Source organism: Ursus americanus, chromosome 11, assembly GCF_024610735.1.
Source record: "Ursus americanus isolate L20-20 chromosome 11, mUrsAme1.1.p, whole genome shotgun sequence".
Taxonomy (NCBI): domain Eukaryota; kingdom Metazoa; phylum Chordata; class Mammalia; order Carnivora; family Ursidae; genus Ursus; species Ursus americanus.
This window is the reverse complement of record NC_142137.1, coordinates 50359670-50422741: the sequence shown is the minus strand read 5'-3', so window position 1 is coordinate 50422741 and position 63072 is coordinate 50359670. Positions and strand designations below refer to the sequence as shown.

Genomic DNA, 63072 nt, shown 5'->3' with positions numbered 1-63072 from the left:
ATTTTTTTAAAAAGTAGGTGACAGGAGCGGTTTGCTTTAGTGGGGCTCGGGTGTCCATCCACTGTCACGCAGGGGTTGCAGGTGGCGGAAGGCATGAGGAGCTGTGTCGTTGGTGACGGGGCCCACCTAGAAACCAGTTCTTGCAAAGAACGTTGCCCCAACATCCAGAAAGCACAAGTGTCCTGGGCAGGCTGATTGGTACCCTCGATAAAGCCCAACTCAAATCCAACGTGGAAATGAACTTTGAGGGAGAGTGTCAGGACCTGGAAATTCTTGACTTTCTTTATAAAGTGATGGATAGATTGAAAATTTGCAGAAAGAAGCTGCTCGATTTCTGCTTCAGGCCATGTCAAACCTAGAGACATGCATGAAGTATATTTTCCAATATACAAGTTTCTCTCTTTCTTTTTAATTTAAGTAACTACAAACTGTTTCATGGAGAAGTGTTGGCGAAAGTCCAGAAACCATGAAGAACAGAAATGAGGGTTGAAGAGCAATGCTTCCGACGAACACCTGGTTCAGCAGGAGCCCCACGCGCAGCACAGCACGGGGAACGCATTCAGCTCCCCCGGGAGGGTGTCACGTTTAACTGATGGCTCTTGTTACTGACCCCGTGGGTGGCAGGAAGGAAGAGGAGTGACCGTGGTATTCACCGAAGGACCAGCATGTCCTACTGCCCACCCAGAAGTTGAATTCTTAGACGGCTCGACCACGGAGTTGTGTGGTGCAGGAGGGGATTTCCACTTTCAAAAATAGTATGACTTCAGTTAAGGTTGAGATCGCATTTTTGGGAAGTTTGTTATATTTAGAAGCTTTCTTTCACCCTCATGGCTTTTCAAGTCCATTGGCAACATGGCGCAGTACTCTCAATTTTTCTGGCCTCCTTGACCTTGGGGTTCCATTTGGAATCAAGACATTTTCTTAAAAATGTATGAAAGCATCACTGTATTGACAAAAATATATTTTAATCAAAATGCTGAAAGTGGTGAAATGATAAGGGACTTTTTTTTTCCTTCTTCTTTTAGGCTTCTCTGTACTTTTCAAATCTATATTGTGGTTTTCACCAAGGAGATGTCCCAGATCTGGGCAGCGGTTTCTCAGGGGGCTCTCACTTGTGGAGCTGTGCTTTCGTTGCACTTTTCTGGGAGCTCTGAAGGCTCGGTCTGGAACCCGCAAGCCACAGGAATCTCTATGGAACCTAGAAGATCACTTACACATAATGCAAAAGTAGAGTCAAGAAAAAATAAATTCTAGAATGAACATTTTTGCTTAAGAACTAAAAATAAACATTTTTAAAAAGCAAAGCAAAAAATATCCCTTTAAAATGCAATAGCCCCATGAGGAGAGGTTGGACTACAAAGATTTACTCAGAAAATAGACTATTTCCTGCCCCCTATCCCCACCCCAAGGATGGCCTTTGGGAACCACGGGTAGCAAGGCAGCAAAGGCTGCCAACCTTAAATGAATTGGGGCCATTTGGGGGCTACTCTTAGACCCTGCTGCGTTTCATCCTGAGGAAATTTTCCTTACATCTATTCTATTCCCTTCCAAGGTGCATTCCAAGAGGCTGACAACTGATCTATCAATGAGCTTCTGGGAGTAAGAGAAAGGGAATTTAGGTACATTTTAATGAAGCCTTGTAAGCGCATCCCACCCTCCTCCCCCACCCCTGCTTGTTGACCGTAATGGCTTCACAGCAGCTCACACCGTGCAGGGGAGCTGGTGGGTCAGAAGAAAGAGATGTTTTGGATGTTGGAGGACCTCTCCATGCAGAGCTGGTCCTGGTCTAGGGAGAGTGACCAGCATCCTGAACTGTACTCAGAAGCAAACAAGAACTATAAAGTTCAGAGCTGATTTTCTGTCTGAAGCGGGAATCCCATCCCACCCCCATTTCCCCCCCAGTCCTACCACTGTATTCTGAGCCAGGCACAGATGTACATACGTATGTATGTATGGATTTGGAGTGCTGCCTAAGAAGTCAGCGAAACCCCCCGCACATAAGAGGCGATCAGTGACTATTTCTGGAGTGTAGGGAGCAAATGGGCTCGAAGGGGAGAAAACAGGAGCAGTCTTGGGAAAGAAGCACATGCCCTGGAAACTGATGGAGAAACCTCAGTGGGCAGATGGTTGAGGGAGTACTCAGGACAGGACGGCAGGAGAAGGAGCCAGGGTTCAGTGGAAAGAATAAAGGCAGAGCCGATTCTGCTGCTATTACCGACATGTAAACTTGGCAAATCATACCTCCTTTCCAGGACTCAGTTTCCTATTTTGCAAATGGAGGAAATGACAGGCATTGAATTACATGCTTTCTCTGCAAGGTCCCTTCCAGCTTTACATTTTAGCAAGAGGAATTTCGGGACAGCTTCTAATTCACCACACCACACCTTCAGAGAAAAGTTGGAGGTCCTGCCAAGGGGATAGTGACCACCCTTGATGAATGGTCAGTACAAAGAACGGACAACACCGAGGACTCTGTCTGTGAGCAGCAGCATAGAGGGTCGGGCTCAGGTGGGCTCGGGTCCCATTTCTTCTCTGCCGTGTACTAGCTGTGTCATCCGTGGCGGTGATAGCACCTGTCTGAGGCTTTCTCAACTTAACACATACACATAAAATCTGTATAAATGATACCAAGACTTGCTTCATTGGTACCTGTGGAAATTGTGAGGATCACCTGACTAATGAAAACGAACATTGTGGGGCACCTGGGTGGTACAGCGGTTAAGCGTCTGCCTTCGGCTCAGGGCGTGATCCCGGCGTTCTGGGATCGAGCCCCACGTCAGGCTCCTCCACTGGGAGCCTGCTTCTTCCTCTCCCACTCCCCCTGCTTGTGTTCGCTCTCTCGCTGGCTGTCTCTCTGTCAAATAAATAAATAAATAAAATCTTTAGAAAAAAAAAAAAGAAAGAAAACGAAGATCGTGACTCAGCGCCTGGCACGTGGCTGAGAACTGTTGGCAGCTATTATGAAGCACATGAGGATGGGATCACAGGTGACGGAAGGACAGGAGTGCTTGGGAGACTTTGGGGGACGCGGTGGCTTAGGAAAATCCCCCCCGGAGGTAGGCTCCTGAAAATGAATTAGTCAGTATAAATCACTATCAGATATGGATCCTTAAGGCCAGGGGCCTGTATTCAGTAATACTGATCCTAGCTTAATTTAAAATTTTCATGTTTTGCTCATCTTGGATTTTTTTTGCATTCGTTTCTATTTTCAAAAATACTACAGGGGCACCTGGGGGGCTCAGTTGGTTAAGCATCTGCCCTCGGCTCAGGTCATGATCTCAGGGTCCTGGGATCGGAGCTCAGTGTAGGGCTCTGTGCTCAGTGGGGAATCTGCTTCTCCCTCTCCCTTTGACTCTCCCCCCACTCGATCACTCTCTCTCTCTCTCTCAGATAAATAAATAATATCTTTAAAATTTTTTTAAAAATATTATGGTAAAAGAACTACCTTAATGACAGAGTTTTGAGCTGCCCTCTTTAAATTCTGCAGTCGAAGTGAGTGCTTGTCTCACCTTCATCCCAGTTCTACTCAAAGCAAGGCTGAAGATTTGTTTAGTCCTGAAGTGTAGTAATTTGGTATAGAAGATTGAAGGGGGGCAGGGTATGCCACTCCAAAATATGCCACTTTGACATAAAAATTATTTTGAGCTGAAGACATTTGAATTCCTGAAATCCTTTATTTGCCCCAAAGCAGAGCCTCCCGAAATAACTCAAATGTCGTAAATCCTCTCCCTGGAAGCAACTCTGCTCTTCTTTTCTGGGAGGCGGGAAATCGGCACCACACCCAAGGCAGACGTCTTCCAAATTACCATATCTCCCATCTATTCTCCTAAGGGCCCATGTGTCTTTCCAAAACGTCACTGGCTTTTTCCATAAGTGCCCTTTCTCCCCCTCCTTTCCTCTACTAAGTTAGATACCTAGGCCCCAAGTTCTAACCACTCCTTTGAGTCACTCATCACTAAGGGCTCCCATGTGTGAGTGTGATACATGTGTTAATAAGCTTCTGTTTGTTGTTCTCTTGTTAACCTGTCTTTTGTCAGTTCAGTTTACAGTGCCCCCAGAGAACCTAAGATGGGTAGAAGGAAAAAAATTTTTTCCCTTCCTGAGAATACTCAAATCCATCTAAATGACCACAACAACAAGAAGAGAAGGAAAGGTACCTGTTTTGCTTTGCTTTGTTTTGTTTTTACTGACTCTGCAAGGGAGTGAGAAAATAAGAACTGGTGTGTGTCCCCTATTTGGCACCCACCTGCCATAAAGACAGAGTCTAGGCCCCTTAGAGCAGAGGAACTCAAAATAACAAGAACAACATTAACATAAGCCTTTCCTTAGAATGCCAGGCTTGAGAAGACTCCAGAGGAGTTTTCTAACTTGGAGAAGAAAAGTGGACTGCTTTACAGGCCTTGAGCAGGAAGGGGAAGGCAGAATTCAGCTGGCTTCACGGCTAGTTGGTCGAGGATGGTTCTCTGAAGAAAGAGGAATTGTTCCTGTGGATTGGCAGCTACTGAGAAGGACTGTCAGCATGTGCAAAAGTGGGTGTGGGGGAAGAGCTGCAAAGGACAGGGACAGGTGAAGGCCCTTGTGGGTGAGCCCAGGCCTGCAGGCTCCCTCACAGGTCTGTGCTGGGCATGGTAGGAGGTCTAGCGGGCCTGGGCAGATATTCAATATTTTCACTGGAGCTCTGATTATTACTTTATAGTTGGTGGGCTCAGGTGGGGGAGGGAATGGATAGCTTGAAGTATCTTGGAAAGTTCGAGTTTCCCTTGGCTGGAACAGGCTCTTTCTTATCTGTTCTTGGGGGAGACAAGGGCACCGTACACAGCTAAAATGACAGACAATATGGGCAACAAGCCATTCACCAGCACCTCCTCTCCAGCCCTGTACAAGGCTGCTCACAAGAGTGCTGCCCCAAGGAGCTTACGGGGCAAATTCCGGCGTCCAAGTGACCAACTCGGCGTGAGCGATGTGCTGTTTGCTATCTCTATCATTTCACATGGCACAGAGATTCCTTATAAAGAGGTTCAAGACATATTACCTAGCTTTTGTTTTTACTCCTACACTGTGGGTAAGGCGACAATTTTTAACCCTTCCTTTTATGGATGAAAAACTACACCATAAAATGGTTAAGTGGCTTGCCCAATATTAGTCAGCTGGTTAATGAGAAGACAGGAGACTGAGTTTCCAAATTCTCATTCTTCAGTTATTTCTAGGAGACCACACAGTGGAAGAATTTGCAACTAGGGACACCTTTCTCTGATTCCATAAAAGCTCTCCTTCTTTCAAACTTCATTATGGTCTTTTTGGTGAGAAGGTTGGCTGACTTCCCCAAAGCTGGCCAGGAAAAGACCAGTAACCTGAGCTCACCAGCCTTCCCCAGGTGACAGAGCTCACCAACGCTTTCTTTTACTCCTTCCCTCTTATTTTTGTTCCAGGAAAGTATAAACATCTGTTACCCCACCACTGGCCACCATAAACATCTGTTACCCCACCACTGGCCACCATACATTTCGACCTCTGTGGTCGAATCCTGGTTCTTTCTCTACCAGAGGGAAAATGCAGTCCAAGAAAACCCCCAATGTGTCCCAGATAGCTTGTAAATTTATTCATGAAAAGATAAAATATTGTCCTGATGCCAGGGACATCATCATCATTATTCTCAACACCATCAAAAGGTGCTGAAATTTCAAGAAAGATACCAACTCTCTGATTTCAGGGAACTTCACATAAAGGGAGGAGAAAGACTTACAAATAAACAATCTCTACAGTGTGTGATTGCTGAGGAATGAAACAGGTTCAAGGCGTTATGGATGCAGAGAGAAAAAGGTGTCTCAGTCTCCTGGTGATGTGATGAGAAGAAATTCCCCAAATACTGACCTGCTCATAGGACTGAGGCCGCCTCTGTGTGTGTGTGTGTGTGTGTGTGTGTGTGTGTGTGTGTGTGTGTGTGTGTAGGGGGTTAGAGTGGGCTGGGGGACATTTGCAAGGAGGTTCATTATATGTAAATGAATCCTACTTAATATTTTAAAATTATGTTTGGGGCTAAAGGATCACCCCCAGATCTGTGTCCAGGAAGGACCAGAGAATTAAGTAATTGAGTAAGAAATTCAGTGACAATTTTTACTTTGTTTATGTTCCTAGGCAATGCCAGATCGGCTTTATAATCATGACATTTCCCAAATACAATTTATTGAGTGCCTACTATGTCAGATATTCTGGGCAGTAGGGCAATTTCAGTGAACAAAACAGAAAAATAAGGGTTATTTTAGTGGTGTATATTGAATATGCTTCTCAAATGATACCGGTTTTCCTTCGGTAGTGGTTCCCAAACTCTGCCCCTTAGAATCACTGGGGGACCTTTTAAAAAAATTCCAAGGCTTGGCCCAACTTAGACCAAATTTGGGTGATTCTCATGTGAAGGAGGGTTGAAAACCACTGCCCTAGAAATTCTCATGTACTTCCCTAGGGAGGCAGGTCATTCTTTCCCCACCTCTCACCAACCTTCTGAAGGTCATTTATGTAATTAACAGATGAAGAAATCGAGATTCAAAGACTCAGAGTGATATTGTCAAGGTAAAGGCCACATCTAGAGTCACAGGGCCAGAACTTGAACCCCAGGCTTTTGATTCCGTATAGTGTGCTCTCCACGATGTTGGCAGAATTGAGGAAACAGTGAATCTTGTCACTGCTTACAGCCAGGATCCTAGGGGCTCCCCAGGGCAGTGAGGAGACTGTCTGCAAGCCTCCTGGTCACTTCTCCTCACTCACTTAAGACTTTAGCACCTAAGCCAATCTTTATTTTAAGAAATGAATATCCAGAGGCCTGTTCAACACAGGGCCTGGTGAACAGGCTCTTTCCTATGACCTTCTCTGTGTTCGTACCTTTCCCTTGCACTCCACTCCAGCCATCCACATCCATTGCCTCCCCCTGCACATCTCCTCTATTTCTAGTTCAAACTAGAACATCTCCAGGGAGAAAACCTTATCCTTTCAGATGCAGGCCCTAGTTCGTCCACTCCAACAGCTCTCCAATCTCATCAGCACGGGCAGGTCATCAATGCACACCTCACTCTCCTCTTTCAGCACCTCCTTTTGTCATGCCCAATTTAGAGCCTGTCCTTTTCATCACTGTGAGGCAAATACTTTTAAGTACCTTGTCTACCTCTCCAAAAACTTTCTTTTGAGCACACAGCCTTCACACCCAACGTCTGGTACCCTCTTCCCACACCATTTTGTCTGAGTCCTTTAGGTCTCAGTTTAACTACTTTGAGAGATCTTCCCTGACCCCTCAGTCTAATGGAGGGACCCCCTTGTTACACCATCCCTTCCCAATCCTTGTAAGTTGTATTTCTCCATGTATCTGTGCAAAGGTTTGTTCCATGTCTGTCTCCCCACCAGGCAAGGGCACGGGCTCTCTATTTTGATTACCGTCACATCACTTTCTGTTGACACACCTTTTGGCACATAACATGTACATGAATGAATGAATGAATGAATGGATTAATATCCCCAAATTCACATAGGGTTATATAGTGGCAGATTCACAGCTTACCCATCTGATTATGGTTTGACCTCTGAGATGATTTTCCACCACAGTCAATTTTCAAAATTGAACTCTCAAGGTGCCCATTTGCAAGACCCTGTTGCTCAGGACTCCAGGAGAGGCAGAGTTTGCTCAGTGGTGAATCCTAAAGCTCCATCGTTGAAGATCCTATCTCATGGGGTTGTCCATGCCTCATGGGGCTGTGAACCCCAGAGGTCATGGTGCATCACGGGCAGAGCTAAGAGCAGCACAGATTAAGCCACCATCCTGGCTGGTTCTAATGTCAGCTCCAAGAGATGGCACCTCCAGGTCTTTCCTAGACCAGGCCAAAGGGAACTTGCTTAATATGCCATTTCCTTAATTCCATTTCAAACAGATCTTCTTGAACATAAATTTAAAACTTTCTTCACATAAAACATTTGTTTACATGGAAGGACTTTTAAAATTCTGAACATGCTCAACTGTTCCCCACAAAGGTCACTTTCTGGCAGGGCTTCTCCAGGTTTTATACCTATGACCTTTTACGGGACTATTTTTCCCATGGGAGATTATTTCAGATCCCTCGGAAATCTCAAATGTGTGTTGCTTCTTTTAATATTTATTTAGCTCCTGACTGAGAAGACTGAAATAGGAGCCAGGAGAATGGAATAAGGCATCTATTGCCTTAACCAGTTAATTTATTAAGCACAGAGAGGAAGCTATGATCATAGTATTATAAGGAGTAGGATACAAGACTTGGAAAGTTTGAGGCAACGGCCATCCAAGGTGAGCTAGGGAAGAAAAGCAGCCTTTGTTCTCTGTTTGGTATCTTCCCCAGGACTGGGCATGACATATGCTTCTGTTACTCATCAGGTGTCCAAATGGAACACATGGCTGGGTGACATGCTGTAACTACTGTTTTTACCTAGCCTACGTAACCTTGGCTTCCAACCTCAAACTGATGTTAACGTTTGAACTTAACCCCCAGAGAGCTGACGGAGAAGAGCTAGAGCAGAAGTTGGTGTCTCTGTTGTATTAAAAAATGACACAGGTGACTCGGCCAGAGTTGGCTACTTGCCGCCTTCACTAAAACCTCTGAGTAGAAGTCCTTTGGTGATTTAGATGGCTGATGTCATGTATTTATTTAGTGAGAATCATCTAGGCCCTGCACTTTAAAGGGCCCAGTGTTTCACAAACACACACAAAATTAATTTATTGAAGAACGCATGGGTGGCTCTGTGGCTTGGGATCTGTCATCCGGTGTTGGCCTAGTACTCAACCCATAACCCTAAACATTCTTAACAACGAACACCATTCAAACCCCACGGAAGCTCTACGATGGTAGCAGTGGGCCTGCTGGGCAGCCAGTAACCTGGGGTCTTCTCTGAGGATGGATCCAGCTGAGTCCCCATCTAGTATGTATTTCTTTTAACACTCTGCCCACTCTCTCCCTTCTCTGAACTAGCTGGAGTATCTTTTGGCCGTGCTGAGAAGTTTTAGTGTAAAGGAATGATTCATTCGAAGTTCATTCTTAGAAGCCCTGTTTTCCCTTGATAATGGATCTGGAGAAACCAAGTGGGGGAAGCACTCACCCTGTCTGGGCTGTTAGTCTTTATTGAACCGTGAATTCCCCTGGACTCAAGCCTAGTGCCGAAATCCCTCTTTCTTTACATAAATAAACAAATAAATAAAATCTTTTGGCTGGTACCTAATAAAAACTCATACAGGCAAATCAAGTTTAGCACATATCTTGGAAACTCCCAGCTTTCAAACTTCAATAAGATAGTCATAGAGTATTCGACCCAATTAAGGTATACACATAAAATCCCCCTTTAGCCTAACAAATAACAAACAATGGGATCTTTTGCTTTTCTCCGGACCCTTTGATTGAGGTTTAGTGGCTAAGAGTGGGATTAGTGGAGAAAAATATTACTAATCTGAAAACTTTTTTTGAAGGGAAAATGCCACGATGTATCAAAATATCCTAAAGCAAAACAAAACAAAAAACTAGGCTGAAAATGATCTCTGGCAAAGGGATTTGCTACTTTTGGCTCCCGTGCTTATTTCAAACAGCAAGAGGGGAAAAAGGTGGGTGTCATATCCCTGCTCTGTCCATATGGTTTTAGTTTTATTTGGATCGGTTTGGACAGAAACATCCAAAAGCAGAGACTGATCGACTTCCCAGCTTTCAAATAATGCCAGACTAGAATCTGTCCCCACTCTATTTTGGTCCCCAAGCCAAAATCATGAACTAAAAAATCCCCAAAAGATATAATTTATTTCTAATGGCGTACATTTTATATTTAGAGTTTGGAAACTCTTGTCTAATGCAACAGAGGTACAGATGAAGATCTTTGGAGCCCTTTTATTTTTCTTCAAAAGCATTTAATGCAGTGGTTCTCAACTGCGGGTGATTTTGTTCCCCTCAGGGGGCATTTGGTAAAGTCTGGAAAGATTTTTGATTGTCATAAAATGGGGACTGGGAGGTGGGGGTCGGGGTGGGAAGCAGTTTCTCTCCGGTGGGGAGAGGGCAGGCGCTACTAAAATCCTACAGTGCTCGGAACAGCACGCTCACCAGGGAGACAGCAAATAACAGTAGCTATTACTTATTGAGTGTTGCCTGTGTTCCAGGCCCCACGCACATTAATTTTTCAAATTAATAGACTTTATTTTTTATTTTTATTTTTATTTTTTTTTAACTTTTTAAAAATTATATTATGTTAGTCACCATACAGTACATCCCCGGTTTCCGATGTAAGGCTCGATGATTCATTAGTTGCGTATAACACCCAGTGCACCATGCAATACGTGCCCTCCTTACTACCCATCACCAGTCTATCCCATTCCCCCAGCCCCCTCCCCTCTGAAGCCCTCAGTTTGTTTCTCAGAGTCCATAGACTTTATTTTTTAAAGTGGTTTTATGTTTACAAAAAACTTGAGCAGAATTTCTGGAGAGTTCCCATATGCTTCCTCACCTGTCCCTTCGTTTCCCATATTGTTAGCATCTTGCATTAGTGTGACGTATTTGTAACAATTGGTGAGCCAATACATTATTATACACTGAAGTCTAGAGTCTGTTAGGGTTCACTCTTAGCCTTGTACATTCTGTGGGATTGACAAACATATAATGACATGTAGCCACCATTATAGTATCACACAGAGTAGTTCCACTGCCCTAAAACTCCTCTGTGACCCACCTAGTCATCCTTACCTTCTGCCCCCCAAACCTCTGGCAATTACTGAGCTTTTTACTCTCTCCATGGTTTTGTCTTTTCTAGAATGTCATAGAGTTGGAATCATATGATATGTAGGCTTTTCGGATTGGCTTCTTTCACTTAGCAATGTGCATTGTGTCCTCCATGTCTTTTCATGGCTTGGTAACATGTATTTTTCGTGCTAAGTAATATTCCATCGTCCAGAGAGACCACAGTTTGTTGATCTGTTCCCCTAGTAAAGGACACCTTGGTTGCTTCCACGTTTTCACAATTATAAACAAGGCTGCTAAAACACTCATTGCACAGGTTTTTGTGTGGATATAACTTTTCAACTCATTTGGATAAATACCAAGGAGCATGATTGCTAGATTGTGCGGTAAGAGAATGTTCAGTTTTTCAAGGAACCGCCAAACTCACTTCCAGAGTGGCTGTATCATTTTGCATTCCTACCAGCAATGAATGAGAGTGCTTATTGCTCCATATCCTCACCAGCATTTGGTATTGTTAGTTTTGGGGGGGCATTAGCCATTCTAATAGAATATAGTAGTATCTTGTTGTTTAATTTGCAATTCACTGATGACATATAATGCTGAGCATTTTTTCTTATGCTTACCTGCTATCTGTATTTCTTTGGTGAAGTGTCCAGATGTTTTGGATTGGATCGTTTGTTTTCTTATTGTTGAATTTTAAGAGTACTTTGTATATCTTGGATATCAGTTTTTTAACAGATATGTATTTTGCAAATATTTTGTCCCAGTCTCTGGATTGTCTTTTTTCATTCTCTTCACAGAGTCTTTGACAGAGCAAAAGCTTTAAATTTTAATGAAATCCAACTGGTCAATGTTTTCTTTCATGAATAATGCTATTGGTATTGTGTCTTAAAAGTCATCGCCAAACCCAAGGTCACCTAGATTTTCTCCAATGTTAACAAATATGTTTTCAATTCCTCTGTGGTCATCTTTCATACCCAACAGAGTACACACTTGAGAAATGCATTTCACAATCATCTGACTTGATATATATACACACCATTTGTATTCTAACAGGCAGTACTCAACGTTTACAACATGTAGATCATTGTATGATTCCACTAAGAACAGAAATGACTTTACACTGAACTGAGTGTTCTTGTAGGTCAGGATTGGTTTGTAACAGGGTCAGGTTAAATCCACTGCAGGTTCATGACTTGCATATACCAATGGAATGGTGAGCACATTTGTGGGAAAACAAGACTGTCAAGTAGGACACAACACAGCCCTATTCTCAAAAAGCCTGATTTCTTTTTTTTTTTTAAGATTTTATTTATTTATTTGACAGAGAGAGAGATAGCCAGCAAGAGAGGGAACACAAGCAGGGGGAGTGGGAGAGGAAGAAGCAGGCTCATAGCAGAAGAGCCTGATGTGGGGCTCGATCCCATAACGCCGGGATCACACCTTGAGCTGAAGGCAGATACTTAACCGCTGTGCCACCCAGGCGCCCCTCAAAAAGCCTGATTTCTAACTGGAGAGATCCCTCATTCACACCACATAACAAGTTGAAGGGGGATACTGGGAATATAAATGCTCAAATACTTTGATGGGTGATTATAAAGTCAGGTGGGATTAATCATATGTCTTTTAGCAAGAGGTATATTTTTTAATTGCACTGATAAATGAAAAGACTGCTTTTGGATATAGTTCAATTTGATTTCAAAGAGTTCGATTCAGAGAGAGTTAAAATGACGAGGCTATATTAGGCTGACAAAAAAGGAAGCAATTGTGCTTGCTGGACAAATTCGTTAGGATGCCCTCAGGGCCTGCCTGAGAGAAACTTTAAATAGGAAATGAATTAAAATGAAAAGAATGGCCACCAAAGAAGAAGAGCTTAAGGGGCAAGAGAGAGACAACTTGGCTCCAGGATTCTGTTGTTTCCCTAACATATTCCCTGCCTGCTGTGGAGCCAAAGGACCTGTTTTGTAGCATAAAGGTGTTTCCCCAGCACAAATGAGCAGCAAAGATGCCAAAAAAAAAAAAAAAGCACATCTTTAGCCATCAATCCTTGCTTTCATTCATTCATTTCTTAAATCTGCTGATTTTTCTGCTTAACTTGTTGGGAGGGAAGTTTTTTGATGAAGAACAGCCTGGCGAGAGACGGTGGCAGACAGAAGGTAGAGGGACTGCCAATACAGGCCAGCATCGGTCTGGGCATATCAGCTGCAACCAGCTGAAAGTCGTATGGCCAGCCCGGACATTGAAGATACATTAGTTCATTTCAATCCAATCAGCCTTTTTCAGTGTCTATGCTGAGCTCCCACCCTAATCTAGGGGTTATACTGGGCTCAAGGGATGATGGGAGTACAGCATGCTTGCACTGTGGGGTTGGTGGTGAAATCTGTAGTGTACAGGACCGAACAATGGGAGCATGGGAAACTATGAGAACACAGTGAAGGGCACTGCAATATTGTGATTTATACAAAATATATATTTATTCATTTTGATTCATCCATGATTCCTGGCTCCTAGCTCCCAAACCCTTGGAATCCCAAACCCTAGAGAGCTGGAAGGTGTCTTTTGTTATGTTAATGAGGTGAGTTTTGGACAGCATCTAAGGATGGGGTCTGGTTGCCAGTGGAACCAACCATATGATTAGACAGTTGAAACTCTCAGTCCTGCCCTCAGACCTCCAGGGTGAGAGGAGGGCCTGAAGGTTGAGTTCAATCACCAATAGCCAATGATTTAATCAATCATGCGTCTGTAACGAAGCCTCCATAAAAACCCAAAAGAACAGGGTTCAGAGAGCTTCCGGATTGATGAGCATATGCAGATTGGGACAATGTGGCAAGCTTAGAGTGGGCATGGAAACTCTGTGCCTTTTCCCCATTCCCTGCCCAATGCATCTCTTTCATCTGACTGTTTCTGACTTATAATAAACTGGTAATCTAGTAAGTAAAATGTTTCTTTGAGTTCCGGGAATTGAACTGAGAAGGGGGTCATGAGAATGTCTGATCTATAGTCATGGGGTCAGAACTACAGGCAACAACCTGAACTTGTGTTTGAAGTTCAAGGAGGGGATTGTTGGAACCCCCAATCTACAGGCCCTTCAGTCAGAAGCACAGGTGACAACTTGGGTTTGGGACTGGCGTCTAAAGTGGAGGGGAGAACAGTCTTACAGGATTGAACCCTTAAATTGTGGAATCTGATGTTATCTCTGGGTAGATAGTGTCAGAATTGAGTTGAACTCTTGGATACCTCACCTGCATCCAAGAATTGTTTGGTGTTGTGTGGAAGCTCCCCCAGTCCATTGGAATTGGATCCAGGAACCTAATTTAGGCACATAACCCAGCTTCCAAACCTTCCAAACTTTCCAACCCTTGAGGGAAGACTTCTTAGTGGACAGTAACATTGAATGTCCATAAGGGCACTCTAAGATTAAAAACAGCTGAGCTCGTTGTTTACTTATAGGAAAATAAAATGGAAACAGAAAATTCCCTCTTACTGAAAAGAGTAAGACTAATGAGGTGGAGGGAGATTTTGAAGAAGTTAGAGAATTTGTGGTGTTAACCAAAATTCAGTTGAGTAAATCTGAAGATCTAATTGGCTTTTTAAATTTAAATTCAATTAGCCAACATATAGTACATCATTAGTTTTTGATTCACTGTTCAGTGATTCATTAGTTGCATATAATACTCAGCACTCATCATGTTACATGCCCTCCTTAATGCCCACCACCCAGTTACCCCAGCCCCTCCCACCTCCCTTTCCGTACCCCTTAGTTTGTTTCCTGGAGTCAAGAGTCTCTCATGGTTTGTCTCCCTCTCTGATTTTTTCCCATTCAGTTTTCTTTCCCTTCCCCTACGATCCACGGTGCTATTCCTTAATATTCCACATATGAGTGAAACCATATGACGGTTGTCTCCCTCTGGTTGATTTCTTTCACTTAGAATAATACCCTCCAGTTCCATCCATGTTAATGTAAATGGTAGGTATTCATCCTTTCTGATGGCTGAGTAATATTCCATTGTATATATGAACCACACCTTCTTTATCCATTCATCTGTTGAAGGACATCTCGGCTTCTTCCACAATTGTAGACAATGCTGCTATGAACATTGGGATGCATGTGCCCCTTCTTTTCACTACATCTGTATCTTTGGGGTGAATACCCAGTAGTGCAATTGCTGGGTCATAGGGTAGCTCTATTTTTAACTTCTTAAGGAATCTCCATACTGTTTTCCAGAGCGGCTGTACCAGCCTGCATTCCCACCAACAGTGTAAGAATGTTCCCCTTTCTCCACATTTGTCATTCCCTGTCTTGTTAATTTTAGCCATTCTAACTGGCGTAAGGTGGTTTCTCATTATCGTTTTGATTTGTATTTCCCCGATGGCAAGTGATGTGGAGCATTTTTTTTATGTGTCTGTTGGCCATTTGTATATCTTCTTTGGAGAAGTGTCTGTTCCTGTCTTCTGCTATTTCTAATTGGCTTTATTCAATGGTTCATGAGTCAGCATTCCATCCAGCAAACAGAACCTAGCTCTGAGAAGAAGGACAAAATGAAAGACTTCTACAGTCAGAAAGGGGTTGGGACAAAAATTATTAGCAAGAGAAAAGAGAACTGTTTCAGGCAAGGTCACTTTCCTTTGGGGAAAGGGCAGGGGTCTATCACGTAGATGACTTCCTACCACCCCACGCCGTGCTGATCAGGAAATTCCAGATTGATTGGTGAAAGGTCACATTTCTGCTGTGAATCATGGAAGCAAGTTATTCTATTTTGAACCCATGGTTTGTTTGTTTTAACAATTCTCCCCTTTTGATGAGACTGTCAGCCTGACTGAGAGGTGTGATCAAAATTTAAGTCATTTGCTCTACTCTAAGCTACCACTCTGTAGTTGTCCTGGCTTTTACTGATCCTCTGTGATATTTACAGGTCATATGTCTTCTGAATCTCTATGACATTCATAGAACTTGATTTCCAGTTCATAGTTTTTCGGTCAGTCATTTTCTTCATTCCTTTTCTGGTGTTCCAGTCTTAGGAGATCACTTACTTGGTGGCTAGTGGCTGCAAACATTCATTTAAAGCCTTTGAGAGAATATAATGCCCCAGGAAGATTCCCGTGATTACTATAAGCAGGATAATACACGACGTTTGGAGTGGACTTCAGAGCCATGGTCCCCAAGGCCCAAACCAACCAAAATCAAGTCAGTCACAGAAAGGGCTCCACGGAAGGAGTTGCCTTTTAAACCAAAGGGCTTGCTCAGTGATTTTGTGTAACTGACTTTCAACTTCCCCTGAAGTGGTAAGCCAGGCTCGGCAGGTGGTGTTGGTTACAGCGCAGACCACTCCTTGCTCAGTTACCAGATAAGCAAGAGCTATTTGATTATGATCAACAACCTTGTCCAGAGAGTCTGAGGATTTTTGCTGGGCAGCTAACACTTTTGCAGCAGATTCTGCAATATTTTTGTGAATTAAGGAGAGACTTCTGGTCATAGCCAGCCACATCTGCACTTGCTCCTGTCCAGGGAAGCAGGGACCTGCCAAAGGAAGTGGACCATGAACCATGAAAACCTCCCAGTAGATCCTTTCTAAGTTGATGATGTAAATTCAGGGCAGTCGACCAATGAGGTGTCTTAGTTCGTGATAAGTAGGGGCACAGTTAGGTAAGCTAAGGGGCATTGCCCAGCTACGAGCCAAGTATTGAGGAGAATGATGACCACCACAGACAAAAATAAAGCCTGTTGAGACACCAGCTATTCTTGTTAAGGTGGTACAGTTGATAAATTCATTCACAAGGATCGTCGCTTTTGCCTATTCAAGCCAAGGGTCTGTTAGGTTTTCTCCTGGCCTGAAATTAAAATAAAATAAATCAAATAAATTTTTTTTTCTGAATTTATTCTAAATTTCTAGGTTCTAAATTTCAAAAGTTACCCCCTTAGCAATGACCAGGGAGATACTGATGCTGACATAATTTTTCCAGGCCAATGCCAGAGTAAAGGAAAGAAAAGGAAGAAGAAAGGTTTTCACGATTGAAGTGTGAAGTTCTGAACCGATGTCTTGGGAGTTGTCTACTCCGTGCCAGCAACTTTTCTCACAAGGTCTCCAGCATTTGTGCAGGACCAGGTGTCAGGTGGAGGCTTCTTTAGCATGAGATGTGCACTCAAGGTTCAAGTCCCTGAAGTAGTGAGAAGGACCTGGGATCAACCCTTCAGAGAAGATTCAGGAGCCATCTTTAATTCTTAATGATTCCAAATCAAAAGGGTGGGGTTGGAAACATTAGTTTACTGAGTTACTGCCAGATATTTGAAGAAACTAGAAGGATTCAGGATCTAGTCCAGTTTACAGGTTTATAACAGAACCTCGAAGACAACTAACAGGATTAGAATCTAATATAGACGAAGGTGTAAACATAATTTTTCTCTCCATAATTATCCCCCATTCCCCTGCAAAGGTAATTATAGAACTAATTTGCTTGCATTGGACTTGGCCTGATCATTCACATAAGTGCAGTAAAATACTGATTGACCATATTAGCTCTTTTTTTTTTTTTTTAAGATTTTATTTATTTATTTGACAGAGATAGAGACAGCCAGTGAGAGAGGGAACACAAGCAGGGGGAGTACGAGAGGAAGAAACAGGCTTCCAGCAGAGGAGCCTGATGTGGGGCTCGAACCCAGAATGCCGGCATCACGCCCTGAGCCGAAGGCAGACGCTCAACGACTGAGCCACTCAGGCGCCCCCATATGAGCTCTTTTTAAGATTGCTTTTCAAAACCCTTGTAAGAAAAATAACAGGACAATTTTTCCAAGGGGTTTTATTGCCTCCATAAAGTCAACGTTAGTTCCTTAAAACTGTCTGGTCATATTAGAGTCTATGCACATCTCTCTCCAATATGACATTACAGTCTTAGTGATATAATAAATATTTCCAGTGGTCTCCTGTCATTGAACTTAAGTAACTATATTTCTGTGAAAAGAATATTCAAGAGATTCTGATTCTGGAGGGATCAGGTAGGAAGGAAAAGTAAATGTTTCATCTTTGTTCACAAATGTATGTTTTACCACATTGTTGATAGCATAAGAGAAAAGAGAAAAAGGTCTCCTAAAATATGGAAAAATAAAATATTAATGAAGCGGCAATGTTTTAAACAAGAAGTTGTAAAAATTATAATCAACTTCCTCGATTCATTCAGTCCCACGCAACTGATATTTGTTCCACTTGGATCCAGTTTTCCTGTTAGTTCTGGAAATTCTTACCTAGTTCAGTTTTGCGATCTTGAAGTTATCAGAAACCTACACTTGTCAAAAGTCCTCTCCATGAATCTCATTGAAAATTAAGTACTTTTTCAGGAACACCTTTACAAAGGGTCAGAGTAAAACAATAACTGTAAATCATGAAAGACTTAAAAAAATGTCCACTGTTAGAGATCTGATGAGAGCTCATCATAATGGAATTGACCAAAAAAATAGGTTATTTCAATAACATGCATTTTAAGAAAATAACTAGAATTATGACCAATAATATTTTACTAGGAGATATCAGACTTTAGGAATTTCATACAATTTCTACAACACTTATATACAAATACGACATAAAGAAGGTTTAATATTACTTCTTATTTGACAAAGCTTCCCACATGATTTAAAACATCAAATATACCTATCAGTTTAACACCTCCCTTTTTATAAGGAGAGAAAACAAAGTTTTTAAGATGTTTCGGGGAAACATCCCAAAGTTATTTCAAGGTCAGAAAGATGTCAATTTCAATTTTGAAAGTTTGTCAAAAATAACAGAAGTTTTAAAAACTTGAGTCATAGGTCACTGTGAAATAATTCTTAGTTATCCATTTACACATCGTGACAGCTGAAGACTTCACAGGCAAGTATAGGTTACATAGTTCTAAGCAAAACTTAGGTCCTTTACTGTAGAGACAACTAGGGTTGCTTAAAGTTTTCAAAGCCCTGATAAGGACAGCAGGGAACATAGGCGATTATTTTGACAAAACACAAGATCTTTGTTTTTTCTAAGCTAATTTTGAAAGATAAAGAAAGAAAAACCTTTTGTAATTCTCTTATTAGCAAGAACAGACCAGTAGTCCAAGAAAATTTTGTCCTTTTAACTGAGAGAAAACCAAATTCTAAGTTTGGACCAGCTTAACTTGTGATATTAATACACATTTACTTAATTATTTCTAGTAGGTTTAATTACATATATTAGAATTTTTAATCCTTAGGAACCTTTAATTTCTACTGAAAACTAAGAACTAAGCAGTTGTGAACTATTTTAACGTTCTTTTTATAATTTCTCATGGTAAATTTCTCAGCGTAGCACAAAACATACTTACTACTAGACCTAAATGTCTGTAGTTCCTCTGTAAAACGAAGCAAAAAAAAGAATAATCCTATGCTCAGTAACTAATGTTTCAATACTTAATCTTATTTGGAAATGATCTGGATACTTAATGACCTTAAGAAACTGTTTAAAAGGTTCACCAAGAAACTTTTTATCCTACTTGCATCTGTTTGATTTACTTGTCCCTAGCAATTATGTTTGGATGGCCCACAAGACTTCATGAGACATTAGACCAAGTCAGCCATCATCCCACGCTATTTTTCTTACTGACAAATTTTGTAAGAAATAGCATGAACTCATTTGAACTTAAGTAAGCCTAGGTAGAATAAAAGTATTATATTTATTGCTGATAACCCTAAAGACAAGACTGTTTTACTTAAGCCAACAAACTTAAAATAGCTTTGATGCCAAATATTTTCCCAGGTCACGTGAACCTGAAATTCATTTGGGTTAGTTTCTATTAGATTTCTGAGAATTCTATTTATATATGCATTTAATTTTCTTTAAGCCCATTAAATAGAGGTCTTTTACAAGTTAATTTTGACAATACCATCTGGATATAGAAATACCCACATATGTAAAACACACACATATATATGTGTGTACACACACACACACACACACACACACACATAAACATACAGGTATAAATTGAGACCTTATAGCTTTCATTTTAAAATTACTGCCATGAATTAAGTACAATAATACAAAACTCACCGATTATAAGAGAAATTAGATCTAAATTGTTTTTCTAGTAGATGAAATGAATTAAGGTTAGCTGCTCGGATGACTAAAGATTTTTGTGTTAATATTTGTGAAGAAGACACTTAGGATTTGTATTTGTCCTTGACAAGTCAAGTTCCAAATGACTTCCCCCTTTCGTTTTTTCTTTTGATAGGAATTACCCCTCTGAAGTTTGCAAGTCCAGTTTGCACGATCTAGGTAAGAATAGTGAAGACCCTGAATAGAACATTCACATATCAAGGGCACAGGGGAAAAATGCAAATTCCTATACCGCTTTTGAGATAAACTTGGGAGGTTTCGGGATTGGTAAAAAGGATACGGGGACGTTGAATTGTTTTAGGATCTGCTTCTCTGGTCCTGTAAAGACTAGGTTTGTAAAATGAAGACAGCTGTTTTTAATTCCTCAAAGGATTGGGTTGCCGCCTGAATGGTATCAAGAACTGGTACATTTAGACATCTAGTAAGAGTGTTTTTCTTTCCCTTTGGATACAATTAGCTCTGGGGAAAAGACCTAATAAGCAAATTCCTACCAAGCTCTGAATATCAGCTTCCAATTTGGCCAAATTTCTGATCCTAGAGCTATTAAATCTTTCCAAGTATCTTGTCAGATTTCAGCTGGGACAAACAGGAAATATTTCTGGCAGTATTGAACAACCCCCTTAATTTTAATTTTAGTTGCCCCTTAGCTGTTTAAGGGAATAACATTGCATTTTATCAGACAATCCCTCAGAGTCCCCTCCTTCTACGGGGCCCTCCTTTGAGAGTAGATAGGGGGCATTCCAGCTGATGTTCCAGAACATACATAGGGCCTTGGAGAACAATCTCTTTTTCGGTGTCCCAGCTGACTACAACTCAGACATCTGTCTTTGGCCCTGCATTTTGGTAACGGGCCCCTAGAAGGGTGCAATATGGACGGCCCGGGTGTTACTTTAGGTGTCTGGCCTCGGAGCTGTTGTGGCTGTAAAGCCAAGAGAGTGGCGAACCCTCGGTTATGGTTTTGTTCCAAAGGCTTTTCAAAGTGCTCGGCTATGATCATGAATCCGTCTGGTGGCCTCCTATCCTATTTTCTGCCTTTTTATCAATCCACAGATCTCTGAAGATCATCCTTTTGTTGCGGAAAAATAAGAATCAGACCAGCGAGAGACCAAGTGACACTCGGAGAGTAAGAGAACTCGGATTTATTTTATGCCAGCGCACCCAGCTGAGCTCGTGCTCCAAATTCTGGGCCCCGGGCAACGGGGTTACAGGGTTTTTATGGGGGACTGCAGGCAATCAGGCTCCAAGGGCTATGCTGACTGCTGGTAGGTGGGTTTGAACTCGGGAAGTGGGGGCTGCTTTAGGCGGGAACAGGAGGGGGGGGGCTGTGGCGGAAGCCGGTTTACGGAAGCAGAAATGGCTGGTTATCTCTTACTCCCAGTAGGGCTCCTGGTTTTCTCTAGCTTACTGCTAGTAACTTCTGGGGCCTCCCGCCTGGGCCTGCTCTGGGCAGTTTCCCTCTTCACTTTTACAAATAGGGCAGCTAGAGCTGGCTTTACTTATTGTGCGGAGCCCTGGATGCTGTAGGAAAAGAGCTTTCAAATGGGCTTTAAAGTCTGCCACAGATTCAGCTCTCCTTTATTTGCATGTTGGAATAACAGACCAATTGGTTCTGCCAGGGAAGACTTCGGGGATGGCTTGTAAAAGATCAGGTGCTATTTTGCAACCTTTTACTGGTCCGTGAGGAGAACATGTTGAAGACTGAGAATCTCAAGTAACATCCTCAGAGGTTTGCCATTTTCCCTTCTGCGTCTAACTTTGGGCTTCACCATGCACACAAGCGGATAAAGATCTGGTAGCCCAGGGTCATGGTTCCCAATAATGACTAAGTTCTTCAAAAACTTTTGGGGTCCTTCGTAGGGTTAGGTAGTTCTTTAACTATGGCTCTAAGTTCGACCTTTGACCAAGAAGTAAAAGATGTCTGACGAGGATCTCCCGCAATCTTGGGGTCGTTTTATCTTAAAAGATAACTTTTAATAGTCTCTTTAAGTGGAAGGGCAGTTCCGACAGTTAGGAAAGCATGAACGCTTAGGTGAAGAAGGGTACAGGAAGGCAGTAGGAGTCATGCCAATCTTACTGTCTCTTGTGTTAGGTACTTCTGTATCTTTAATGTTTCATTAGACTTTTGTAACAAATCTTTTAATGAAGCTATTTTGGCAACTCGAAACCCTGTAGGAGCTTCTGGCACCAATTAAAATAGGTGTTCCGTTCTATTTGTTTAATTCAGAGGATTAATTATAGCAAGACTTTGCCATTTTTGTAGATAGCTGTAGCTCCTGGGACTACAGTTTTTAGACATGAAATAAGCAGGTATGCTAGAAAGTGGCACACTTAACTCTAGATTACAAGATCCTATTTCTTTTAGCTAATCCTTTTTGGGTCTTTCGAAGGCAGCTAAATACCTAAAGGGATGTGCTGTGGTGTTGGGGATTGTGTTATATTTTACAGTATACTCCATTGCATGGAAATTTTCTTGAGGTTTGGTGGGGGACGTGGTGTTAATCTAACCTGTTTCATGACCCAATTATCCTAACAAAGGGGTCTTTCAGTTAGGTGGCAAGTTCTGTTGTAGGCAAACACTCTTGCTCAACTATAGACCTCAACGGTTATTTCGTATTGCACTTTCTTGACACACTGATGAAGGTGTTTGAAAATGACCAGAACATTCCAATTGCCAGGCCAGGAAAGCCCTGATAGCAACAGAATGCATAGAAGAACACATCCCATGCATCTCTTTCCCTGCCCGGGATTGGGGGAACACATACCAACCGCCACCCATGATCACGTGCTCCCTGCCTGCTCTCCTGCATGGACCCCGTGGAACATCTCTCTATACAACTCTAGGTGTCTATCTTGCTGGTGGAGAAGTCTGTTGTTAAGAATTGAGCCTTCTACCTCCCCCAGCTGCTGGCACCCAAAATAAATTTCTCCTTTTCTCCTCTCTAAACCCTCCTCTCTTAAGTTATTGACTCCTTTCCAACAAGTTTATCTAAGTTTGTTTGACAACAGTGTTGGCAGCTCCCAGCCAGGAGCTAAGCTTTCAATTTGTTGAGCCCCCCATCAGGACTCCCCAGGATGGAGCTGTTGTCCACAGCAGTACGCCATGGCTTACCTGTTTGTTTCCTGAGTTAGTGGCTATGATAGTCACACTTGTAACACTCTAACACCTTTTAAATGTTCAACCCTTGCCCACTGATTTTGTGGCTTTTTTTTGGGGGGGGGGGGTTGAAATTCCCATTAGCATTAGCCTTTCCTTACTGCATCCAGTCCAGTTTAAGTTGGACCCAGTCCAACTTCAGCTGGTAACCACCAACTGTTCCCAACATGAAATCTGGAGACTAGGGAAAAGAATGAAACAGATCTTAAATAATGGAGACCATGGACTGATTTCAAACAAATGGGGAACTGTAGCTGCCACCAGTAGCTCCCAGCATGGACTCTGGGTATCTGGGGAAAAAAACAAAGGCTGAAGTTTCCAACCAAGTAGTGAAAAATGGAAAACCAATTAGATTGGGAGCTCAAGGCAAAGTGGAGCTAAGAACTGAGAGGAACTTATCCTTGGAAACAGCGAGAAAGAGAACTCAAAAGAGTTCATAGGGTACCATACATGTTTCTTGTCCCCAGATACCATCAGAAGTTTGCATCAGATCCCACCACTGCCACCAAATCTGTTAAAAAACAAAATTTAACTGAGTAGATTTGAAGATGTAATTGGCTTTGTTCAAATTCATGAATTGGGCAGTATCCCACCTAGCAAACAGAAAGGAGCTTCAGGGAGCTATATGAAACGGAAGACTTTTTAAGGCAGAAATGGAGCTGGACAAGTTATTAGCAAAAGAAAAGAAAGGTTTTAGGCAAGGTCACCTTCCTTTGGGGGAAGGGCAGGGGTTTATCATGCAGATGACTTCACTAGTGCTGATCAGGAAATTCCAGATCAACAGTGAAAGGTCACACTTCTTCAGTTAAGTCTTGATTTGCTGTTGTGGGGGCAAGTAACTGTATTTTGGATTTCTTTCTTTCTTTCTTTCTTTCTTTCTTTCACAGTGGATATGTAGCTTAACTGGTGAAAGCAAGAAATAATCCTCTGACTTATTCATAGCTGCTGCAAGAATAGCTTTAGCTATATTACATTTGAAGTCAGAACTTTTAAAGATGGTTGATGCCAAGGAAGAGTCAAGGAACCTAGAAAAATCTATTAGCTAAGTAATGGCCCCGGGGGGAAAATATGGGTATTATAAAAACAGTATTTCAAAAATACATGTAGAGATGTTGGGCTTTATTTTAATTGGTGGAAATTCCCCAGGCTTGTGTTTCCATAAAAAGAGCATACTTTGGAAATTCTATTCGAAGTCATGAAGAAGGAGAGGAGCACAGAAAGGGATCCAAGCGGAGAGAAGGATGAGGGTATAGACGTCCCTGTGGTTTAGCTTCCCCAAAGCCAATCTCAGCCCCTTCTCCTCTTCCTTTTCCCATTATGAAACCTGAACAGCCACAGAGTCTCTATCCCACACTCCCTGGACTGAGGGTGGCCATCTGACTGATTTCTGGTGAAGAAGGCATTAAGTAGATTTGCAGGGGGACTTTTGAGAAAAATATCTTGCTTTCTGATTAAAAGGACAGAAACTTTCCCTTGCCCCTGATTCCTACTTGAGATGCTGAACTGAGGACAAAATCTTACAACCATGAAGCAAACCGCAAGGAAATACACCTTGAGGTTGACTGAGCAGAAAGACACACGGCTTGGAAACGTAACAGTTGTCCAGCCACCCAATGATCCCTGGCAGCGCCTACCTTTGGACTTCTTGTAAATACGACAACTGCATAGCATGGGTATATGCCACTAGTAGCTATCTTCATTCCCATAGAATGATTAAAGATGATGCCAGTTAGTAGAAGCAAGATTTTCTCACCTCAACCCTGCCTCTAACACATATGCCTTTTCTTTTACCACTTGACTTAAGAGAAAAGGAAGTTATATGAAAGGTACATACATAGATCTATAGATATATCCATATACCTATAGATCTATGTATGTACATATGCCAATGTTGTACAAAAGGAGATAAAAAGCATGTTTGTTTCTAATTTATGAATGCATAGACATTATTCAAGAAGACAAGAATTGAGGAAAATACAAGTGCAGGTTAAACAGACCACCGAGGAAACTTAATAGTATCTCCATGTACGATAACTGTAAGTAATTGCAGTCTTGTCGGAGTGTTGGGGGTTGAATGACCTCCTCTTTGAGACTCACGTGCACTACGAGAGTAGGAGCATAGGAACAAATGGGAAGGTTCTATTCTTGGTCTCCTACACTTTGCCTCAGTTTTCTGGCTGAGGTGAGTCCCAGGTCCTGTTGTTCCATGTGCCTTTTCTTCCTTTTCTATCAGTCTTCCTCTACTATGACGTATTTCCTAACAGTTTTTTCTGGACGAGAGTTTACTGGGCACCCCTGCCTGCCCCTCCAGGGGTCCTCTCTCTGTCATTGATCTGCTGTTTCTCCATGCGTGCTCCTCTGCTCTCTTCCCTGATTTTTTTTTCATGCTTTCTCTCCTTTTTCTTATTTTTTGCCTTCACATATTTTTGTGTCCACTTTCCTTCCTTCTCCCTCCCCTCACCCATCTCTATTCTTCCTTCCTGGCCTCCTTTCTTGAAGGGAAATGAGAAGTAATTAACCATGAAATTATGCCTTTTGAAGATACTCATGATTTATGAAGCAGGTTACTGGGTTGTAATAGATGTTCTAAACACAACGATGAAAGGATCAAATTCTTATATTATCTAATTTTCCTAAACAATATGACTTAACCTTCTTCTACTTTAGAATCTTGTTTTGCTAGAAAAACAGAGAAACTTCTACTCCTGTTTCATGAGTATCTTCTCTCCTGCTCATGCTCAGTTTTACCGTTTTCTAACTTCATTCAGAGAAGGTGGAGGATGGAACCCACATTACAGCACCAGTGACTGGGGCTGCACCTCAGAGAAATTCGATCTTAATCTCAGGCTGGGGCTTAGATATGGGCATTAAAAAAAAAAAAGAAAGAAAAAAAAAAAAAAGAAACAACTCCCTAAGTGATTTTATTGTGTAGCCAGATGTGAGAAACAATATTCTAGAATTTGCATTCTCAGTATGGTACTGCCTACTAAAATTGTGTAAGTTTAAGTTGGGCTGGGGATATAAGGAAACCCCCCGTTGAGCTGAGAAGGGTAAAATAAAGCAGAAAAAAAAAAATCTCCTCTGGAAGGTATCAGGACTTCCCAAAAGGGTAAGAGGAGGCTGAGATGACAATGTGTGGGCGCTGCCCACGTTCAGGGGTATGCCCCAAGTTAAAATTGTTTCCAAAAACCCCTGTGTGACCACAGACTCCACTGAGCTTGTCATACTTATATTTAGAAACAAAGCAATAAATGCATGAAGGAATTCCATCAGACACAATAAAATTAAAATAAAAAGCTTCTCTCACCTTAGAAAGAAAGATAAAGTTTTATACTCTAGACATCTTGTTCAAAAGTGCCCAGAGAAAACACATGTTTTTTTAAACTCCATGGGAGAAAGCACACCAATTTCTAGGGTGGGTAATTTTGCAGAAAGTTTTCCCAGGTAGTTTTAGTGAAACTTTTAGGAAGTTTTTTGGTTCCATTTAATGATTCAAGTTTAGACTCCTGGGTGGGTGCGTGTGTGTGAGAGAGAGAGTATGAGAGAGGGGGTGGGGGAGGAGAAGATTATAGACTAGATCAGACACATAGTTGGTGGAATTTCATATTAAAACAAAATTACTGGAAGGCCGTTTGGCATATCATTTTTTTTTTAATTTAGAATTTTGTACTCCAGAAATCTTTTCCTGAGTAAATTATTATGGAATGGTAGAAAGTTATAACTATTTATAGTAACAAAAATTGAATACTGTCTGCCTGTCACAAAATAAAATATTATAATACACATACATATATAATTAGACATACAATGGAATACACTACGCATTTGTCAAAAATAATGTTGCAGAAGAATTTCCAGTAGTGTGAAAAAATGGTTGCATACATTGTTTATGAAAAACTTCAGGTTACATAATTGAATGTACATTACCTCATTTTGTTAACAATGTGTTTATTATTCAAATAAAGGACGAATGAGTATAACATCAAAAAGTACTTTTTCACTAGAAAGCAAAATCCTTGAAAATAGGGAATAAATAGCTGCATTCAGATACATGGTAAGTTATTTAAAAACGTGGGTGAATTTTATTGAATTGTGTGATGGAATTATGTGTGATTTTGATTTTCTTGTTACACCTTTTTGTAAATTTTCTGCAACTAATAGATATTAGTTAAAAATGAGAAAACATACCAAATTCATATTATATATGAAATAAATACACAAAAATGAAATTAATGTTTAAGTGATAAAATAACAGAACAATGGATATCTTTTTAGTCTTTAATGTATCTTTATACATGTGTGTGTACACACAGACACACAGACACAAAACTTGAAAATCACACTTCCCATGATATAACTGTGCTCACAGAGATATGAATCTGTAGTTTATTAAAACACAAACTCTACACACAAAAGTCAATTGTATTTTTACATAACAGTAAATAAGTTAGAAAAAATAGCCAAAGTTTTAAAAAAGATAGTACTCACAAAAACAATAAAAAGTAAGGTACACAGAAATAGTCCTTTCAAAAGAAAAGCAAGAATGTTATTGAGAATCTGGTAACATTTTAATTATTGAACACAGGTGGCCTGTCCTCTCCTGAATTCCCGGAAAAGAGTAAAACCAAATTCCTCACGATTCTCTACCATATCCCCAAATCAATTTTGGAGATACTGAAGATTTAAATATAGAGAGCAAAACTTAGAAAAGGTTTAAATGAACATATAGGATAACATTTTTACGACCTCCAAGAAAGAAAAGATTTCATAAGATTTTTGCTTCTAAGGGAAGAAAATTGACAATTTGAAAACTAAGACTTTATGAAGATTCACGCAAAAATTTGGAGAAGATATTTGCAACATGTATGTCTAATAAAAAAATAGTAATAAGAATATAGAAAGGCAGCCTAAAAATTAATTTAAAAAATGGCAAACAGAACAGAAAAACAATAGAAAATGAGCAAAAAATATGAGCAGACTTGTCATAGAAAAGCAGACCCAAATGACCAATAAACATAGAAAAAGAATTTCAAGCTCATTAGTAACCAGGGAAATTTATACCAAACTCAGAATGAGATTCTGTTTCATACTACCAGATTGGTGAAAATCAAAAGTTCTTTGAACAACATCAAGTGTTGGTGAGAATGTGAACCAACGAAACATCTAAAATACCATAAGCAGAATTGTAAAACTTTTTTTTTTCAAAATATTTTGAAAAAGTGATTGGCATCATTCTAGTAGATTGAACACTGACCTACCTTTCGACCTGCCAATTGTGCTCACGGAGATACACCCAAGGTAAAGTTTAGCATGTGTGTACCAGGAGACTTGGATGAGAATGCTTGTTTCTTTTTAACAGCAAAACCCAGGAATGACACGGGTGCAGATAAAGGAGAGAATGGATAAATAAATGTGGTCTCTCCAGACAGCTGCATCCTGTGTCGTGAGGGAGAATTCCACACTACTCTCATCAGCGTACATCACTCTGATTGAAAAGAACAAGTCACAAAAGAAAATCATCTTAAGTTCAAACCTGAGCAAAATAAAGCAATACGCTGTTCAGGAATAAATTCCTCTGTAGTAAAACCAGGAAGAAAAACAAAAGAATCATGAACCTATAACAAAAAGCAGCCCGTTTCTCATGAAGGCTGCCTTCTAACCAGAGAGATCACTTACCCCCATGCGCTAAATCACAAGTTTCTGGAATGATGAATAGGAGGGGAAAAAGCTACACGGGTCTTCAAAAGTGTTGTCCAAGTTCGTAAGCCCCATGGTGGGTATACAAGTATCCAGCCCATAATTATTCTTTAGACTTTACACCTACGTTAAAAATACGCTTTTTTTTGTATTATTTACTTACAGTTCTTTTGTCAAAGAATAAAAATATTGAAAAAGAGAAAACTTTATTAGACAAGCAGCATTTTTTTTTTTAAAGATTTTATTTATTTATTTGACAGAGATAGAGACAGCCGGCGAGAGAGGGAACACAAGCAGGGGGAGTGGGAGAGGAAGAAGCAGGCTCATAGCGGAGGAGCCTGATGTGGGGCTCGATCCCAGAACGCTGGGATCACGCCCTGAGCCGAAGGCAGACGCTTAACCACTGTGCCACCCAGGCGCCCCAGACAAGCAGCATTTTTAATCTTGGCTGTCTGATATTTCGGAGCCTCAGTGTTTTCATGTATCAAATGGGCACAGTACTTAACTCGTTATGTATATTATGATTGAGGAAGATCTTTTGTTTAAGCCTAGCTCATGGACCGTTATATAATAATAAGTATACGCTATATGTAATTTTAAAATTATTATTATTAAAATGTCATATTACAAGAGTGAAGAGTTCTTTCAAAATAAACAGAAATAGGACTCAGAGTCTTTTGAAATGAAATATACTGAGGTTATATGAAACAGTGATGCATTATTTATAATATTGCTTCCAAATTTGAGGACTATGTTTTATCGGAATAACTCAAAATAATCGCTCCACATCATCTGAACTGTGTCACACCCCGTTTCGCACGGGGCATTGACAGGTTACTCGCATTTTGTCCATAACATTAGGCTTGATGACTTCTTAGTTACTACGGGTCTTCAGACAGCCAGCACTGAAGATGATTCATATTAATGTTCACTTCTCTTCGAAAGAAGATAAAGGAAAAAAGTGACATGAATTTCAAAGAGGAAACTGAAGGCGACAGGTCCCAGCAGTGTTGGCTGAGATGTGCCTCTTTAGATGACACCAAGACTGACAGAAAGGCAGGGAGCCCCCCAGGAGTTTGGTCTTATGTGCGCACTCCAGGGGCATGACATCATTTGATAAATTTACATCAAAGCCAATTGGTTTTACAGCCCCAGAGAGGTGGGTTTGGGGTAGCTTCCACTGATAAAAGTCAAACGACTTAAAAAAAAAAAAAGTTACACTGCTCAAGTTTCTGAACCAAAAGAAGACAGAATTTCCTCCAATCGAAAGGAACCAAGACAAAGATCACATTTCCTGGCTGCCCACTCGACTTACCACACCCCCTCCCCCGGCTCCCCTTTAGCAACAGAGAAAGAAATCACAGTAGTGAATTAATAATTCTGTGAGACAGACTTTCCTTCCCGGGTGTGATTCAGCCCTGCGGCCTGGAGGAGGGGTAGGTAGTGAGCTCTTTAACTCTGCGCGCTCTGGACTGGCTTTCAATATTAGACATTCGGAGTTTTTGAAAATTAACACTGGAACAAAAGTGACTATCATACTCCATGTCCCCTTCACCCGCCCTCGGTCCAAACTTGATCTTCTGTTGCTTTGGGGCCGCTTAAAAACAAAACAAAACCCCCCAAACAAATGGGCAACACTATCTAGAAATGTAGAAACCAAACCAGTACTAGGAGCGCGATGCGGCCATCATCACCACCTATGATTGATTTTACTACACGCTAAAGGAAAAATCTGTTTTACCATAAATGACACTCCTTCAGCTCTGTAATCAGCCTCCTTCCTCTCTCTTTCCAGCATATCTACTTAATCATGCATGACTGCCGCAAGGTGATGCAGTAGTTTCAATGTAACTGCCTTATCTAGGTCTGGAATGAGCAACCACGTGTAACCGAGGTGTCCTCGGCACCGACAGCACCGCCCCTTGGGCATAAGAATAGCAGCGAGAGTTTTTCCACTGTGGCCTTGCAGGGGTATCTGTGGCACCTGAACCCCTGGGACAGGCCCCCCGATAATCCACAGACCAGATGGGAACTCCAGGGCACTGTGCTGCCTTTCTTGCCCGACACATTTCTAAGATAAAGGTCTAATAAGAAATTTAATTTCCAGTCCCCTTCTCTGCTTTCTGGGTTTTCAAAACTGGAAAGATTTACCTATAGTAACATATTGGTCCAGAGGAGATCCTGTCCACCTGTAGTAGGGTTGAGGACGCATTTCTTTTCTTTCTTTCTTTTTTTTTTTCTTTTAAGATTTTATTATTTGAGAGAGAGAGAGAGAGAGAGAGCGGAAGCAGGGGGAGGGGCAGAGGGAGAAAAGAGGGAGAAGCAGACCTCCACTGAGCAGGGAGCCCCACCCAGGCCCGATCCCAGGACCCTGGGATCATGACCTGAGCTGAAGGCAGATGCTTAACCGACTGAGCCACCCAGGCGCCCCTGGATTGAGGACCCAGAGTTGTCCCTGCCGACTCTGGTTTTTCAGTCCTCCCCTGGCATTCTTGGGGTAACCTCTATTGGAGATATGCTTCTAGCGGGTGAACTTCCCACTAAGGGGCGGTGTAAAGTACTAGCCCACCAGAGTAAAGTCAACCCTTCATGTTAGCCTCACAGGACTCCCTCACCTGGGGGGATGGATTATCGCATTCATAACACAGCTGTACCCCCAATTAGGTGGGATGGTTAACCCAAGCAGAACTTGAGATAATCCTTAAAACGCAACTCTCTGGAACCACTCAAAATTCACTATTATTATTCTCTAGCACATGCTAGAATGCTTCAGAGAGCCCAAAGACTGCTCACACTCACTTTAAAGGAATAAGGATCCCCAGATATCACTTGGGGCTGAAAGGTGTTTGGACAATTGGCATCCTCTGAGGAGGGGAGCCCAGGCCTTGAGGCCCAGAGCAATAGGGTCCCTTGAATTTCATCTCCTCCCTCCCTTCTTTGGGAAAACGCTGCATTGGGTTTTGACCTTGAAAATCAATATGATCCTATCCATTACATGCATTTTGCACAAGCTATATGTAAAATTTTTGAATATAGACTCTGTTTTCCAGTTACAAGTATGCTCCCACTGTTAGAAAATTGGTCCCAAGTTTTTCTTGACAATGTTAACATTTGCTTGAAGAAGAAAACTGAGATGCTTTCCCACAGCTTTTCCTGAACTAGAGTAAATGGACAAAAAATTCTTATGGTGTGATATTGCATTTAAAAATAGATACCCTATGAGAGTTTGTTTTTTTGTAAATCCAATGTCTTTTATGAAGGATAAATCTGGTAACAGAAGGATTTTTATTTTGTCGAACAACGTGATGAGATCTGGGTATAAAACTTTGAAAGGAGAAGCTCTATCGGAGGGTAATTGTTTATCAAATTTATTAATATTTTCTTTTAGGACAGCATATTCAGTTTTGTTTAAGAAATTGTTTTCTATCTCCAGATCGGACCCGTATTTTCTTCCCAGAGATTTAAAGTTTTGCTTTTGACATACATATCTTTGCTTTATCTAGAATCGATTTTTGTGTGTGGTGTGGACTAGGCCTCACAACTCAGTTTGGTCCATCATTTTAACCAGTTTTCCAGCTGTGTGTATTACAGATTCCTTCCTTTCCCTATTGCTCTGCCATGTTATCCCCGTGTAACTAATTTCCATGTATCCATATGTCATATAAAGTGATACTTACCCTCACTAATGATCAAGGAAATGCAAAACAGGACTATTGAGATATAATCTTACAACTGTTCAGTTGACTTCTCTTCTCTGTTCCATTGAAAATTTGTTGGTCCCTGTGCCAATGTCAAGATGTATTATTTTCTATAAGTTGTCGTTCTAGAACACATCTTGTGGTTTTCAGCATATGGGTCTTTTACCTCCTTGGTTAAAGTTATTTCTATTTATTCTTTTTGATGCAAGTGTACATGGGGTTGTTTTCTTAATTTCTCTCTCTGATAGTTCATTGTTGGAGTATTAAAATGTAACAGATTTTTGTATATTGGTTTTGTATCCTGCAACTTTACTGAATTTGTTAGTTCTAACAATTTTTTGATTGAGCCTTTATGGTTTCCTATTTATAAAATTATGTCAACCATAAATAGTAACGGTTTTACTCCTTCCTTTACAGTTTGGATAGATTTTCTTTCTTTTTCTTGCCTAATTGCTCTGGCTAGAACTTCTAATCTTTTACTGCATAAAAATGACAAGAGTGGGCATCTTTGTCTTGTTCCTGGTCTTAGAGGAAAAGCTTCCAGCTTTTCACTGTTGAATATGATGCCAACGGTGGACCTATCATATATGGCCTTTAGTATGTTGAGGTAGGTTCTCTATATTTACTTTATTGAGGATTTTTATCATAAATTTTGTCAAGTGCTTTTCCTACATCTATTGAGATGATCATATGCTTTTAATCTTTCATTTTGTTAATGTGATGTATATTGTTAATTGATTTTCAGGCATTAAATCATCTTTGTATCTCTGGAATAAATCCCACTTAATCATGATATATGATTTTTTTAATGTACTATTGAATTTGATTTCCCCCTATTTTGTTGAGGATTTTTCCATCTATGGTCATCAAAGATATTGGCCTGTAATTTTCTTTCTTTCCTTTCTTTCTTTCTTTCTTTCTTTCTTTCTTTCTTTCTTTCTTTCTTTCTTTCTTTTTCTTCTTCTTCTTCTTCTTCTTCTTCTTCTTCTTCTTCTTCTTCTTCTTCTTCTTCTTTCCTTCCTTCCTTCCTTCCTTCCTTCCTTCCTTCCTTCCTTCCTTCCTTCCTTCCTTCCTTCCATAGTGTGTTTGTCTGGTTTTGGTATCAGGGTAATGCAGTCCTTGTAAAATACATTAGGAAGGATTCCTTCCTCTTCAGTTTTTTGTATGAGTTTAAGAAGGATGGGTATTAAATTTTCTTTGAATCTTTGATAGAATTCACCTGCAAATCCATCTGGTTCTGGACTTTTGTTTGTTGGAGGTTTTTGTTGCTGATTTAATCTCCTTTCTAGTATTATTAAATACTGTTAGTATTTAGGAAGTACTGCTAATTTACTACTTAATATATTTTGGTATATATTCTTCTGGAACTTTTTGTCAATTAGGGCAGAATATGTCCAATTTACTTTTCATATATATCTCTGCATATTCTTAGATACACACATACACATGCATACACACACATAGAATTATGATCATAGCAGTATATAGTACTTTATCTACTTCTTTTTCAACTTCATTTGCAGGAATTTTAGTAGCTGTATTTTAAGCTGATTATTAAAGTGAATCCAAATTATACTCCCTCTGGATCTTAGAGCAAAATTTTCATTTTTTTAAGTGAGTAATTATTTAAAAACTCAGTATAATAATTTATTAATGTAGATTTTCACTTCCTGTGAAGCTTTAGGCACCTGCTGTGTTCATTCTTAGCTCCAACTAGTCTTGACCTATTTGGCCTTATCAAGCCTGGAGGTATATCAAGTGCCCCAACCCTAACCATAGATGTAATCTTTAAATTATGTGGGAGCCCTGCCATTGTTCATGGGGTGGGCTCTTACATCTTTAGCCCACTGAGCTGCATCCTTTCTTTTCTTTCTGGCCTGCACTGAGCTTGCTCAGCCCATGTCACTGGGCAACTAATCCTGATTAACACTAAAATTCCCCATATGTTCCTGGAGCCAGATTATAAAACTGTACTTAGCTTTTCTGGGGCCTTGACAGCATGCTTTCTTATCACCAGATATTTATTGATTTATTTTGTTAGTCAAGTCAATAAAAATATATTGATTACCTCTTCCATGCCAAGGTACTAGGTGGGGGATCTATGGCCTGGGCTTTGAAGTGCTGCTAAATGAATGATAAGATATCATTTCAAAACAGATAGACCTCGGTCAACCGCTAAGTGCCTGATTCTGAAAATCACTGCTGCCTGGACCGTCCTGTTTTGCCCCAAATTGGATCTCTTAGATATTGATACCACATGGAGTTTACTATTCTCTTCGGACACTTTAATTGAAAATCTGGCTGCCCATTTTAGGACCCCGTTCTGTAGCTAGGTTTGTTCCACATCAATTCTGGCTTCCCCTCCTATCCTCATCTCCCCTCTGCCAACGTCCTTGCAGACTTTTCATGTAAGCTTTCCTGGGTTCTGAACTTCACAACATTTATAGCTTACAAAAATATCTTCATATGCCTTTTCTCATTCCAGTTTTAAGTCTTAAAGTAACTATTAGAGGTAGGAGGGAAGTCTTGTTACATTTCTGTTTCACTGAAGAGGAAATTAACTTTAAGAAGTCAAATGACATATTGATATTTACATAGTTAATAATTGGCCTCTTTAGGTCTTTGAACACAGGACTTTTGTGTCTTATTTCAGTGGTTTTCCATCTGATGGGGGCCAGAGATGACTAATCTCCTCTTTTTATTTTTTTAAAGATTTTATTTATTTGAGAGTGAGAGAGAGAGTACAGCCAGGGGAAGGGGCAGAGGGAGAGAGAGGGAAGCAGACTCTTCACTGAGCAGGGAGCCAGATGTGGGGCTCAACCCTAGGAGCCCAGGATCATGACCTGAGCTGAAGGCAGTCACTTAGCTGACTGAGGTACCAAGGTGCCCCAACTAACCTTCACTTTGAACTGACCTTAGAGTTCATCTCAGGAGATAGCCAACTTGCCAGCATGAAAGATTAATATATCAGGCCTCCCAGGATACTTTAACCCCCAAATAGCTGCTCAATGGGTATCAATATCAGATTCTGTATAGTTAGTAGGATAAAAACCAGTGGATGTTAAGGACCTTTGAGAAACATCCCTTAAATTTCTACCGGTCTCTTGAATATAGGACTAGCTCCTATGTGACAATATGGCTTTTATTGGCATAAACCTACTGGGGAGAGAGCTTTGTATGGGATTTCTGCAGATCCAAGCTGACTTGGCTATCTTCAGAATAGAGAAATTATCTTATATATAGTGTATAGGCAGTGTGAGTTGCTACCATCTTTGTCAACCCTTCCAGACTCCCCTTTCTATGTCGGGTTGAAGGCCTGGACATGACATTTCCCAGGCTATCTTGGTAGCAAGACTCTTGTTTAGAGTGGCCCTCTGAGAGGAACTCACTAGAGCTTGAAAAGCCAAAGAAACCATTATCCTGTGGTGGCTGAGATAGGTAGATATCGGCAGAATGGAAATGCAGTTCTTGCATTTCCCTACATTTTTGAAAATCAACAGCATTTTTTTCTGAGCTTCTCTCCTCCAACAATTCCGTTTTAGTAGCATTGCATTTCTTATGTTAAATCCCTTCCTGCTTAGCATTTCTAGAGTGGTAGTATTTCTTGACCTAATTTTGACTGACGACAGCACTTTCCCCATGGTATTGTAATTTTGGTATTCATATTTGTTTCTTACTCTGAATGTTGCTTTCTCTGGTCTCTCAAAGACATGGATGTGTCTTATTCATCTTTGTATCCCAATGCTTGCAATATATGTTGCAATATATGGCACTCAACAAATGTTGAAAGAATACACAAAGAATAAATTTGAGTAAGGAGAGAGTGAGGTGTTTTGGAGTGAGCCAAGAAATGCATATGCTGAGTGGGAAAACAAAATCTTCCAAGTGTTAATCTTTAAGTCCCAGACTGGTTTTAGTTGGTCAACTAGTTCATTCAATCAACACTATCTTGATTAAGAAATTCTATGCAGGGGCACCTGGGTAGCGCAGTCGTTAAGCGTCTGCCTTCGGCTCAGGGCGTGATCCCGGCCTTCCGGGATCGAGTCCCACATCGGGCTCCTCCGCTGGGAGCCTGCATCTTCCTCTCCCACTCCCCCTGCTTGTGTTCCCTCTCTCGCTGTCTGTCTGTCACATAAACAAATAAAATCTTAAAAAATAAAAATAAAAAAAAAAGAAATTCTATGCAAATAAAACCTCTTTATAACCAAGTTGGACCTCTTAAGAATCACAAAAAGAATGTATTTGTACATCCTGCAAATTAGCATTGATGTTCTCGTTAGGGTTAAACTCAATGGTGACATGCCTTCTCACTGAAGTTCATTAGTGGTGATCACTGTAAGACAAACTACATATATGTCGTCCAGTTTTGGCCCATCGTTGGAAGTAGAGAGGGTGGACCCTGAGCAAAACCTAAAACTCTGATCCCTAATAAACATATTAGACATCAGACATTAAACATATTAGACAATACTGTCTCAGCATTTGCTTCAGACAAAGTCTAAACTAAACTGTGTCAGACATTGGGTTAAGCTTTTGGGACACAGAACAGGTAAGTTTTTTTATTTTAAACAATTCACATTGATGATAAACAGCTTAACTAATAATTACAAAATAGTGACAGTTTAATGGGAGCATGGAGGAAAAGCAGCTAACTCAGACTGGAGAGTGAGGCAGAAGGTGTTTCTTAGGGGACTGTGCAGCTGACTCCTGAAGGCTGTATGAAGTGGTGAAGAATGAGAATGGGACTAACAGAGGCAGGCTCTGGGCTGTGGGCTCACGGCATGCCTGGATTCTGTGTGGGTGTGCGCAGATGCAGAGACCCCAGGCCCACATCACAAAGAGCCTTGTGGGCCATGCTTAGGGGCTTGGATTTAGCTGAAAGTCCATGGAGGGCCATTAAGTATAGATCCTGTGTTTCAGTGAAATTCTGCTCAGTTCAGGGACCCCCAGCTTCATTCAAGTCTTTGTCCCTGAAATGTCTTCTAGTTCCAGGGTGTCCTCTAGTTCTAGGGTATCCCATACGGCCATAAACCTGATTAGATGGGCATTTAAAAAGATCCCACTGGCTGCCCTGCAAAAGATGGTGTTCGGGTCATACCTGAGAGCAAGAAGACCAGTAACAAGCTGGTACAGTGGTCCAGATGAGAGGCAATCTGGGTGAGGATATGGAAACCTCAAAGAACAGATCCGTAGATTCCAAATGAACAGATTTTGACTCTTCTCCTCTCTCCTTTAAAAACAATTTTTTTCATTTAAAAATTTTCTGGTTCATTTTATTTCATTTTCATTTGTATTGCATAATATTTTATAGTATGATTCCCTATTTACCTGATGGTTTGGAATATATCCCTACTATATTATCATGCCATCTGTTAGCAAATGCTCTGACAATCAGGTATGATCTTGAACATGGGGTGGGAGGGAAGAGACATGAGTGGATTTACTTGGACCTGCAATACCAAGTTGTCCTTTCTTCAAAAATACAAAATCCTACATAGACAACAAAAGGAGCATAAAGTCAGTTTAAGCAATATATTTCTAAACTCTGTGGTTAAAAATAATTGTAGTACATTTTCCACAGGCTCAAAAACTATCCTGCTGCCCCTAGGGTTCCTGTGTAGCTTGTGCTGGGCCAACAGATCCTTTTGTGGATCCAGAAACTTCTGTGGAAGCAATTTCCTTTCCACTCTGCAAAACTATTCCTGAATTTCTCCCCCTGTGAAAAAGACCATTCATTTTTAATATTCATTTATTAAATACATTTCTTTCTTTCTTTCTTTTTTTTTTTTTTACCAGCAGTAATTTTGCATGCTTAGCCTTTAGTCCGTTTCAGCTATTAGAAAGCTGGAGATCTCAGTTTCAGATAAGAAAAGGTCAGTTGCCATTTTAGATATTCAAATGTTGAATATTTGAAATATTCTCCACTTTGAATATGACGTTTTAAAAAAAATGTAATTTCAGACATGAGTTAGAAAATATAATACTTTGAAAACTGAGAAACAACTAATAACATGACAATTACTTTTACTTTCAAGTACCTGCTTTAAAACCCACAAACCTGATGTGTTTAAATCCTGAGGAAAATATAAAACAACCACCGGGCTTCTATCTAGTCATTTTAAATTTTCTAAAACTTGAGTTTAAGTCATTTTCTGTTTAAGTTTTCTAAAGATGAGCATGAAAATTGTGAAGTGCTAGCTAGCTACTTCCTATTTTCTGACTCATTATTGTACTGGAAAATCTAACTATAAAACTGGAATTCACAGAGCAGCAGTATAGATCTGTGAAACGTGTTCGACAGTCAACCAACATGTTCGGTGATTTCACTTCACAAAGCCTGTCGAGCGAGGACACAGGAGGATCTGGGGAGGAAGGACTTGAATGAAGTCTGGGTCCCTAAGCCCTGAGCAGAATTGCAGACTAGGACTGGAAAATAAATAAATCAGTATTGCTTTATTTTTAAAATTTTTTAAAAAGATTTATTTATTTGAAAGAGAGAGAGAGAGCACTAGTGGGGAGGAGGGGCAGAGGGAGAGGGAGAAACAGACTCTGCCCTGAGCAGGGAGCCTGAAGTGGGACTTGATCCCAAGACCCTGGGATGATGACTTGAGCTGAAGGCAGATGCGTAACCGACTGAGCCACCCAAGTGCCCATCAGTATTGCTTTAAAGGCAGGGGGGTAGGTAGGTGAGGGGTGGGTGTGGGTGAGGACAGCAAGAGAGGGATTTATTCCACTTCTCTCCTTGGTCATGTCAGGACTCCAAGTTTCTTAATATTAGCAAAGTCATGATTCCTCATGCTGAAAATAATGTCTTCTCTTACATTGATTTCTGTATAGACTGACAGCTGGATGTCATTTTAAATATAATAAAATATTATAGTAATATTTGAAAATATCATGTTGAATCTTATTCTAACAATCTCTAAGGATTTCTCAAGTTACTACCTGTAACTCAAGATTCTTAGGTCTTAACTGAATGGGGGTGTAGCTCGGAAATAGGAATTTCCTCTGTGAGTTAAATAACAAATAAGTTCAGAAGTGTACAAAGTCACTGGAAGAGACAGATTGTGGCCTAACTGAAGGTGTTGACATGATTAGAGGAAAGTGGGCCAATCAGAAGTTGGGCTAGTGACACAAAGAACAGGCAGGGTCTCAAAAGCAGACATGGTCCATCGAAGTACCATGGGTAGGAGTTCACATCCTGGACTCCTGCTGTGTAAGGAAAGAAGACTTGACCATTGGGACCTAGAGATGGGCATGTCCCAGGACACAGAAGGGTGCATCTGTCCCATGAACTCAGACACTAGCTCCCTTGATCTGATTCCAGGCTCGCCAGGCATCCTAATAAGGGTTCTCATGGACTGAGCCTCTGAGGAAGGGGTGCATTGACCAGAGGGTGCGAGTGTTTGTACTTCTTTGGTAGTAAATTTTTCTCATGCAAATTACCGATACACTAGTATATCTCTGATCTTGGTTAATATGACACTGCCTCTGGAAGATGGGGCTTTTATGCCAAAAAAGGCACATAGTGATAATCAATGCTGCCTAGTGGGGTTGCAGATGACAAGTTGATCACCTGCAGAAGGCACCACCTGAAAGAAGACACCTGCCTTCTTCAAATGCCCCAGGTGCACAGTGTAACTGTGTTCTCTTTTCTTTCGCTGTGTCTGTGAAAATAGTGCTCTTTTGGTTTACTACTGATTCCAAATCCTGGCTGCATATTAGATTCACCTGAATTTAAACAAAAACATCCAATACCCAAAAGCACCATCTCAGGCCAATGAAAGGTGGAAATCTCTGGACATTGGCTTTGTTTAAAAGCCCTCTGGGTGATTCTAATATGTTCTCAGCGATGAGGACCATTAGCTCAGTTACTGATAGAGACGAACATTTTCTGGTAGGATGAATGGGGAGAAGTTCCCTAATATATTTTAGAAAGCATTTAAGGAGCATTTTACAGTTGAGGAAGCTGAGACTTAGAGACAGGGGGCAACTTGCTCAAATCTGAATAATTAACAGGCAACGGAGCCAGAGTTTGAACCTAACATTTCTTTTAGAAAATACCAAGTTCTTTCTATGCTATCCGAGAGAACGCAGAACACAAAGAAATAATTCTGCCAGATTCTGGTGAAGGGAGAAGGGAGATGGGAGAGGAAGGCAGAAAGGGCATCCAGAAAGACATCCCAAGAAAAGGAAAAAAGGTAGAAAAATTTGCAGGATGATCTCTACAACTGTCTTCAAGGTGTGTGCATAAGACTTCCTGGGGCATGCATGGCTGGAAGATGTAGAATTTTTTTGTTTTGGTTTTTTATCTCTCTCTTTTTTTATGTTTTACAAGGTTCAGGATCCATTGATATGGTCATGTATGTATATAATTTATAAAGAAATAAATACACATATAATGGAGTACATGCTCAAAAAATGTTTACTGGTAGGGACACACAGTCCATTGTTTAGAGATGATCTTCTCCATTAGGACTGCATACAGGCCGCTGCCTGGCAATAGGCACGAATTACTGGCCGCAGGCAGGGCACAGACACAAGACATTCTCGAAACATTCTGCAGATGTCACTGGTGTGGTGATGGCAACCTTGTGTTAGTAAGAATCATTATTCTAGAGCAGAGGTTCTTAGAGTATTGTCTGGAGACCTCCAGGGGTCCTTATGACTTTGTCAGGGACTCCATGAAGTCAAAAATTATGTGCATAAAAATACTCAGGTGTTACTTGCCTTTCTTGTTCTCAGACCCTCCTAAGTATGCAGTGGAGTTTTCCAGAGGCTCCATGACGTGTAAGGATATCACCGTTTGGAAGCTAATGGAATGTTTGCTTGTATATTCTGTGTTTTGACATTTTTTAGTTTAATTTCTAAATGCTAAATATTAATATGTATAACACACATAAACAAAAGCTCTCTGGAGTCTTTAATAATTTTTAAGAATGTAAAGGGGTCCTGAGACCAAAAGTTGTCTTTTCTAGAGACTACAGAAGAGTATATTGAAGGTCGTGAGATACTTATAATAGCGGCAGAAGGCAACAATGAATACTTAAATTGGTTCAAATCGTCAACAGCACTGCATAACGTGTTGGAAATTCAATTCCAAAGGCTTTTAGTCTCATCTCATATAATTTAAATCTTTAAAAACATTTTTGAGAGTGCATTCACAATATATGTATTATTTTAAATCAATGAAAATATACTATTTATAGAAAACATTAAAAAATCACACAATGTAGGGATTTCAAAACACTGAGATAAAGATGAAGTAATATTCTAAAATGATTATTTTTTATTAATGGTGAAAACACCCTTTGCTCTCAATAAGAAATAATGAAATCAATAAATATACTTCATTTTTTTTTAAATCATTATCACTTTGTGATAAAGCTATTCCAAAGTCTGAGTCTAAGTTCACTTTGTTGTGATCCTCAATGTTAATGACCTCTAGAGCTGGAAAGGACACCTACAGAGGATAGAAAAGCGATAGAAAGCAGAATAGAAAGAAAAAAATTGTTGTGCCTTCTTATTCGTGATGAATTACATTTCATTTTAGCTACCGACAATGCAATGGTTTTTGTTGAAACTCAGTAAATTCCAATATTTGATGTCAATTTGTTAGGAAGATGTAGAGTTATGTTGGTATTTTCGATAACTGGGTTCAAAACCCCCTGAAACTCTTCATTTGGATAATTTTTAAACAGACTAAAAATTGTGGTTTCCAAGCTTAGGTGTGCAGATAGGAAAGTTTATAGGGGGCGCGGCTCCATCAGTTTTGGCCCTAAAATCACATAACATGGGAGAATTCAAATGTAGTGTCTCAACATGCAGAAAGCAGATGAGTGCAGGTATCACTACTACCCCCTTAGCTGGGCAGCTCACCGTTCCTTTAGGACTGCTCAGGGGACAGGGGGCTCTGATGTTGAGAAAGGGAGAACGCCAATAGTAATTCATGTATCAAATATTCACCAAATGAACTCAGAGGTTTCCTATTTTCTTCCTGCAACTCCTATTGCCAGCACCCAGCTTTGGAAAAGTCATCAGGGAGTTTTAATTAGAGGAGACGCATCACCAGGTCTCTGGTCTACAAGCACAGGTGAGCAATTAAGTTACATTGAGAGAATGGGCTAGAAAGTGGAGAGTGGCGGCAAAAAGGCAGAAAGAGCCTAGGGCCCAGGCCAGAGCAGCAGAAGGATAGACGTGAGGAGTGGATTCGGAGAGACACTTTGGAGATACGCTTCATAAGTTTGGGTGTGGGAGGAGGGGGAAAAAGTCTAGAGTGGCTGGGAAGATAATGCCATTTTCTGAGCATGGAAAGAAGGGGGCAGGGATAGAATATTAGGAACTCAATTTTGGATATGAACTTCCACCCCTGTGTGATATGAGGGTGACATTTGCAGAGCTGGAAGCAAAGATCAGCTTCCCCCAAGTCTTATTTCTCAGCCCTCTTTATGCTAAGGTTCTTGCCCTTTTTGGAAAGTCATCTTTTCTTTGAGACTCTGAAGAAAGCCACTGATTGGCTTCACTCCAGAAAAATAATGTACACACCCTGACATAAAATTGTGCATATGCTTTCTAGGCCCCCCATCTGTAGAGGCCCACCCATGACTCCAGATTGGAGCCCTGCCCTGACGGGCTCCCTTGCTGTCCTCCTAACCTGCCCTATTTCCCTGTTTATGTGCCATTCTTCTGAGTCAGAGATAATTTGCTAATTTTAGGTCACTTCTTATTTTAGAAGTGCTGATGACTTATGGTCAAATGCTTATGTTCATCATGCTGATTGAAGAATTGTAGTTTTTAATGCTGGGTGAGAGATGGGAGGAAGAATGGATAAAAAGGGAAGAGGTCAATTTGAGGCTTCATGATTCCTCCAGGTTGACTTTCACGTAGCTCACACAGGATGGGGCTTGATGGGACCTACGGCACCACCTGTGCACGATTCTTGCCTCAATCAACCAGAACTGGATCTAAAGTGCAGTAGAGAAGAACAAGCTAAATGGCACCATAAGAAAGCAGTCAGCCAAATTCCGAACGTGGGTCCTTTTACAGAATAAATGACCCAATTGCCTCAACAAATAAATAGGATGAAAAATGAAAAGACAATGTTACAGAATAAAAGAAGCTTAAGTTCTTTCATTGCTAGCAACCCAAAGGAATCAGACTATGTCTGTACAGTGGGCAACCCGAGAAGTTAGAATACGTATTCAGCATTGGATGACGCTAAAAGTCATTTAGCTAGGTGTAAAAACGGTGGTTGTATAAAAGAAAAAATCATCAATTAGAGATCCACACTGATGTATTTATGGGTGTGAGGACACACATGGCTGGGATTTGGTTTGAAATCATACAGGAAAAAAAGAGTGGGTGAAAGATGAAACAAATTTGGCAAAATGCTGACAGTTGTTGAAACCAGATAATGGATACATGAGGGTTTATTAGACTCTACTTTCTTCTGTGTTAACATTTCCCACAGTAAGTTAACAAAAGATCATGAATGATTTGTTAAAACACAGTTCTGAAATCTTGCTGATGATCAGATCTCCTGGGGAGCTTTAAAAAAATAGATTCCGGGAGCTGCAGTCCTGCTGAATTAATCTTCTGTGGGTACGTTTGATTGGGTGGAAGAACGTGTCATTTCACAATTTCCCAGGACTTTGGTGCTGCCAGTCCTCGCAGCCATCATGGCCGTCCGTTACCTCTGCTAAGGTCTGACCCAGGATCTTATACCAGGCTTCCCTCTTCCCTCCTATTTGTCTTTCCAAGCCTCTCTCTGCTCCTCTCTCCTGCTTTCCTTTTCTGCACTGCATGAAGAGGGCAGGAACATTTGGAGGGGCACAGGGCACAGACCTAATGTCCCCTGGGAATGGGACAGGTGGACCCTTCCCACTCCTGTCTGGGCCTTGGTGTCCCCGCGGTTGAACAATGCCCTGCCCTCATAACGTTCACCAAGTTCTCTTACAACACGGGGGTGGGACGCGTGTCCACTGTCCAAGTGTACCTCAAAATGAGGCTGTTTGGGAAACATGGCCTTAATATTTGGGTCTCTTTCTCTCACCATTTGTAAACAGAAAACATCAAAATCTGTTCTTAAATAATTTATTTTTTAATATTGAGTTTTGTGAAAAGTTACACATATTTAGGAAAACTTGAAGGAATCCAACAGAGTAAACAGCTCTCTATTAAGGACAACTAAATGTGCAAATTTCAAATGCTTTCTATAATAAGTATAAATAATTCCATTTTTTCACATTAAGAATGAAAATATTGAGACACACAAAATATTAAAATATCGACTTTAGAAGAACTGGATGAACACTGAAGTTTATTTGAGATCTTTAGAAAAAAATTATTAAGATGTCCAGGAAACAGACTTAATGGCACGCGAGGTGGCAAACATGTCAGGCAACACAAGTAAAGGCTGTGTAGAGTTATAGATTGCTAATATTTTCAGGTCATAAGTTACAGACCAAAAAAAAAAAAAAAAAAGGCAGCCTTTACCTCTGGGGACAATGTTTTCCCCCCTTTTTTTCTAGAAAAAGTATGACAGCAACACAAAGCAAATAGAGAATCTGCAGGCCAAGGACAGAAAGAAACTTCCTTATGCTCATGGTCACAGGGTTTTGCTGTCCCAGCACTAAGGTGCCACTGGTTGTGAGGTCACTGCCAGCACCCCAGGACACAGCGTTAACAGCAAATAGAACCATCATTAAAGGTCACGTCTTCCTGGTGACCTTCTCCAATCTCATCCCCATTCCTTCCCAATCTTATCTCTAAGGAGGTAGGATATTCAAGGCATCTGTCTACTGTGGAGAGCAGTTTTGTTTTTTGTTTTTTCGTTTGGCTAGCAAGGGGCTCTGACCCAAGTTTCATTAAGAAGCATGAGCTTTTAATGAATATCCCTTTGATGCAATTCCTTCTTTCTTAGGGAAGACAACCACATCACATCAGAGAGACCAAATCCCCAAGGTACTCAGTGCTCTCCTGAAAGAGGACTTAATAGGAATATGTTATTTCAACACTACAGCAAGCACTTTACCCAGAGCAGAAGAAACGTCTTCATTTAAATAACCTTGAAATTTGAAATAAAATAAATAAAGTGAATTACATAGACACAATAGGGAGTTCACTCTAACAAGGCAGCTGGTTGAATTCATGCTAGCTGTATACAGATGGCGCCCCAACAACAACCAGAAAATAGGTTATTATTCAGTCTTCCTACTTACATCTCTAGGGCCGCGTTTCAACATAATAAAAAAAAATCCCTCATACATAATATAAGGGTACATTATATATGTACACATTTTTATGCACGCCTCAGTTCTGGCTAACTTCTCCAGGAGTGAAGACAGTGACACCCAAATGGTCACACATCTTCCCACTAGAATATTCAGATTTTTTCCAAGGTGCATACTGTAAAGAGCAGCTGGTTTGCTTTTCAGTGTGAACTGATTTGGCTTCAGCAGCCTCAGAACCACAGTCTGCGGGTGGCTTCGTGTCCGCCGCGTCCGTGGGACAGGGACAAGGCGGCAGGGAAAGGCTGTTCCCCGCTGACACTCCGGCTCCAGCCGGCCGTTCTCCCTGAGCTTCTGAACCCGCGGCCGAGCGGGCGCGCGGGGGGACGGCTGGGGCGTCTTCTCCCTTCTCTCCCGAGACCACGAAGCTGTCCTGGCACACAAGCCACGTCCATGAAGTTCCCGGCCCTCCGCGTGGCAGGCGGCGAGGAGCAGCAGCAGCCCCGATGGGGACCGGGCTGGAGCGGACACACCATGGGCCGCCAGTCCCTGGCCTCGCTCTCCTCCAAGGCCCCCGGGGCAGGCCGGCCGCGACGGCGCCGCGAGCTTCTCTCCGCTCCCCTGCTCGAGGCCGCCCGCAGCTCCCTGCTGGGCATCGCAGTATTTAGGGGCCAGCACCACGCCGGCTAAGGCTCGCGGTCCCCCGTGGCCCGGCCGGCCCGCCGCATCCGTCAGCCGTACAGCTGCTTGAACTGGAAGCACTCATTGCAGTAGCCGCTGCACTTGGCGTTGCCGAAGTGATCGCAGGCGGGGGCGCGGCAGCGCTGTTTGGGGGGCTCCTCGGGAACCGGCTCGCCCCGGTGGGCCCCCGGCCCCACTCGCGGGCCCAGGTGCTGGCACTCCATGCAGAGCTCCTCGCTGCGGCAGGCCAGGATGTTCTTGCAGGAGGCCCGGGCGCACTTGGGCCTCGAGGCGCTCGCCGTGCTCCGAGGCGCGTCTCTGCGCTGGCTGGATCTCTGAGTGGAAAGAGCAGAGAACACTGTTGGCCCCACTGCTCAGAGAGAGCACCAGGCAACCTCGTCTGACAGCACGGGTGGTCCCAAGAACTCTGCGGGGTGGAGAGCAGCTGCCTGACCCAGGGAACCAGAGCTCCCCGTGCTGTGACCGGGAGCTGGCCAAAGACACTTCCCCCCAGTCCCACGACAGCAGGCCTGGTCCCTGGAGGCTGAGGGCGACCACATAGGAGCCTGCGAACACTGGCCCAGCTCGCCTCCGCTTGCATGAATAATAAGCTGCCCTTCTCGAGACAGATTCCCTACATTCTCTAAACAACAGGGGAGGCAACCACCAGCCAAAGTTTGCTTTTCTTACATGCCATTGTGTGGAGGCGCCCGGGCTGCTGCCTCCCCCCTGCATCTGGGGATAAAGGATTACTTCCACTCACGCCTGTGCTGCTACTAACCAATCAGAAGTGTCTGCTCAGCATCCGGCTTTTCGGAGACTCCAAGAGGTTTTATTCTATGACTGACCTGCTTTACTTTTTAAATGAATTCTAGAGCACACTTAGGCCGTGAACATCAAGAGTAGCTGCTGCACTTCCAACCCCGGGGACCACAGTGACTTCTCCCCCCACCCCCTCAGGTTCTTCCCCGGAACTTGGCACGGGGGAACGTCTGCTTGTCTGGGCTCCAGCGAGAGGGCTGGCCCAACAGGGGAGGGCAAGTACCTCAAAGTGTCTCACCAGTTGCTCTTCGGTCCTTTTTGCTTCGTGAAATCTCTGACTCTGAGCTTCGATGAAACACTTCTGACAGTATCCTTCAAACACGGTGCTTCCCAGGGTGCCACATTCCCTCCCCAGACAGGGGACACCGTTCTGGAACCTGGGGGCCGTGGGACTGGCTTTCGTGGAGGCAGTGACAAAATCTAAAAGAGAGTTGGAGCTCATCAGTGCCACGTGTGGTCTCTAAGCAGAGAGAGAGACACCGCCGTGGGACAGACAGACAGGTTCTGGGTACAGGTTAGGGCAGCCAGGACTGTGAGTATGTGAGCACAACCTTTTCTAAATTCAGCCAAAGGAAAAACAATAATGCCATACGGAAACATCTTTGACTTTACAAGCCTCTCGCTTTTGAACATGCCACACTGGCGAGGCATAGGAACAGAACAGGCAGAGACACTAACTGCCCGTCTGTCCCCCTGCAAACGAGAGATTTCTAAAATCACCTGTGTTTTCTCACAGTGTCAGCGGAGACTTCCCCCTCTCCAGCTACTGCCCTTCAGCTTTGGATTTTTCTCTATTACACCTATGTGTCCAAAGAAGTCTTGTTTAAACTCTATCACACAAAGGCCAGACACTGAACGACCTCGTGAAGACAAATTGTATGAACTCTATCTACGAGGGGCTGTAGGGCTTTGGAAGGTGGTTTTCTGTGTCTTTCGCCTCCACGTGACCATCCCTCTGGGCCAGCCACTCTCTCCCCCACTGCCCAGAGCTGCTCTCTTGCAGCTGGGGAGCAAAACTGCATCTAGCCCAGGAGTTTAGAAACGGGGGTTAGGAGTCCATCCTGTCACTCACGTTTGTTTTCTCTGTACTCGATGAAACACAGCGTGCAGAAGCCTTTATTTTCTGGAGTCCCAAAATACATGCAGCCGGCTTTTCTGCACTTGCTCGTCCCCGTCCTGTCCCCTGGAGTCCGTGTGGCCTGAGAGAGGCAGCCAGAGGGAGCCTCAGTCCCAGCTCTGCGGCAAGAATGTGGGGAGAGACTCTGGATGAGCTGCGAGGGGTCTGACTTGGACCTCTGGTGACAGGAAGGAGGGACGCTGGAGCTGAGGTCCGAGGAGGGCTCTGCCGTAGTCCTTTTGAAGCAAGTACTGCAGATCCCATTAAACGTCCTGGTGACGTCCTGCAGGCAGGCTCGGCACTTACCAGGGTCCAAGTGCCTCGTGCTGTCCGAGGGGTGGCCCGCGTTAACCTGCCGGGCGTTGTGGCAGCGCTCACAAAATCCGTTGTGCTGCACGTTCAGCGTGAAAGGGCAGCCGGGGCTCCTGCACTTCATAGCAGTGGTCTCGCTGAACAGGAAGAGGCTGGGCGCCGTCGGAGGGGCCGAATGAGGTCCCCCAGCTGGCTCCTTGGGGCTCCAGTCCACGGGCTCACAGGCCTCGCCCCGGGAGGCCCCGAGAGCCATGCCGGGGAGCACCTCGGGGCCTGGCTTGGAGTGCAGCTTTGAGGATTTGCTCTGGGTCTTTTGCCGCCTCTCTGAGCACTCGTGGCACAGAGGCTGGGTGTTCACGGACATGAAGAAAGGACAGTTGGGTGTTTCACATTTTACGTCCATGAGAGAAAGCTGGGGAACGGAAGGCTCCAAAGGGTTCTGAGCACGCATCTCTCTCCGCTCCTGCTCGCTGTTCTCCTGCCATTTCTTGTACTCGTGCTGGACAAGTTCAAAGTAATCGTCTACCAGGTTTATTTCTTTGGGTAAGTTGGCTTCATCTAGCCTGAAGACCAAAAGGAAAAACATGAGACTAAGCACAAACACAGACACAAACACACACACACACACACACACACGCTTTCACATCATGAGCTCATAGGGCAAACCTGTAGAATGTGGATTATGGCAATGACTTGATATCGCATCACTGACATGCAGGGTCATATGACTAAGAGTCCGCGCCTCCAACACGGCACAGTCTAGTACTGCTAAGAAGATTTCGCTACTTCAAGAATCACAGTCTTACTTAATCAACTTGGTCCACCCCAAATGACCGATAATTCTAAAGAAAGGGCTATTCTGGGGATGCCTCTACAGTGGATTACTCTATTCCTCTTTTAAAAAGTCACTTTTACTTTTTAACGTCTCGGAGATCAAACTTCTAGTAAAACATTACGTCGGGTGTTCATTTGGGACTAGGCTGTGTTACAGTTCAAATCACTGTAGGACCTTGTTGCCTATATTTCACTGTTATTAATCTTAAACTCATGCCTGGTCTCTACCCACATGAGCCGCCCCGCACAGTGACTGAGCAGCGACGCGCCCACAGGTGCTGTCCACGGACTTCTGAGCCTCCGTCACATGTTCGCCTCCACTATGAGAAACTGATTCTCCTATGCCTCCATGGTCCCCTCTGCTGTATCTCAAGTCCTAACAAACATGTATCTCTCCGACAGAAAGCCAGTGTTTGCGATCTGGATACCTGCACAAGACGCGCTCTGGGTCTCTCCTCCACCTTCCACGTGGCAAAAACCCTATGGCTGCCACATACACACAGTCTACAGCCCCGTCTGTTGTCTGCTGTGTCTGTCCTCACCCATAAGCCAAGAGAAAAAGGTTGTGTTTCCAAGAATTTTCACTTGCTAGCCTCGGACTAGGGCAATTAAACAAAACACAACAAAACTATCTTTGGTTTAATATACTCAAAAGCCACAGTTCTGACTGTCAGCATCCAGACTGCAGGGAAGTCACCACGGAGAAATTCCTCGTTCCCAGGGGAAACCCAAGTTAGGATGGCCTCTGGTCATCCTCTCTGACTCACGTACACCGCTCTGAATTTGTTTCACATGGGAGGAAACTGGCTTCAAATAACGTTATGGTGGAGCTCTGGGGTGGCATCAGCCTATGTGGCCGAAGTAAAAACGGCTGAAGATGGCAAAGGACAGAGCGAAGGATAAACTCTTACTTCGCGGCATTGATCAAGTGGGTGGTGCCATGGTCCCAGCCCTGGACAGGGATTTCAATCACCATCAGGTATTCTTTCAAGAGCTTTTCCTTCATCTCATTTTCAGGATCTGTCAAAAAGTGAACTTTTAAGTCTTCAAATCTTCCTCGCTCTCTGTTAACAAGTGGAACGGCTCGGATTTCTGAGGGAAAAAAAAATACCATAAGCAACACATGATTCTACTAAATGAGATTATGTGTGAGGCCGCATATGTAACGATCACATTTCGAAAACACAGAAAGGATACAATGAAAGGGTGGAAAAGTATCATCCAGCCACAGCCAAACTCAGATGGGGAAACAAACTCTAACATAAAAGGCTTTGTTCTGGAAGGTCAGAGAATATTAGGCAGCCTGGAGGCAGTGGATCTCGTCGGGTAAATTGCCACACTTCAGAATCACACTGATCTGAGTCTGAATCCTGACTTTGCCACTAGCAAGCTCTGTGACATCAGGCAGGTTACTGAACCTCTCTGAGCTTCAAGGGTCTCGTCCGTAAAACAAGGCTCACAGGGCTTACAGTCCACAGGGATGCCGAGAGGATGAAATGAAGTGAAATGATGTCCCTAAAGCACTTCGCACCCTGCCTCTTGCAGAGGAAGCTATCATAGTAATAGCTACCTGACATTTAGCTGCTCCACGCCAGGGCTCTGTGGGCCTTACTCCGTCATTTATCAAAGGGCAGCAGTCACGTGTATACCTACATCTCCCACTTGCAACTAAGCTGTGCAAAGTGCTTTCCAAGCCATACGCAAAGATAGTGGGATTACTGTCATTGCATTACTGTTGATAATCAGGCAAATGACAGAACACTGTATTCACATAAAAATAATTAAAAAACATAAATGAGGCCAGAGGGCCCCAAAGAGCCCGATGTTCAGTGCGAACAGGGCGTCCCAGTATCTACCAGCAGTTACAAACGTGAATCCACGCTCAGTGTTCTCACCAGGTCCGCTGTCCTTCAGAGTCACCAGGGGTACAAAGTGCTGGCTGTCATAGCCGAGAATGATGGGGTATCGGTAGCACTCCTGGGCTGGCCAGTGGAGAGGCAGGTAAATCCCGCCCACCTTCAAGGGAGCGAAATTGGAACCCGATTCCAAACTTCTCAGCATTTTGTCTGTTTAGGGAAAGAGCAAGAGAAATAAGGCCCTCGGGTGATTTCTATCGAATTCCCTTCAGCTTCTATCGTCTGTGACTTGGGGTCTTTTCCCGAGAACTAAAGCATTCCGGCCGAGCAGCACGTGAATACAAATAAGCAACCTGCAGGGATCTCACCTGAAATGACAATGATGGGCCTTCTGAGGATGTTGCAAAGGACAAATATGTGTATTTCTTCCAGTGAGTTATACTGAAGTCCGCCTCGGGCCACGGGTGTGTCTGTTGATGCCATTTTGACAAGGCTGTCCCACTCATCCGTCCAATTCTAAGGAGAAGTGGGTAAAGGGAAAATCATGATTGAATGTACTATGCATTAAAAACTGAGTCTGACTTTGCTTTACGATTATTCATTTATATAACTCAGCTTACTTTTCCCCTTTCTGGAAATCATCGTTCAAATGATCACCCTTTTTTCCCCATTTTGGTTTTCTTCCTTTACTATTTTCCACTATAAGGCCAACTTAAAAGCGGGGGAGGATGGGGACAGTACCTGCTTTCAAAAAAATCCCTGATGAGGCATAACACCAGAGCCTCTTATCCAAATGTACACAAAAATTCCAAGCTCGTGACTGAGAATGGTGAGCCCCACGTCTGAGTCTGCCTGGCAGGCTCAGTAAAGCATGCAAAGGGCAATCAGATTGGAAAGCAACCAAAGCCCCACAGGAAAGGCCATGAGCAGAAGCCCTTTTGCTAAATGGAAGAGATCCACAGCTGGGAATCTGCTGCCTGGAAACCTCCCAGCAGTGACAAAAGCCTCAGGTTCACCCCACAGGAGCTTTCTGGTGTTTTCCATGGGCTCTGCTTTGCTTAGCCAAGTTCACGTGACCTAGTACATCATATGCTCCTTGAGAGCAGGGCCTGGCCAGAGAGACCCTTCACCTACCAGGGAGCTCTACCGGTAGATACTTAATGGCGGAACATTTGTTAACATACCCGAGTGTCGTAGCAAAGCCCCGTTTCCACAAATTCCTGAGATTTAAGGGACTCCAGCTGCCACCGGAATTTGAAGTTGCGTGTATCCGTCTCCTTGAGAGTGCTGAAGAGCGCCTTCCTCAGGACCAAGTCTGTGTCCTGAACACCCCACATGTACTGAGAAGCAGCATGCATGAGGCAGTTTCCATCACCTGAGGACAGAAGCCACACACATCAAAGGCCGAGCATAGGTTTATAGAATGCACCAGCCCTGCCACTGGTACAGGGGACCCAACAGGGCATGTGAGAGATGCAAACAGTTTACTTTCTTAGTCCAATGGCCAGCTGAGAACATTTCACAAGCTGATGGTGGCTTTGAGGGAAAAAACCATTCTTTTCACTCTTATTTTTAATGACTGACACTAAGAGAGCAAAGGGGCCAGGGACTGATTATCAGGGGACCTTGGTTCTAGCCTGACTTGCCTTAACTGGTTTAGGTGTGACCTTGGGGGAAATTCCTCAGCTTCTGAGTGTTTTTTTTTCTCTTTGTGAAATGAGAGTATTGGATTATGATCTCTAAAGTCCATCGCATTCCAGTATTCCTTGATGTTTTGCCCAAGACACTGGCACTGTCACTGTCACTCTGAGGCTCTGGAGAGAACACACAGGGCAATATGCACAAACCAGGAAGCTGCCTGGGCTCGGTTTACTAGACAGGGACGGTCTGGCTATGACTCAGTGATAAATGACTTGACCATTCCACTGAGGCCTCTGGGGCCTGGGAGTTTCCTCTCCTGATTTGTAAAGTGGGATGGAGGACACCGCACTACCTCCTCAGCCTGCCTTTGAGCATTGTGAGAAACAGGTCCAATTTTACCATTAGTTTATTACTTTCACAGGTTAAAACCTACAATTCAGGACACTGACTTTTTTCCCAACCTCCACGCAATAAACATTTCGGGGAATGTTTAATACCAAAAAAGTCAACACCTTAATATCTCGTGGCCAAGTACACCACTGTTTTTATGAAGAAGGGGTGAACTAATTTCTTACATTACTCTACAAGCAGGGTTATCAACGCTTTTTGAAATTTTCTATCAAATCTTAAGTATAGTCAAACTGTAAAAAACAAAAACAAAACAAAGAAAACCCGTCAATCATATATATCCAGAGCTAGTATCCCTGCAACTCACACATATGGAAAGACGAAGTAAGTCAGTCTTCACAAGAATGAACGAAAAAAGATCGCTCAGCCTTTTGTCTTGGCAGAAGTGTGGCAACGATTGCATTCTGTTGAAATTTCCCCTTTGCAAAATCTAGAGCAAAGATAAGGCTTTTTTTTTCTTCTTCTTGTGCTTACTTTCAGTTCTTTATTGAGATGCACCAGTACAAAATTCCCTAAGCAACATCTGGAATTCCCCAGCGCTAAGTTATTTGACTAGCAATTGAGCAACAGCTATTGTACTTTTTGTTCTGGTGTGTAGACATTTAAACTGCGAAGGGCACCCTGGACTTTCCAAGTGGGTGTGGTCAGGGTGAGCTGGAATAGGGCTACTCATTATACAAGTGAAATCGCGGCAGCCAATAGACGCTGGAATTTTTCACATGAAGTTTCAATTTTATGCCACCTACTCCCTTCCTCATTCACCGCAGTCTCATATCCTCAAATGCAAACTTGTGAATCACCCCCTCCCCAAATAGACCACTGACTTTGTAGAACCCTCCTAGAGGGGAAGGGTTAAAAAAAAAAAGGTGCTTAATAAAAGCCAGAGAGTAAAAGTCACTTTGTCTATTCCCCCTCCCCTAAATATCTTTTCTTCCTTTTCCAGAATTTTAAGGAATTTTCTTGAAAGTGGGGAAATAAGAGGATCTGAGCTCCCACATTCCTATTTCCCAGAAAATGTTATCAAAATGCACTTGCTTTTGTGGCTTTATTTGTAGCATGCATCCTTGTTGACTTTAATGACAGATCTTTGCAAAACAAGTGTTTACCATTTATATCCATTATTTTCTTAAGGAGTAAGTTCAACCTAAAACGTCAGTTAATTCTGTTAATGATAAGGTTTTCCTCTTCCTACCACATCTCTAGTTTGGCAGAATCTCTCTGTTTCCACCTCTCCCAGAGTTCACTCCGTTTCTTTTTAGTAACAAAATGGGAGAGAGTTAAAACCACAAACTGTCAGGAATATAAACCCCTTGATGATGACTTAACATAATTACCCACTTCTACGCATCACTTGATTTAAGGCCAAGAAAAATGTAAACACTAGCTCTCCCCAGTTTTCATTCTACCTTTGTTTCTAAGAATCTGTGCTTCAAAAGTAGAGGCAAGATGTTGAAGTACTGCACAAGAACCCTCCCCCCTCCCCCCGCCGCCCCCAGGAACACCGCAAAATACCTATCTCCAATCACTCCACGCTACCCAACTCAAAAATGGCCACAGTTAATGCACAAAGTTAATTAATAATCTTATCCTCTCACTGTCAACAAGGATTTCTGTGCTTGGATGTATTATTTTGATCAAGGTGGTCTTAAAGAAGGACTGTTACTTAAATAAGAACCTGGTTCCTGCCCTCTTCTAGACTGTAAGCATTTAATTGATTGTGGCAGTCTCCTTGCTTCTTGTAATAATTAGCGACATTATAATGAAAGATTATGTATCTGCATGAAACAGTGTGCTTGGCCATGATACACATACTCTTGCTCAAAGGAAATAATCAAAAAACAAAACAATAAAGTTTAGAACAGAAAACAGTTCCTAGTGGTAAAGGACCACTGGGCAGATACAGATAGCAAGAAATTCAGAACTAGGAATCCCTAAAAATAATGAAGAAAAGGTCTGAAGTCTGTGCTACAAATCTCGAGTATCTTTCTACTTCATGTCACGGGACCAAAGCCAACAGAACCTAGGTCAGGGAGAGGCAGACAACAGCTGCTCACTGGCTAAGCCATAAAATGTCATCAATTCAAGATGCGTAAGGTCATCATTACGAGCATTTTCTAATGATAGTGGCAAACGATAGTAATACTAGTTTTCACACCATGCTTTCTTTTTGAACTTAAAGCCTTTTATTGTTTCCATTACTGGCTAGGAAAGGGTATTTTACAAATGATTACACAAACAGCCACAAAAATTAGATACCTAAGTCCTCCAGTGGGAGGCATGTGTTCAGAAATGCAGCCCTCCAGCTGCAGTGGCTCTGCTAATACGCACAATTAACAAAATATCCTTCATAAAAAGGTTGAAAAACAAGCTTGCTTTTATCACATGCCTTTTATGGAGGATTCTTTGCTAAGGGGTCTATGCTCTCAAGAGACTTGAGTTTGGGCCAGCGGTATCAGAAATGAAGGAACGGGGACCCCGCACTGTGGGAGCCAAGCCTTAGACGAGAGCTTCTTACCATTCGTTTTCAGGGCCACCAGCTTCCTGACTTCCCGACACCAGTTGAGCCTCTTCTGGCTTTCGAGGGAGTCCTGGATGTTTCTGTCGATGAGAGCTTTGTGGATGATCTCCCGAAATTGTGGACAAAACTGGCAAGTTCTGAACATTTCTAGTGTGTATCGGTGCATGGATTTAAAATGGTGAATGATCCCATTGGTAGGCTTAAATATATCTTCTGGAGTTCTCTCTCGTATCTTCACAGCTTTCCGCATGTTGCTCAGATACAAAGCCTGGGGAAGGAGTTGTTCAGCCATCGTGCTCTGTAACACCTGAACAGGGGGGGAGCAAAACCCATTCCGTTAGCCCGACTCTGAGGACCACTCCTAAACACCTGCCTGCAGGAAACCCCGGGGTTTGAGCTTGTCATTACCCTCATCTGTAGGCAAAAGATCTTAGTCACCTCTCCTCCCAGGATACTAGCTGGCCCCCAAGATTAACTCACACTGGACTGTTCTAAGTTACATCACTTTTAAAGATTAGTCTAAACAAGAGAAGGAAGGCGGGGAGTGGGTGCTGAGGAGGAGGGGAATAACCCGTATTTTCAGTAACGTCTGTCAGGGAGCCCAGCCTATCTGTCAGCAACAGGTACTGCACCTCATAACCAACAAGTTCCCATCCCATTCTCGTGCCACTCTGACAAAGCCCCTGGATCTCAGGAGCTCTGGATGCCAGTGGCGGCCACAAGGCGGCCCTGACAAGTCTGTAGCTCCTCCCCTAAGACCACTGCTCAGCAACCCCTGCTCTCAGGTGAAGCCTTGATTTATCTCTTTTAAGCGCTCCCTCCCTATACGGCAAAGTAAATGTTTTGTGAAAAATCTTGCAATTTTACGTTGTCATCTAGGCCGCTGATCAGAATTTGCTCTTCAGCCCCAAAGAGAAATACTTACAAAGAGTTCATTTATAAAATGTATTATAATATTTTTAAGGTTAAAAACTGAATAAGCCTATCTCCAGTAAGATGCTTTGCAATTTTAAGAGCAAACAATAAGTCTTTCGGAACCTCTCCATTGAACTTTACAACATCAGAATAAGAAATAGAATTTTAACAATAATAGAAGAATCAATTTTACACTTTCAAGAGCAGGCAGTAGAGTTCCATTATTCCAACTCAAGTGCCAACCACATTTATTACCATGCTCCAGGTACCAACACTCAGATGCATTTCCCACCCTGTCTTCACCCTGCAATCTTCAAGCGTAATCCACTGGTGGAAGGAAATGAAAGTCTGGAAGCAGGCAAGGAAAGATGGCCAGGGGGACACTCAGGACAAATGAAGGAAGCAGGGGGCAAAACCCACCATCTACAACCCATGCCAACAGCCTGGGATGTTGTGAATTGACACAACATGGGATCCCTGCAGTGTGGAGCTGTGTGGAAAGCCAGCTGTCACTCAAAAGCCTTAGCAGGGTCCCTTACCACACATCTTGGTTTCCAAGATGGTTTCAGAGCCTGAACATATTCCCTAGGAAGTTTCACGGCGATTGTTAATCTCACTCCTGTGTCCTACTATTTGCCAGGGCAAGCTTTTAGTTGGGGAAGACCTTAAACCTATGTAAGAGAGACAAGAAACCTAGATTTTTAGGGAAGCCATTCCTAGGTGGGTCTAGGCTCTCTTAAAGTCATTGATGAAGTGGTTTAAATTCTTGTGGTCCACTCAAAGTAGAGAAGGTGGACTAGATGACCACAGGGTTGCTTTCTGGTGATAATTTTGGATCAGGATTCCCAATCTGATTGCCAGTGAGGCCTGGGAGAAGTAATTCTCTGGGTCAGTTGGTAATCTTTCCTTTGACGTCAGCCATTCCCTGAAGGTGGAACTGGGCAAAATTATAGCAGGACCACAAGCACAATGAGGGGATAAAAACATTACACCCGTTTCCACTTGGTGGCATGGCCAAAGTCTCTCAATGTCACTCATTCATCTGTCCATCACTCAAAAAGCACTGCCTGACCACCTACTGAAGGTTGAGTGTCATGCTTGATGCTGCGGCTAAAAATCCAAGACGGCCTTATTCCCTGTCTGCAGTCAAAACAACAGAAGGACAGGTCCTGCTCAGGTTCCACACCATCGAGGGCAGACAGCTTTGCCTAGACGCCAGATATTCTTCCTAACACCTGCCCCTTGCTATTCCCACAACACCACCCCTGTGGCTGTAGTGCCTGCTCTCAGACGAGAAGAGGCGGGAAGTAAAAAGATTTGAAACAAACTAGGTGTTGCCTTTTTGTTTTTCTAAGCCTTCTATTATTCTCTTCTCACTTAAAGATTTTTCTGCCAAGACCTCAAATAGTGAGAGCTTTTAGCCCTAAGCAAGACATGCAAATGTCAGTACCACATAGCCCAGGGTCATCTCATTCATAGGTTTAGCCTTGCACTGACTGCAGAATCGTCTCCTTAAAAGAATCAAAACCCACCATCCAAATTCCCAGTTCTCGGATTTCTCCGCATCTAAGATTAAAGAATAAATTTCCCTGACCTGTGATTGTAACGTCCTTACAGGAAAAGACATACGCTATCACCCTTAACATTTCCTTTACACTTGTTACCTCACTGACTTTTTATCAACAAATGCCTCATCGAATTTTGGGTAAGTCTCCCTCCCAAACTTCGAAAACTGTACAAAGAACTGTAAAAATCAAAGAAGCACCTCAGACAATGAGAATGGAACTGGGTACTCAATAACTGGGGGCACTAGGGCTATGGTCCAGAGGACTGTTGAATGGACAACGGTTCTCCCCAAGTGCTGCCCTGAGACACTTGACCAGCCACCAGCTTTCCAAAGAAAGAAGATCAGAGGCAGGGAGAACTGAAAACAAAGCGGTCTCAAAAGAGCTGAGCTCCTTCCTTACTTAATACCACTGCTTTCCTGAGAGGCCAGGTGGCAGGATGTGGGACGACCCGGGCTGACAAAGACTGTCTGACTGTGGGCTAGGGGCTGGGGCAGGGGCCTGCAGATCCCTGTAAACTGGAGCACCCGAAAAGCAGGCCAACGACCCACTTTAACATGCACACCTCTTCCAGTGCTGCGACTGAAGATCAACACCGTCCCTCGACCCCACCCACCTCCCTGCACTACACTCCCTGGGTCTGCAAACCGTCCCTGGACAGGCTGGGTGGCGGAGTCCCCCACCCCCGCCGGGTTTTGTGGCCTCCCCGACATCCCACCCGCGGTGGGCTGCTTCTGCACAATCTGGGAAGAAGCCACATTGGTTCTGCGAGGTCGACGTGGCCAACAGCATCCAGAGCTCGATTTAAAAATAAAAAAGGCACGAAAAGGAGCAAAGCACCAAGGACCACCCGACCTGGGAGTCCGGAGGCTACTCGCCAGCAGTCTGCTGCAGCTTAAGTTCTTTGCAGTATTTAAAAGGAACAGCTGGCTGGAGGATTCCAGAGCTGTCACCCCAACATCTGGCGCGGCGACCTCGACTCCTAGCATTTCAAAACCTACAGTGGCCACGAACAGCCAACAAATTCCCCTCCAGGACCGTTGCAAAACCCATGGCAGGTAGACGAGGCCAGCCCGGGAGTCGCTGCCAATTCCGCACCCGCAGCCCTGGCCCCGCGAACCCGGTGATTACCTGTCCCGGCCGCGCGATCCTCTTCGGAAGTCCCAAGTCCGGGTCAGGGCAGGCGCGCGCCGCAGGCGGGGGTCGGGACCGCGCGGAGGAGGCGCCCCATGGACGCCGGGGCTCGGCGCTCGCTCGCTGGGCCGGCCGGGGGTGTGGATCGCGCCCGCTGCCGCCCGCCGCCGCCGCCGCCGCCGCCGCACTTCTCCCGGCGGCTGCTGTCACCGCTCCGCCCCCACGGGCTCCGAGCTCGCTGCACTTGGCCCGCTGCGAAGACTGCAGACTGCCAGTTCTCTTTTTCCCTTTCTGTTTTACCGCCGGCGGAGAGCGGGGATTTCCACACAGGGACTTTCCAGTCACGTGACGCCCTGCCCGGCGCCGAGAGCCGCGGGTCGCCGGCCGCCAGGGGGCGCAGGGGACGCGGGAGGCGCAGGGGGCGCGGGAGGCGCGGCAGGCGCAGGAGGCGAGCGGCGCCCCGCCCCGTCCCGCTCCGCCCCGTCCCGCCCCCCGCGCGAGAAACTCCTGAGCTCCGCCCCCGGGTGTCCCCGCGTGAGTCACCTGGGCATTTCGGAAGCTGGCCCAACGTCACATCCATGTGGAAATCGCGGTGATGGGAACTGGAAATGAAATAGGTTCTTTTTTCTCAGCCGTTTTTCTGCAGAAAATCACCAACTGTGGAGAACAAGAAGGGAAATAATAAAGAAAGAAAACCCTAAAAACCACCCGGGCGTCCAGGACTGCAGGCTTCGGGTCGGGTTTGAGAAGCTGGGGCTGTGCACGTGATGAGCTCGTAGGGGAGCGCCCTACTCTGGGCCCCGGTGGGGATTTCGAGAAAAAGAAGCGGTCACGGCCCTCTGTCGGTCCCCACCCCAGCGTTCCCGCCACCCAGCCCCCAGGCTGGTGGAGGTGACATCCTGAGGCCCCGCAGCCTTGAAATTTGCAGGGGCAAAACGAATCTTAGGTGAAATTAAGAATCAGAGCAACTATCAGCCCTGTCCTGCACTTAATTGATTTCCCCTTCTCCATGTCTGCCCAGGTGACGCCATGTTCAGGTAGCATTTCAGTTAAGACATCATTTCTAGTTCGTTACTATCCTTGCCATGTCTCTCTAAGACCCTACTAGGAGTCCCTGGAACTCTAAGAACCCTACTAGGAGTTCTTTTATTTATTTTTTAGTTTTTTTTTTTTTAAAGATTTTATTTATTTATTTGACAGAGAGAGACAGTCAGCGACAGAGGGAACACAAGCAGGGGGAGTGGGAGAGGAAGAAGCAGGCTCCCAGCGGAGGAGCCTGATGCAGGGCTCGACCCCAGAACGCCGGGATCATGCCCTGAGCCGAAGGCAGACGGTCAACCGCTGTGCCACCCAGGCGCCCCTATTTTTTAGTTTTTTAAAAAAAGATTTTATTTACTAATTTGACAGCGAGAGAGAGGCAGGCAGAGGGAGAGGGAGAAGCAGGTTCCCCGCTGAGCAGAGAGCCAGATGTGGGGGGCTCCATCCCACGACCCTGAGATCATGACCCGAGCAGAAGGCAGACGATTAAGTAACTGAGCCACCCAGGTGCCCCTAGGAGTTCTTTTAGATGACCTGACAGTTGGTTCATGCCAAGGTGCCAAAGGCTGATAGTACTTTTTACCCACCCACCATCCCTACGCCTTAATAAACAGTGTGGTAACCCACTGTCTTTACCCAAAGGACGTCCTGTGGAAACAGGTATCAGGCACCTGGGCAGTGAAGGTGCATGAATTGCAGAGTGAGAGGCAGGCACTTATACTGTCTAGCAGTCCCCCTAGGCCCATTTTTCAGTATAGCTAAACTAGAACCAGATTGAAACATTCTGGGCATTATCCCCTTCTGACTTCATTACACTTGTCAGGCCTTGTATCTCAGCTTTGGAATTAGAAAAATATGCTTCCCTCTCCAGTAAGGACCTGCAGAGACCGGGATGGGGGCTGGGCAGAGGGTGGCACTTCTTTGGCAGAGGGAGACTTAGAGCAGAGAGTCGGTAGTGGTCAAGTTTCCAAGGCTGGTGCTGGCCATTTGAAACCGATAGCTGGGACTTTTGACAACTCCAAACCTCCTGGTATTTCTTCTTATACTTGCTGGTATAAGCTACTCATTCACAAATGTGTGTAGCTGCCAACTCTCACACAATGGGTAGTGAATAAGATGATAATAATGTTGATTATGTCCTTATTATATGCCACTCTCCAGGCTAAGTGTCTGAAATGCCCTCCGCCACTTAAACCTCAAAACAGCTCCACTTTGAAGCTGAAGAAATTGAAGTGTAAGAAGTTTAAGCCACTTGCCCAAAGTCTACACAATCAGTCAGCAGCAGAGCTGCGATTGGAGCTGGGCCTGTTCACTCCGAGCAAGGTAAGCGCTGTTAAGTCTTAACTATTACTCTCAGAAAAGATCCTCCAGGATTTAAAATCTCAAGGCTCCTGTTTCTACCCTGGCCCCAGCCTCACAAACACACGGCAGTCCCTTAGTCAAACGTGGATGCCGGGCAGTGGCAGAATGTGGGCGTGGGAGCCAAATAGGACTTGGTTCCATCCTCGGGAAACTTTCTGGGCTAGTTGAGATGATGAAAGATGGTGTCTTTTTTTTTTTTTTTAAGATTTTATTTATTTATTCAACAGAGATAGAGACAGCCAGCGAGAGAGGGAACACAAGCAGGGGGAGTGGGAGAGGAAGAAGCAGGCTCATAGCAGAGGACCCTGATGTGGGGCTCGAACCCAGAACGCTGGGATCACGCCCTGAGCCGAAGGCAGATGCTTAACCGCTGTGCCACCCAGGCGCCCCGGAAGGTGTCTTTGAATGAACATCCTCAGACCATGCTCCCCTTACGTTTCTTTGGAAACAGAATTTGTCTTCTTTGTGTCCTGTCTGTTTGGCTCTGGCCCCTCAGTCCCTCCTGCAGCTGCTTTTGTCCCTCTGGGTTTACCCCTGCTGCTTGGTTTGAATTCAGTCGTGGGAGTAACAAGCCTGAAAGACCATGACCACCTCTGCCACTTCTGAGTGTCCCAAGGTAGCTGCTATACCATCTTGCCTGCCGGGATTTGTGACACGTTAATAGCGGTCAGGTGCAGGAGTGGTCTGTAACCCTCAGTTTTGCTCTCTCTGCATTTTCCCACAGTTCTTTTGCTGGAGTGACTGTCTCTGTCGAGGAGGCATCCTCAATCCTGTCCTCCCCCAGTGCTTACTGTCCTTTTCTGTCTTCTAAGACAAGGCTCTGGCATACACGTTTCCCTTTCTAAAACTTAACACGTGGGCAAAACCAATAAGGATTTTCTCAGTGGTAAATCAGAGGGAACAGTGGAGGAGGAACAGAAAGACTCCGTATGGGCGTATGGGAAAGGAAATATAAAATTTGGAGAGATTGGTGGAATAAATTGGAACCAAACAGATGCAGAGTGCCCCAAAGCCCTGCAAGGCACTTTAATTTCCGGGATCGTCTGTAGCAACATGAACAGAACTCCGCAGGGAGGAAGGGGTGCTTGTTAACATCTAGTGGACACATAGGAGGAAGAAACCTGTTTCCTTATTAAATGAAAATCGAATTCTGATTATATGGAGCATTTTGGAGAATTCCTGAATGATGTGCCATTTTTACTGTGGTGCCAACGTCCGCATGTCACCAACCACAGAGAGTGAGCACGTGTGACC

The 63072-nt window shown here is 43.2% G+C and overlaps 1 protein-coding gene across 2 annotated transcripts; it reads right to left on the bottom strand.

The window, feature by feature from the left end:
• Nucleotides 1-44472: 44472 nt before the first annotated feature.
• TNFAIP3 (TNF alpha induced protein 3) lies at nucleotides 44473-59716 on the bottom strand. 2 transcript variants are annotated; one of them, XM_045814743.2, is made up of 9 exons: nucleotides 59416-59716; nucleotides 55802-56111; nucleotides 52422-52612; nucleotides 51606-51753; nucleotides 51277-51447; nucleotides 50293-50473; nucleotides 48191-49110; nucleotides 47342-47538; nucleotides 44473-46631 (listed from the first exon to the last, which is right to left on the bottom strand). In XM_045814743.2, the coding sequence occupies exons 2-9, from the start codon at nucleotides 56094-56096 to the stop codon at nucleotides 46347-46349; spliced, it is 2388 nt and encodes a 795-aa protein (XP_045670699.1). In that variant the 5' UTR covers nucleotides 56097-56111; nucleotides 59416-59716; the 3' UTR covers nucleotides 44473-46346. The 2 variants fall into 2 exon arrangements, with proteins under 2 accessions (XP_045670699.1, XP_045670698.1); XM_045814742.2 differs by lacking the exon at nucleotides 59416-59716 and having other exon boundaries at nucleotides 47357-47538; nucleotides 55802-56129.
• Between the last annotated feature and the right edge of the window lie 3356 nt (nucleotides 59717-63072).

Coding starts and splice junctions, on each gene's coding strand:
- TNFAIP3 (XM_045814743.2), bottom strand. CDS start 56,096: ATGGCTGAACAACTCCTTCCCCAGGCTTTGTATCTGAGCAACATGCGG. Junction 51,754..52,421: donor GGCTTTGCTACGACACTCGG/GTATGTTAACAA, acceptor ACTTCTCCTTAG/AATTGGACGGATGAGTGGGA. Junction 49,111..50,292: donor CACTTGATCAATGCCGCGAA/GTAAGAGTTTAT, acceptor TTTGGTCTTCAG/GCTAGATGAAGCCAACTTAC.